Source organism: Homalodisca vitripennis, chromosome 2 (assembly GCF_021130785.1).
Source record: "Homalodisca vitripennis isolate AUS2020 chromosome 2, UT_GWSS_2.1, whole genome shotgun sequence".
In the NCBI taxonomy this organism is placed as follows: Eukaryota; Metazoa; Arthropoda; class Insecta; order Hemiptera; family Cicadellidae; genus Homalodisca; species Homalodisca vitripennis.
In genome coordinates, this window is record NC_060208.1 from 47188797 (window position 1) to 47260885 (window position 72089).

The 72089-nt window shown below is 33.7% G+C and overlaps 1 long non-coding RNA gene across 1 annotated transcript; it reads right to left on the bottom strand.

Moving 5' to 3' along the window:
* Positions 1-38381: 38381 nt before the first annotated feature.
* Positions 38382-48516, bottom strand: LOC124353896. The gene is made up of 3 exons (XR_006921639.1): positions 48206-48516; positions 39424-39540; positions 38382-38484 (listed from the first exon to the last, which is right to left on the bottom strand). It is a non-coding gene; the product is annotated as an uncharacterized LOC124353896 (long non-coding RNA).
* Positions 48517-72089: the final 23573 nt, after the last annotated feature.

Consider the following 72089-nt stretch of genomic DNA (forward strand, 5'->3'; position numbering starts at 1 on the left):
ACGATTTTGTTCGCATCATTTCATGGATCATAAATGCTATAAAACTTGAAAAGTGGAACAAGAATCCAGGAAAAGGTATATTTTCTCGTCATGCCATAATTATGAAATTGGGCGACATCTACTAGCATCGGCAAAAAAGATATACAAATGCCTACCAAATATAAAAGTAACAATAACTTTTTTGTAAGAAGAAATGTAGTTTGTAGGCCCTTTACAGTACACATTTCGATAGTGTTTTAAATGTAGTGAAATTTCAAAAAGCAACCTATAGATTTTACTTAATACAAACAGATAAGTATCTCCAAAATCGAATCTTATCTTGGTATCAAACAACAAACATTTATTTCACATGCATCATCAACCAAAAATTGTTTTATATCTAGACCGATCAATATCTTTTGTGTGGATTTCGCATGCAACCTGATGCGTTTTAATCGAGCAAACAAATGCATTTCTGCCTTTCAGCGCATCACTGATAAAATATTATGAACTTTTACAATACGGTATTTAAAAATATTTTTATTAGCTTATACTTACTATTACCGTGTGCAAATACACGTAAATTTAACTAATTCTGAAAGTGACATGTAAAAATTTCGGTGGCTTCTGAAGAGAATTCGGAGTGTAAAGTGTAGATATTTCTCTGAGAATTCATAATACGTCTATGACAAAACAATTATTGTGCATTATTTCCTAAGACAGTACAATCGTTACTCAGAAGATACCGACCGTCCACAGGGCGTGTGTAATTTCTCTATCATAGGTCTGATGAATTCAAATGCTCGAAGTACTTGTCAGGAGACACCCAAACTGAAAATTTGTAGTGATCTTTAAAAAAAATCAGGGAAAAAATTATGAAAATTCCATTAGTCTATTTTTTCATTAATTAATTGTTTGATGAATCAACAGCTGTTTCTGTTGTTTCTCTTCCTACTGAGACTTGAGTAAAGAAAATAAAAGCCATTCTTTGTTAAAGTTACTCATATTTTAATGAAATCGCGTGGCACACTACACCACCAAACTAAATTCATCCTTCATAGATCAACTACTGGCCGCGTGTAAGTGATGTACACTTGTAGAGGCCGCCGCACCGACTCCTGCGTTGCCCAAAAACAGCGAAACTTTCAAGACGGCTAGGCGGCTAGCTGGAATACGAGAGCGACGCAGTCGACGCGACTGACAGATAAAAACACATTGTAAGTAATTTGAGTATCCTAGCTGAGCAGCAAGAGCGAGTGTCGGTCGCGCTGGAAACGATTCAAGATACATACAGGTTTGTATTTGGTAGCGCTCACCAGCGACGCGACAGAGCGCCATCCACTACAGCTGAGTGAGTCTACGTCACGTGATGTCGCGTCGCTAGTGTAGACACACACTTTGCCGCCGACAGCAGCGTCCGGCGCCCTTGTTGGTTGCGTCGCTCTTTCCGTCCGGCTATGACCTTGCCTTAGTAGCACTGGAGCACAGAGTAATAAGGTATATACCTTATTACTCTGTGACTGGAGTTTGCAAAACTATTCAGACGCCGCGCCGTTTATCTTTTGATTCTTATTTGTGATACCGTAGACGACGCAAATTGCAAGCAAAATACGTGGTCGAACTTATCCGGTGATTTTATTACGGAAACCTAAGTAACCCCATAACCGGAATTGGAATGTCACAGAGAACAGCGACAAAGTAAAAGAACTTGCAAGATGGGAAAATGTATTTACTTTTTATTTTATTTACAATACTTACTGACACTAGAAATATTCTTTAGCTGAATGAATAGCATATTGCATCACATCAAACAATCCAATATTTTTTATTTTTGTGATGCTTTTTGACTTCAATGAAACCATCAAAAGAAGAAGAAGGACATCAGTTCCACATAACTGAATAGAAAGGGGTTGTTATATATAAACTTATTTTATAGTAACTTTATTAAGATAATTTGGCTGGTTTTAATATCTGGTGCTACTTTAAAAATAATGACAACTAACGTAAAAATCTTGTTACTATAAATAGTACTTTAGTAAAATCGTCCTCTTCATGATTATATGAACAGAAGTCGTCTGTCTTCTGTGGCAGGATATGTTGAAATGAGTCCAACTGAAATGTACGATAATGTTCTAAATGTAAAACAGGAAATAAGTAATAGTTTTGCTTTAAGCTACACGTTTTACATGAAATGAAATGTTCAACTCTAAATGAACCTTGCAATTTATTAATTGTTTATAGATTCCCATTGATTGCCGATGGGACCCATGGGTCCCGCGCCGAACTTTCCCGAGAGGCGATCGGGACCTTTCGGTCCCGCCTTAATGGTAAGTTTATCCACAAAAACAATTTTCAGCATCTAAGGTACGTTTAATAATGTTTTTCGGCAAGGAATGTGTAATGCCAATAACCATTGTGTTTTCTTTAATTAAAACTAAAAGTATGTTATATAAATATTTTCATTAGTAAAATGATAAGAATAAATACGAGTAACCCTGAGAGTGATTTGTCATGATGAATATTTATAATTTAAACGAACAAAATTATTACCTATCTCTAGTTAAATGTTGTTCAATTTGTATTATGCCAAGTTTTTACAAACATTAAGTACCCTCTCATCCCACCACCAATGAAACCCGAAGGTTGGTCGGATAACTAGTCGATCACCATTAGACAACCTCTATACTATAAACATCGTAATGCGTGGTTGATAGCAAATGCTGATATGTTATTTTTTCAAATGCTGTTATCACGTGTAACGTGTTCCTTTTTTTAGATCTACAGTGTGGTCAAATCAGATATGTCCTATGGATCTAGAAAGTAAAATCCGCCACTATATTAATTTTGTACAAATAATACAATAGTCTACACACGAAAAATGTTTTCCAACAAACTATAAGTAGTATTAAACATAAATGTCCTGCAGAAGAGACAAATCAGAATTAATAAATAATAAATATGGAATTTTAGTGACCTGTTCATTTCATTGCACCTTTGATTATGCCGTAGGACGGCGGCTACGGTTTATCCAAGGGCGTATAAACTAAGGGGTGCCTTTGCGACTGAATGAAAACCATTCGCACGTAAGTGTCAATGCAACTTCTTGAAGTGAGATGGCACGACTATTGTACTGTCACTCTTTACAAGATAGTTTTTAACAAGGTGAAAAATTCATCAAATAGCGTAGTACTGATATGAAAATACTGAACACATTTAATTTTACCCTATCTCAAATCATTGCAGTGCGTGTAAAACATTCCTGTCTTGAGTCGTTTTTGCCATAAGGCTCAACATAATTGTACTCTGTTAAGGCCTATCTTTCTTCTCTGTAGTAATAGAAACATGAGAACACATTCTTTATCACTGTCCACATTGAAACTGTCGTTGATGGTATGTTGTGCACGTTCTGGCTTCTATAAATGATACGACATTCAACAATGTGATGTGACCACGTTTTAAATCTCGTGGTCTATATTAGAGATTTGGATACAACTGAAACTGGCTTTTATCATTTATCTTGTTTCTAAAAAGGTGTAGGCTAAAGCCGAATCTGATTTCGCGGAATCGATAAGCCATGCTTCTGCTTTCTTATCTCTCAATTGTTTTGCTTCCAATAACAGCACACCTGTTTTTTCTTTTACGAGTAATTCTTAATTGTGCACCTTAGGGAGAACACATATTCATCTGTATTATATTGGATTTCTGAAACGTAAACCAAACGGTGCAGTTTTGTGACTCAAGCGTCTCTTATGTCGAAACGATGGAACGCGAAAACAACCAAAAAGTCATCGTGTTGCCGAGAGTAGTCTACACTTTGAATACTAAGTAATAAGGGCAAATACTAAGTAGTATTGCCAAGGTACTCCACTTTTTCGGTCTCGTTATATCCCTTCAGGACGGATGTGAACTCCAGACTCCAGGAACTCTCAGACGTTCCAGTATGCGGAAGATGGAGAGGAGATAAACTCATTATAGACACGTAATAACTGATATCGTACACGCTATATTAGTGTCATAGCCTTATATTATCTTCATAAACTAATTGTTTTACGTATGCCGATATAGTTCTTTTTTAATTTTACTTGATTGTTTGAAAAATTGTTTTTTTTAAACAGTAGACACAAGTCATTTTTTTCAACACGTCCAGTGTTGTGTGTGAAATGCGTTACTTGTTATTTTATATACGAGAGCAGCATAACGTGATTTTTGTTAGTCTTAAGCATCTTTAAGGTTTATTCGAGATATAAACAATAAACTATGAGCGGTACTGCCAAACATGCAAAACCTTAGGAGAATTGTTCAAAACAAGCACCGAGGAAAATTGTCAGCCAAAATTTTACTTTTGCAGCCTCACACGGCAAACCGTACTCTTGAACTCGTTCAACTGAGAAGTTTTCCTCATCTCCCCTACAGCCTGATCTTGCTCCAAGTGATTTTCACTTGTTCCCTAAATGAAGAGCTGGCTAGCAACACAGTGTTCTGAAAAAAAAAACGGTGGGGAACTTCAGATACTGGTCACTGAGTGGCTGAAATAACAGGTGGCAGAATTCTATAACACAGGAATTTCCATAGCTTTTCCACCGCTATAAGTGCCTGGAATTTGTATGGTGATAATGCAAAAAAGGTTTTAATGTTAGTCACTCTTTTACATGTATGCAATAAAATGTTTTTCTTGCAATGGGTCTATGTTTAAAATTCGAAACGTTCCTTATTTTTTAAATAGCCCTCGTATGTGTTTAGTTATGTGTAGTATGATCTATATAGTTTTGTTACTATGTTTGATGACGGTATGTTTAATGTGTAAATAACAAATTAACTAAGAGACCTGATGTTTTAAGTGGAACGCGGACAACAAAGGTATTGGTCTGATTGTATCGATTGTTAACGTCGTACACGTTCGGCATTTAGTAACGAGGGTTACCAACAATGCCGGTAACGTTCTCGGACAAAACTGAACGTTTCGGGACAGTTCCTTTCCCCTTCATCAGGCGCAGAGTCAGGCACTGCACGACGGACGGCGCAGTCGACTCCAAATGTCACCCGTAATTGGAGGCGCAGACGCAGTAGCGGCTTAATTGGCACACGTCAAGTTGCGACATTCAGGTCAGGTTTCGTACCTTCCAGTAGCGATCAAGTATTAAACCAAAACTTATAGGCGCAAATTTTCTAAATTTAGAAGCGCCCTAAGGAAAGGGGTAATTTCTTCAACCGTTGAAAGAACAGTTTGGCCAACGAATATTCTATTGTACCCTCAATAATGATATCGTTTGATCACTCTCAAATTCATTACGTGGCACATATGATGCCTTATCTAACCTTGTATAACCCCTGCAGCTCTGGTAGTCATCTTATTCTGCGTACAAAGTTCAAATCCCCCTCCCCCCACCAAGATGTCGGACTTAAACTTACCGCGAAATCTGCACATTGAGAGTATCAACGCCCAATAACATTCACGCGTTGGATTTATCATGCGGTGGCTGGTTCCTCTCACGAAGCAAGTCTCGAATTTTTGAATTTTTGCAGGCTTCGCGTTGAGAAGGGTTGTAATTCATAAACTTGCAATAGTCATGGACGACACACAGAGAAAGCTTGCTTGTCTGTGTTTGATTAGAAGAAAAAGGAGGAAATGAAATGGGAACTTTTGGATTCACCCAATTCTGGAGAGACGGTCTGAGTACAGATGGTTTCGTGCGCTATTTGAGGAACTTATGGAAGATGTGACAACATTTTTGTGGCTGCTTTCGTTAAACTATATGCATGGACTTCAATAACATTGCTTACAGCGTGAATCACAAATACAATAACTTGTATCGAAATATGGAAATGATAAATGTTGCAAATTGTTATTTTTGTAATATTGTTTAATGTAGTTCTATTAGTGAATGTTTTTGTGGCCAAGTGTATTCTGAGCTATAATAATATAATATCAATAACCACATTTTTATTGTGGTCAATTAATATACATTTCATTCATAAACGTCAATTAATTTCATTATAGGCAACTGTTAAAGAATCGCGCAATAACGTTTTGTACATTACCGCACCACACCACTGACAACTGCCAGCCGCGTATATAATTTCCCTCCCGTGTGCACACTCCAGTTACAACTTGCGCCTCGGAGATTTTTCGGCCCAACGCGAAAACCGCTTGTTATTGAAAGTATGCGGTGTTTCAGTACACTGTCGCGAAGAGGTTCGTGTGGATGCTCGCATGCTCTCCAATGCCTAGTAACATTAAAACGTGATCTGCGTCATTACGAAAATTCGCGTCGTATGAAAGAGACTTAAGAAATCACATAGTTTATCAGGACAGCAATAACATTACTTTTAACCATCTTATGAGTAAAAATGAATCTCTAAATGTGTTGCTAAGCGCTGATCTTGGGAATGGCTGGACCAATTCGGCTAATTCTTTTTTTTATTATTCGTTAAAGTCCGAGGATGGTGGTTGAGCGTTAGCAAATATTATCACTGAAGGAGATTAATAACAAAATTGTTCTCTGTCTCTCTGTTCGTAGATATCTTGAGAGCGAGTTGATGTATGGACATGCGTATTCTCATAGACATCTACATAAGCAACTAAGAGTTTGATGATGGTGCTTGTCCTTCCATGAGATTTGGCTGAGCGTTTTTATAAATTAACTGGCATCTGTTCTGTATGTCTGTTCGTAGATATCTTGAGAGCGAGTTGATGTATGGACATGCGTATTCTCATAGACATCTAAATAAGCAACTAAGAGTTTGATGATGGTGCTTGTCCTTCCATGAGATTTGGCTGAGCGTTTTTATAAATTAACTGGCATCTGTTTCTGTATGTCTGTTCGTAGATATCTTGAGAGCGAGTTGATGTATGGACATGCGTATTCTCATAGACATCTACATAAGCAACTAAGAGTTTGATGATGGTGCTTGTCCTTCCATGAGATTTGGCTGAGCGTTTTTATAAATTAACTGGCATCTGTTCTGTATGTCTGTTCGTAGATATCTTGAGAGCGAGTTGATGTATGGACATGCGTATTCTCATAGACATCTACATAAGCAACTAAGAGTTTGATGATGGTGCTTGTCCTTCCATGAGATTTGGCTGAGCGTTTTTATAAATTAACTGGCATCTGTTCTGTATGTCTGTTCGTAGATATCTTGAGAGCGAGTTGATGTATGGACATGCGTATTCTCATAGACATCCTACATAAGCAACTAAGAGTTTTGATGATGGTGCTTGTCCTTCCATGAGATTTGGCTGAGCGTTTTTATAAATTAACTGGCATCTGTTCTGTATGTCTGTCCGTAGAACATCTCAAGAATAAAATGAGCTACAAGACTTGAATTTCGGATGCAACTTCAGCAAAACATGTTACACGACACGTAGATTGGCGTAATTCTGCCGTATTATATTGTACAAACCATTTGACACCGACCAAATTTTGTACGGATTAAAATACTCTACAGCGATACAGTACTTTTATTTCAAGCGATTTCATCAATCAAGATATTACGCCCGGAAGCAAACCAAATATGAATAAATTATTAAGTATCAAACTAAAATAGACAATCTGTTGAGACTTTTGTTTTAGTGTGAGGCTTCCACGTCTGTTCCCAATCTTGTCAGCCGGTGACTCAATATGTGTCAGTATTACACCCGAAACGAGCGTCAGTGTAATGGGAATTAGTTTATCAGCCTTGAGATCTACGTTTGATTAAAGCTTAAAAGTAGAGTTGTAATGTTTATGGGGTACGGCTTATGCCATTCCAAATAATGAATCATTAAACACCGTAAAGATATTGTTAAAACATTGTGATAGTTCTTTTTTTACTTTGCTTTTTTCTACCATTATATAGATTTTTACATAGCCTAACACTTATAGATATAAACACGGTTTAAAAGTTTATAAGCTGAAAAACTTGAATTGAATGTTGAATTCGACAAAATCAACTACTGGGTATTCTCAATCACCATTTTACGTGTTACAAAAAACCAAAAATACACTTTTTATAACTTTGAATGAGGCTTTTAAATGGACTGCATAGTAATAATGAAATACATTATTACTTATAGTTACTTGTATTACTTATACTTAGTAATCCTACATATCTGTTTTAGACCACTTTGGTGTCATTAACAAATACGCGATTTGAAGTACAATAATATTCTTTAATACAATAGTAATAACAAATCTTGAAAAATATTTTAAAAAATTAAACCGTCTGGACGTGTTTAGCAGACACCGCAGTTCGGGTATTCTTTTGAAAGTCTCCAAACACGCTTTTTCGTAATCTGGAATTAATGCGAAATGCTCAGACCGATCGATGAAAGAAATGCCCGATGACTCCAGATCAATTACTGGAAGCGGTTCCCACAGAGAACGAGCTGTCAGTTTTTGTTCCATGCTGCTGCAAGGCGATGTCTTCGTCCAGACACCTCATAGGTAGTAAGTAGTCCGCTCACTGTTCAGTCAGTCGGCGAACGCCATTAGATTGTTAGGTTATGTTACGTGGTTTGGCGGCGCGGGGCGGCAAGTCACGATCTCTTACAACACAAACAGCTGTTAATTGTTGTGCGGTATTGCAATCAGCTGTTTCTTTTCTGGTCCAGCTGATCGACTGCCGCTGCCGCGGGTCGTGGGTCGGCCGAGAAAGTGAGGTTGTGTTTCCTATTAAAACATGATGAGGCCGTTGAAGTGGATGGATCGTTAACTGATATGTAATGGCTTTAATTACTCAGAGTACTGCTATCTTCTATACTTGATGCTATTTACTCTTTGAAAAATCTATAATACATTTCTTGAACTATCCGAGAGCATCCTTTTAAGATAACGTTTCTTACTACTAGTCTTACTAATTAAAAACAATAAGGAGATATTTGTCGATTGCCTGTAGCATTAAAAACATTATGATAGACCTACTCGTTTTGTAAGAAGAATTACAAAATATAAAATTTATTAAGAGGGAAATAGTTTAAAATTGTATAATCAGAGACGCGATACGTAAAAATAGATCATCTGTACCGATGGCTATCTTGAATATTTTCCTAAACGATCAAAGCAGAATAAAATCTTCTACCTTTGGTTATATAGGTTTTTCAAAGATCTGAATGAATATTCGGAATGAAGTAAAATTGTACAAAATATTTATTATTAATCTCTTTACAGGACTCGGTAATAGTGTTGCAAAATAATGCTAAGTGTAAAGAGGCCCGACTGTAAATAAGCATTCACAATATTTATACAATTTTGGTATTGAGCATAGAACCATAATTAATTAGTATGATTGCGACACAAGTCTATCCAAGTAAACTGTATAATACTGATACTATCGAAATATTAAAAACCTGAACAACAGCCTAACTGTGCCAAACTAAACTACATTGTAGATAGTTTCTTTTAGTCTATATACATAAAAGCGAAATATAACTTACTCATTCCTCACGAAATATTAGGAACTACGAAGCGGATACGCATGAGACTTTGTACACAATTTCGTCTTACCTCTTAAATTCTCGCTAAGATGCGGTTTTCAAACTTTTGCAGTATAAACTCGGCGGTCCGTGAAAACTAGTGATTCCTTCATTAACAATTTTTTTCACATTTGAAATTATTTGTAGACTACAACTAATTAAATCCATGAGTCCTATGGACACGCTTAAGAATATTAGCTTTTACCATGTTTTCATAACCAATCTTGAGAACTCGTAGAGAACCGCAATATAATTTTCGTTAACGCACTCATCCTTCCTTACGAAAATGTGGATTGAAAATTGAAAATTTTTGCTTAAAATGATTAATGTAATGAATGTTAGATAATATCAATATTTGAACCCACGAGATTACTGGCCTGGCGCAGTGGAGAGAGAGTTAGGGTGTGAAAACTGTGACTTTCTAATCACTATCACACATTTTATCAATATTTGGAAAAGATAGAATAAAGTAAATAATTCTGCCAATCCTATCCTATCCAGTTGGAACCACAACGGGCTTCAACTAGAATTTTGAGTGATACGTAAAGTTACTCAAAATTCTATGAAGTTACATAAATATTATGGTACTTCTTATGAGTTATTAGAGTTGATTGAGCCTTGCACATTCTCAGAGAACAATATGTTTAAATCGTCAGTGTACACGATTTAAGGTAGGATGTATAAGGTAATGATGCTACTGTACGCAATAATAAAATATTGTTAAACTATTTTCAAACAATTTATCTGAAAGCTTCATATTTGTGTATAGTTGCAGACCATGATTTGTCTGTTATTGGTCATTAGTTTATATCTATCGTACATCACCAATCCATATCAAACACTCAATTTAAAGATTTTGCTAGTTTTCTGATTGAATAACAAAAAGAATAATGTTCTCACTTGCGAAAATGAGTGTAGCCGAAACATATTTATATACAATATTTAATGTAAGTTTACCGCATTAATAGGACAAACTTGCAAAATGGACAAAATGCATCTATTTCCGTAATAATGTATTTTACATTTGCCAGTTACGTCTACTGTTCAATCACGTATTATATTCATAGACGATCAGTAACGATGAACAACGTTAGGAAACGAGATTTACAGTAGTTATAACCTAATGTTTGACAAGGTAACATTTCATGATTAACACAATAGCGCAAAACCTTCCAGTTTCAGAGAACCTTAAAAAGGGAATAAAAACTGTCCATAACACCTAATGCAAACGTCTTTGCATCAGTACATCTTTTTTTCATTGGAATTGTTTATAATTTTTACCAGCTTCATTGCCAGTTATACATCAATTGCTAAATGTTAAGAGAACGGAATTATTACAACTAATTATAAAAATAAAACTTTGGGATGAATTTATACAAGATGCTGCATATGAACATTATGAAGGGAAGAAGTTCAATTGATCATTAAATTAAGGACTGCAAAGATAATAACAGTTAGTTGGGATATTTCTTTTTGTCAAAATATCAATAGTTTACTTAATTTGTAAAACTTGTCGTACTAACCTGTCACTGCTAATTACAAGTTGAATTATGTACGACGATAGATATTTTGAAGCGAAGATGATATCAATATAAACAAATTTTTTACTGTTTTCAAAATATTTATTTTAAATGAGTTTATGGAATTGTATACTTCTGACTCGTATATTTGCCTTTCTAAAAAATTATAAAGGAAATTCTTTTAAAAATTATACAATTTTCGAATAAACGAACTTCACGCTGTTCGGGAAAGGAAAATTACTTTAGGGTCTTTTATAAAACAACCCATCTCAAGTGAAAAGTTTTCTTAAAGTGATTTTCAGTTATTCCGTAATGGATTCAAATCTATTAATTCACTATTTTGGGATAGGTTTAAAAAGGTTGAAGAATATAACAAGGCGGCAGAACCATGGACTATAAACAACCCAAACAAGTGTTTGAAAGGGAAGGTGGTCGTTGTGACTCGCCCGCCTGAGTGAGGGTGGAATAAATAACCCTTTGTTGGTGTGGCAATCTGACCCCGAGGTCATCCCTCCCTCCCTCCCTCCCACTTCAGACATTCCTAGGTTAAACCCCCCCCCCCTTGGCAGACCAGCGGGGATGTAGTAAGTGGCGAGAAGAATGTAAAAGGCACTCGAGGTATAAAACAACACTTGACAAATGATTTAAAAATTGAGAGGAAATCGTAAAAGTACTAAATGGAAACAATTTTGCAACGCGATCCATTAAACTCAACCATGCGAGTGGCACAACTGCGCTCAAATTGTTTGTGAATTAGTTAAGTGCCAACTAAGTGCATACGAGTATATCTTCTCTATATATGTGGAATGATTGTATATAATAATTTGAAAATAATTTAATAATAACTAAAATAAACTCTTGCCTGCTTCACAGGCCAAGAATTGTAATATTAATCATATTAAATTTCCAAATATTTGACTGTTACATTAATATCAAAATTATCGGTGATCGATGAATAATATTAAAAGTTATATCAACATTCAATTTAGATATTATTTAATACATTAGAAATGCTAACCTTACTTTACTTAGCACAACTTCACAACTTTAGTCTCCACTGTTCTTTTAAATAAGGTATCCTTTAAAGGGTCTTTACATTTAAAAATTTGAGCCGCCACTCCAAAATCCCATTTTGGGTAAATGGGCAAAGATGTGACAGTGACTAAAATGTGCACTTCTATTTCCTAGAAAGGTGTCCCGAATTCCATCCCTCCATCTTTATCCATTGAAAACTAAACAGAGTGTATCCATACTTTTAACTCACACTATATATTTCCGTGCCTGAGTGAGTCTGTACAGGAACGCTAGCAAATGCTAAAGGAAATGCTAAGTAATTAGCTGTAGCTCACCAATATCCTGACTCGTCTTAGTCAATGTAAGCGCCAATAGAAAAGTGCTATTCAAATGGTTTTAGCTTTTGCTAAAAGAAGATCTAACTAAGCTTTTGCTAGTTTTATCAATTTTAAAATGTACTGTTCAAGTTTACAGAAGGAAGTGTATATATTTAAAATAAAATAATATTATTTTATATGAAATAATATTTTCTGTAATTTACTATGTATATCATACTGATTACAATTTAAATTCATTTTAAGTAGAGGGTTTCGTTAAAAGACTAACTGCCATACATCAAAATGTTTTTATAAACTAACGATTAGGAAATAGCAGTTGTCTCTTTAGTTTTTCGCTGAAGGAACAAACCAGGGGGCGTATCTGAGCCATGTATCAGCCCTAACTTTCACAGTGCCTCAGGCCAACGAGCCGCGCAGGCCCGTTACGATCGTTTCGACGATAAGTGCTCGTTCATCGTTATTAGAGACATTCACAGTTATATACGGCATAGTTGGTTGTCATAGTGACACATGTAGCGAAATTATAAGGCTTTAAATGATTGGCGTGTACGATTTTGGCTCTTACCTCACCTCTATTTCACCATCTGTACCAAATAATAAAGGAGCAACTTAGCAAATCGTGTGAGTGATGGGTGAATTCATTCTTGAAGAGAATTAAAGGAAATGTATATATTTTTAAATTTGGTAGTATTACATACTAGGGAAGAAGTGAAATATTATTGATGAAAAAGATATACTACATAGGACGCTGTATTGGTAATGATAATACTTATCCTTTTCAATTCATTTAACCCACACAAGTGGAATGTTCGGCTTATCTGATCTTGTGCAGCTCCTGCAGTCCTGGTAGTTACATACTTAAGGTCATATGGCTGCCTCAAAGATCGCGATCTCTCAAAGCGGCCGGTAAGTAGATTCAAATTTCATCAAAGGAACTTTACGTTTTAAGACATCCAGATCACGCTGTCCAAAATCATCGTCCTCGAAGAATAAATGGAATTAACCTTGACACTGCACTTCTAAGACAGGTCCAGATTAAATAATTATTAGGTATTCTATATTTTGTTACTTTCGTGGGTTGGAAATTAATCAACGACACATTGTTGAAGACAATGTGGTGTCCCTAATCAATGTCAGACAGATTTTTCTGTGCTGCAGCTAAACTAACACGAGATAAACTAGCATTGTCATTGTTGCAACACGTTACTTACCTTACAAGTTAGTCACATGATGATAATGTTATTGACAACATAACCAGAACTCTCAATATTCCAAAATAGCCTTGAGGAAAAAAATGATACAATGCTTGATTTCACTTAAGTGTATTGATTTCACATATTTGAATGCAAGTTCAGCTCGGGTAACAATGCCACTTATAACTCACACGTCACTTTCAGCCTATTTAAGAGCTTGTTAAGTTGAATAATAAACAAATTAATATAACGTTCTGAGTTGACACATAATCTAAATGTTGGATTATAAACTCCAAAAAAAGAGACAAACGGATATTTACGCTATCTCAAACTGAAAGTAAAACCTATACGAGTTGTTCAAGTGATTTTCCAAATACGAGTATATTTAGTCCAAAACCCCTCGGACTTACACATTGCCAACTTAAATAGTTAGAGAATTTTAAATCAACATATAATTTATCAACAAGTAGATTTAGAACGTAGGCTATAATCTGAAAGTTTTTAATGAAAGCCCGATCAACATAATATGATCAAGTCCTTCCAAAACCACTACAACATGATTTAAATTTATAAGTGGCTGATATTGGATGCTTAGTGTAGATAAAGTATACTCAAAAGCTCATTATGATATCAGCCTTGATAAAATTATATTTTATCATGAAATACCATAAAAATTCCTTCACATTTTAATGAATCTTAATATTTTTATGTCAGTATCATTAGTTATGTGGGACGATGCCTGCTATAAAGCGCTTGTGTTCAGGAGGTTGAGGTCCTTGAGAAGGCAAGGCTGTGTTACTAGCTAACATAGTAACAAGAGAGCCTTACTGTGTTACATAGATCGGATACAAGGGGAGTATATTGGTAGGCTGTTTTCTAAAATATTATATATTATAAAATGAAATTCTCTAATAACAAGGATGACAGATCACAGGTATGCATATAAACATAAAACAAAACAGAGCAACCTGTAGTGGCACATGGCTAGGTGCATAATTTAAATTTCTAATAAACATATTAAGTGAAACAAATCAGAAAAATATTGCCAAATTTAAGTACAAATAATCTAAGAACCATGGAACAACCCCATCAGCTCGTCACAAAACGAAATTTTCCAAATAGATTGAATTTAAGATGACCTAGTAAACAAAGATAATTTATAAAATAAAATCATATGTTAACAGTTCTAACCAATTATCTTGTTAATTCTTTATTTTTATTTACTGTGTTGATGTTATGTTTATTATGTTTTTATAGCTCTATGTATAATATTTTGTTTAATTCTCTGAAGAGATTTAAACAGAAATATAGAACTTGTTTACTAGTACAGTATCTTCTTACTTTGTGAAGATGTCTTGATTTTTGGATGTTGGCTAAACATCACACAAAACCTACCGACGGATTTGGATGAAATATGTTGTGCACATTACTACGATATGGGAATCAAACATAGGCATATTCTTATTTCGAAATACCACTCACAAATACTTTTGAAAGTAATTTTGAGAAAATTGATTTACTGTAAGGATCGGATATTTTTGACAACTGATAAGAGTCACAGACACACAATGTCACATCTTTGTATTTGAATAGATAAACATCAGGTGTGATTGTGTGATGCATATTGTGATAAAAGTATTATTATCTAACTTTTACTATAGATGGCAGAAATTGCAAATTAAAACCAATTAGTTTATGGTGCGTTTTACTCAAGGACCAAATTGAGAAAGTGTACATAAGGTACTAGTAATTGCTTTCCTTTCACATTGTGGGCCGGCATATTGATAGTAGTACGGAGGGGTTAGAGCACTGACAATATAATTCATCCCCCGTGACTACAATTTCAGGGAACAAGCAAGCGCAGTGAACCTGTGACCAAAGCAAATTAAACCACAAAGCAATTCGCCGGACACTATACTCGTACGTAACTTTTTATTACAAAAAATCGTCGAGGAGACATCGCATCCGTTTCTCACTGGAATAAGATACTGATTAGGTATATGTAAATCTATCTATACAATGCCTAGACTAAGGAAATAAGATGATATAGAGAACAGGGATTGGGAAGTGAGGTCATGAAATATACTGTATCAGATTTAAAGATAGTCATGCCCTCGAAAAAACGATTACCAAGGGTACGAGCAATGGCAACGAATCGAATGGCTCACTAAGTAGGCGTACATTTGCTTTTAAGGACAGAAACTAAATACTAAATATTATTAGTAAATGGGAACAACTTCAACAGTTTTTGTGTGTTTATGCGTATCAAACGTACATAATCACACAATCAGATTATGAGTGTCTATAAATAATCTCGAAAACTATCGTATGTAGAAGACATTAGTACCAATGTCTTGTGAAGGTGGATTTTAACAGCTATACATGATGATCAAAAGTCCATCTTTAAAACTTTAAGTTTAGAATTGCCGACACTTTCGGATTTACCCTTATTGACTTTTGTAAAAGTTGCGTTTTGTAATCCAAAATTTTTCATATATCTACAAGCACAATGGGGGTGTAAAAAAACACACAGAAATTAAAAAAATAGTAGTTTTAGAGATAGAAAATCAAATTATGAATTTTGTCAATGTCTTCGAGTGAAACACTGCTAAATTAATTTTTTATAGCATCCATATAATCGATTCGTCCATTTTCGATGTTTTATTTCAATGTGATATAAGTCTTTCATTGTGTAGTAAAATAGGCAATTACGTTAAATATTATGAGTTAAATATCTCAAATTCATATCAGTTACTGAGAATACAAGAAAATATGTAATAGAATGGTCGATGAAGTATTTTATCGTATGCTTTGTCTTATGAGAACCTTTTAGATGAAATCACTACAACTAACTGCATAATTATATACAGTTTCCGCCCTAATAGATTCTGAACCGTCTCGGTGGAGGGTCAGACCTTTTTATCGTTCTTCATGAGATTATTATTTTGACAACATTGTTGAATTATATATTATAATCCTTAAGGTGCAATTATGAGCCTGATTGTGTCTTTAATAAGGAGACAGAAGCTTGGGTTTTTTTGAAAGGGAAATAAAAAGTCTGACTAGATTTCAACTGCTGAACCTTTGTAAAAGTATACTCATGTGATAACTAAAATAAGTGGAACTGGTACAGTCCGGTTCTCTGACTCTTGTGGAGCAGAAGAACCCAAGGAACCGGAGATCTGGGGTTCGTGACCCCGAAAGAACGCCACCTTTGTTCGCTTAGCTCGCGCCGATTGTTCTAGAGTTCTACATTGTCTAGAGCCTCGTGCTCTAACAATGGACACCCTGTCAGCACCGTGTATTATTGCAAGAGTATATCCCGGCTGAACAGCACCGCTCCACGCCGGCTAAGGAGCTGATCTGCTGAACGCAGCAACCGCCACTCAGCATCTAACAAAACGTTGATCTAATAGTGTGAAGTGTGGGTCAGATATTTATGTCGATAGGTAGAATTAACGACCACATTTTCCGCAGTATTTTATGTGTTTTCTAAACTCGTTAAGGAACATTCATGGTTCAGTTACATTTATTGTTGTTTTAATTCAGTTTTAATAAATAAATAGATTACGGGTTTTTAAATTTAATAGCAGATTGTAGTAAAATGACATTTTGGTTTTGCTGTCAACACCTGTTAACCAGAGGCGGATTTGAAGATTTGCCGTCCCTGGACTATCCACAATTTGCCGCCCTCCCCCTCCCCCCACAACCATGTAGGCTTCCCTTTGTACCACGGTGGGTCGACGCAACGTCGGCGACAGCGAGGCGGCTACGCTAAGCTTTTAATAAAACTCAAATACAATTGGTTGAATTGTCAACATTGAAGTTACGCTTCTTAGTTGCAGTTATTGTTTTTACCATAGTATATGAGATGTCACAACATTTATCAACTGGCAAATTACTAAAAAATCATGAAAAGAAAATCGAAAATTTCTGTTGGATTAAGGACAATCAAATTAAAGAAGGATATTTAGGAATTACAATACAATAACGTGACTTTGATTTTAATAATACTTAAATTCAGGATTTAGGTCATCCGAAATTTACTAAGCAAATGATTGTTTAGACAATTCCAATTCACAAATTGTTATGTTTACAAATTTAACAAGTAAATTTTTCACATATTTTAAACTTTTGGAATAATTTATGTTTTTACTTTTTTACCAACATTTGCCGCCCCCTGAATTCTGCCGTCCTGGGCTATATCCCAGTGCTGTTAACACTTTTTGACGTCCTTATACAACGCGTATTTTTTGTTCTTTTATAATTGTAGGCTTATGTATCTAATTTTAGATATAGGTGATATTAGACATACAGTACATAGAACTAAGAAAAATTCATTTAAAAATTGTTGGAAGTGTGTGTGTAGATCTTTGAATTGAAAAATATCGTATTACATCCCATTGATTTCGTCTTTCTTCTAAGGTATATACGCTTTGAATATGACAACAAAAAACCAAGAAAATACTTTATTAATTATTTTTTAAACAATATTAAAAACTTTGGGATTGTATTAATAATTTAAAACTGAAAAATATCGCACAATTAGATGTATCACAGATCATAAAAATGTAAATAGTTGTACTTTTTGTCAATTAAAAGTTTGCATTTGTCCATTGAAAATCGCAATTATCACACGTTTAGATACAAGAGGAATTTCTGCACTGTCCATCTCAGTTATACTAGGATATGATCGTACAATACCTGTGCGTATAATTGTGCAACTGAAGAGATTATTGAATAAGCCACGAGAGGTAACCTCAAAAGGTTGAGACACATTTCATCTGATGTTCCATTCAAAAATCTGACCGAGCTGTAAAGGACAATGACACGGTTCCTACACGGTCATGACCCCCAAGACACCACCTCTTCTATTGTTCTACCTGCGACACATTGTCTTCATCTCCACTTGGCAGTGACATATCGGTTGTTGGAGGTGTTGACAGCCCGCTTATTGCTAAGAAAAAGGGATCGCAACGTTGTTAACTGAAAACTGCTCTCTATCAAGACGTATAAACAGATAAACTGTTTCACTGACCGTCCTATCGTAGTGTAACCAGCGTTTAGCTTAAAGTCTCTGGAAAGTTTTCAAATTAAAGCCTTAAATAATAGAACTTCTAAGTTAGGTAGTTAAAAAAGAAATGAATTTTTTGCTCTAAGAAAGTTTTTGGAATTACGAGTATCTAAAGTTCGTATTAGCCTTAACGTGCAATTACAACTTATGAGCATTTGAGAAAAATACAAATCTGATTTAGCTTAGCCTACCTTTTCTAGAATTTTTAAAAATTTAGATTTTGAGACTTTTGTTTTCATAAACACAATAATTTGGCAAGTAAACTAAAGTTAAAAAGATCCAACCAAACCTAAAAGGATACCTAAGTTTTTTATAAATAATAAATCGTAGACATACACGCCTCTTGCACGGGTTTATAGACTATCAATTCAAAGCTAAAGAAAGTTCACACTAGTAAAAACAAAGTGGTCCTGGAATATCAATATATTATAATCTATTAAATATGTTTTCATTCACAAGAATTTTTGTCGCTAAACAACCTTCACCACCTGTTTTTGTACCTTTATAAAATTTTCCACTCATATAATGTATCCATTCATGTATAATTATGTGCAGGTATAAACAGCACTTTTCACCACTTGTACTATAACTACTAACGTCTGTCTTCCTAACAACTTCACTCTGGCATCGCAACTATGTATGTACCAATCAAATTTATAATTCTTGAATTAATTGCACAATGAGTTACCGGAATCATATTTCCTGTTTTTATTGTTATCATATTCCACCATTTCCAAGGAATTCGAATACAGAAATTAAAGGAATGATAAAAAAGGAAGTAGAATACATAATACCACACAAATGGGTTGATAACTTTGGCTCAATGTCTCTTATGCTGGTATAACATCTGGCGAGTCATTATTTTTCTATCCATCAAAGAAGGAAAAAAATATAATCAGTTTTCATCAAGTTTTATTAACATTTCTGATGTGCTGAAGGCTATAACCTTGACTGGGTTTACTCTATTTATCTCGCTTTTTTTAATGTTGCGATGCTGTGGAAAGTGCCTCGATATTTTTGGAATGTCCAAACTCGTATAATTCGTTTTTTTCAATGGGGGAAGGGTTCAAAGCTCGTAATCTAGTTTCACCAATTCACCATATACAGGTCGTAGATATACATATATAGTTCTGGCGAATATCTACGTCGACTTCTGGATCCAGAATAGGTAACAACGGTAACAACTGTTAATAATGATGTTTGATTATGCAGCATGAGTGTATGTTCGTTATATGTTCCTACAAACAAATTACTTGGAAGTTGGACTAATCTAACTAATGGAATTGGTTGGACTATTTATTAACTAATAAATAGGTTAATGTGTATTTTACGCTAAGATGTAATTAATCTACGATATATTACGCTAGGATGTATTGAGGCTTTATTCAGTTAAAATTTATGTCAGATATTAACATATTTAGTAAATAAATATTGAATTCACTATTTATTTTGTAATATGTGATGTAGTCAACACAAATTTGGAGCTTTTAGTTGAAAATTAAGTTATAAAGTGGTTTTTGAAAATGTTATTAGTTTTAACGATTTGAAAATAGTACAATAAATATTATTATCGTCAGACATTGGGTTAAACTGTACAGTTTCATATATTTATTTATAACATAATTACCCCCTTGTTTTCAATAACGGTCTTGAATTTATTCAATATATCTAGTTATTCAAATGTCTTAAACTTCTAAACTATATGTAATTGAATTCCATAGTTTATTGCACCTATTGGGTAAGAACCTAATAGGTTCAAGAAGTTATGGAAATCACAAAGATAAAACAGACAGGAATAAAGTTTACAACAATTTATGTTATTTTACGACAGTCACTTACCACGCTTTATCTCATATGTTATGTCTCCGACTGGCCCGTAAAGGTATGACTAACTGAAAGTCATAAAGTATTGAAAGAACATCAATGAGATGTTTTACATGTTATCTCAGTCATGCGCAACGAAATGGCTACGGAGTTCAAGGCACTACCCAAGTGACAGTTGACGTTTTAAACACTGAAATCTTATAAACTAATCAATCAAATTTTGTGAATGTTCGCACGGACATTCAGGTTACACCATAAGTGTGCACCACGAATCATGTCGCTGGTCGAATTCGGTGCTCCGGTTTACTGACCTTGATGACACCGACACCATAGATGGCACTGAATCATCTCAATAAAATAGCATAGAATTTTTCAAGACATTCATGTTACGTCACAGGCGTAGAAAAGGAAATGTTTCTACTATCCAACTAAGGACTCCAAATTCACTGGCCTTTTACACAATCTCTGCGACGTAGTTAAATGTTAATCACATGGACGGCCACGACAGTGGAGTAAAGGTGTATGCAGAAAACAAAGTGTTCTCCTACAATATTTATACTGTATATGTAAGTACATTCGCCGCGACGCAGTTAAATGTCAATCTCATAAACAGCCACGATATTAGAGGTTACCTGCCGTAGTTAGTGTGTTACATTGAGACACAGTACAATGGTAGAGTTTATTTGCAGTATAGGGTTGTGTAGGATTGTCTACCTGTGTCTCTGACTTCCACGCTTACTCAGGTGAGACAGACTCTTGAGCAGTGAACGGATAACACCTGGAATTGGAGTTAGGTTTCCAGGAAGTAGGAACCCAGCTGTAACCCACGAGTTTCGGATTCCTCCTAAAACACCAGAACTCGCCTGGGTGCGTTCGTGTACTGGAATAGTTATACTTATACTAATTTGAGTTACAATACAAATTTGAGTGTGTTTATATCTACTGCGACTTTTAAGTACCTTGTACTCAAATATAACATGATTCCGTTTGTATTCAGGGTATTTTGCGAGAACACATAGTCAGGGATTTGAGCACAACTTCAGGAAATGATAATAGATACAAAACAAGCTAAAGATTTCTTATGAACACATATCTCATATCACGTAGTTTATTGTTTGTTCGTGCGCTTTTTTATTTGTTATATAAATAATGGGAATTGCAAAAAGCTTAAAACTTGGCATTTATGTTAAAGTAATTAACGGAACATTATAAAAATTAAATAAATAGCACCACTTTTCGTTTGATAATAGAAGAATTTTAGTTTTCAAAATTGAACACCTCAAAAATCTTTACCCAAAATGCAGTAACTGAAGAGCACGACATTTCATTCTGTTTTAATGTCAGCAATTTTTAACTGCCTCATCTCTACATAGATAAACATTTATAATTATTTCCCTCATTATAATTTTTTGTAGTGGCTGTGCCTATTTCTATCATAATGATATCCTAAATGAAATATAATTCCAGTTACAGTCTAAAAACATTAAATTTATGCTTATATAAATAGCTGCAAAATTACTAACTCTAGTTGTTACGTACCTTTTATACATAATACACTCGTACCTTCCATGAACCTCTTCAGGCTGGAAATTCCCTCTTGGACGACGTCTATGACACTGCATGACGAGATTACGGAGTGTTGATACAGCCAATTCATATTCGGAACACTGTTCAATACTTTGTATACTCAGTACAACAAAAACTTGTCCATCATTTTGTGTCAGATTTTCAGAAGTGTCATGTATGTTTACAGGTGAACAAGTTTTCTCTGGAATTTTGGTTCATCTCGATTATTGTCCACATATCAATAAGCACGCATTCTTCATAAAATAATTACATAATCTAATTTGGAAACGGAGGTAAATAAACTGTATTGGGATTTAAGATGTATTATTATTTAGAAAGAATGAGCAAACTGAGAAAAAAAGTGTTTGCGTACAAAAATTTAACTACAAATCCGTAATTTTTGTAATTTATGTCAGTCTTATTGTTATTTTGTAACTAACTAGTACACGTATAATGGTGTAATTATTTGATTTAAGGAGCAAAATACAACTGGTACCTCAATACGTGTGTAACAATCTGGCTTTATCGAATTACAGACAATTTTGAATTCTGAATTAATAAGATTTAGTAATATTATTTTTTTTTTTTGAGAAATGACTTTTTTATAATTAATGAAGAATGTATTTAATGCGGTAGTTATTTACTATCATGTAAGTTTTGGTGAGTAAGATTTATTGTATCATGAAAATTGTATACAGAAAGATTAGAAATATTATATTGTAATAAAGTTAACGGGTCGAATAAATAATTGAATGAATTATAACTCATGAGTCAAAGGACGGTTAAGTGTTCAAGGTTGTAATAATAAACACAAAGGCTGCACAAATAAACACACACGCATATTGTGCTATAGTACAAACCTACACTCCTCATTTTTACGAATGACTTTTTTTACAAAAACAAAGATTTTCTTGCTATTAATTCAAGTAGCAAAAAATTTAAAAGGTGGCGTCAAATTTTGTAGAATTAATAAGTGGGTCGAACAAAAGTTTTAACATTTCCTCCGAAGAGCGCTTTCCAACTGTGGTCTGGATTCTAGAGCGGAATCCGGAACAGCTAAGTGTTTGTGTTTTTGGGAGTCACTCACGCCCACGTACCAGAGGTTCCCATGGGAAACTTTAGTTCCTTGTCCACCTCAGACCGACACAAATCAATCTCAAGGGCATTGATAACTTCTGGCGATAATAAGCTTTCTCACATCAAATGAGGGAAACCACCCCGCAAACACGATTAGATAAGAACATCAAGGTATCAATTATTGTTTCTTGAGAAAACAAATAAAAATATTTTGATAACCAAATCAACACTATGACTACTACGTATTTCAAATGTAAAAATATTTAGTTAGGTTCAAATTAGTAAAATTATTGTTTTTAATACGAAGACAAAATTATAGTATCTTCTGCATCTGGTCCTAGAATGAAACTTATATTAATACCAAAAATAGGAGATGGATGTAATAGGAATAATTTAAGTACTTTCCTGTATTATTATTATACATTGATTTTATTACTATTTTACTATGGATAATTTAAGCCTCATGATTTACCACGATCTGTTTAATAAATAAAAACTTTGAATCACACTAACACATAGGTTTGGTATTTATCAGCTCTCATAACCAATGACTGCCATAAAAGGAAGAAAGTTTCAGATTCAGATATATAATGATTTTAGTTTGATTACGATACGAAATATTAATTTATTCTCACACACAGCGATTCGGACAGAATATATATTATCCATTAGATTTTAAAAATTAGTCCGAATTGAATATTTACGTACAAGCTGAAGATAGTACCGTCCAGTCGTAATTCTGAGTAAACTATTAACCCCATCTAGTTGGACTGATTAGTATAATGCTCATTCAAGTTTCCATAACTATTAGGGGCACTGTGTGTTGTAAATATACGATTGGAATGGTTTAGATTAAACCCGACTTTTGACGTACAATGTTTTCCTTAAACTCACCACTCTCCCACAATCTCAAGTTATCTATTTTACTATTTTACGTGGTTCTCAATACGATTTGAATACAAAGCCCCTTTTATAGCGAGTTATGTTATTTGGAATACGTATTATTCAATATTCTTGATTTAAACGTTCAGTACCACCACCACGTACTACGCCGCGGCGACCACACGGCGGGGTTACGGAATTAACCAAGTAACCGATGATACAACTCCCAACCAATAGAACCGCACAAAAGTCGACGGATAATTTTGAATAGTCTACTAAAAAAGAGATGAGGGGGTGAGGATCGCAGTCCTGAACATAGTCAATTATGTGTCTACAACGTAACGTAACATAATGGGGTTCCCTAGTGGTAAGCGAGTGTTCGAGGCTGAACCTAAGCAAGGACATACAAGAATTATGCAGGAATGCAATGCTGACTGACTCACTGAGCGCTAGACAAAACAATAGGCGGGAGCACGTGCCCTGGCCGCCGCTACCAATGAGGTCTACAACCGGTTGTTGTGACTATCCTTGGTGACCTCGCCCTGACGTTGTCGTGCTGGCCGCACTATAGTACGAGACATATTGCAAGCCTGGTCTCTTGGCTTCATTATTCAAAAGTAAAGTAAAGAGATCTCGATAAATAATTGTAATAATAGTGTTGTCGCAAGATTTTAATATTCTATACTCATGCGAAGTTTAAACAAAATGTCTCAGGCCTAAATATATACCTGTTAGAAGGTTTCGTGGGTACCCAGCAGGGATCACTTCTGGCTGGTTTAATACCTTCCAGTTGAACCTATCACGGGGCACAGCAAAAGCCGATGTGTCACTTAAATCTGGACAACCTAATGGATATCCAGGAGCGGCACATGTTGAGATTCTGAAGTTCAAGGGCAATTCGATAGGTTTAGTCTACTGTGGGAGATGACGGTTGGAGTTGGTGGGGGCTTGTTCCCTAACCTCAGAGGTTCTTGCTGGCCTCAACAAGGGTGTGCCACCCCCTGCCTACTTTGACTGGAGAGGCTGGTTCAGAGCTGGCTTCCCCTTCTGCCGGGAAGACATACATGACTTTGAGATTTAGTGCCCTAACTCTTCCTCATGGATCTCTATAGGAGGCAGCCCCTACTCCCTAACCTTACCCACCCTGAATATCCTGTCACTCCGGAAGCAGCGCAAAGGTTCTTATAGGACTAAGTGCAATTTATAAGCTTCTTGTCTTAAGAGAACAAAAAAAAGGTTTCGTGGTTTGATCGTTATGGAGCGGTTACCTTTATATGTATATTAAAAAATTACTAAGATGCAGGGATCATGAAAGAAGAATGTGCAGATATTAGTGATAGATTCGGGGGAGAGCGCCGATATAAGTTCTTGCATGGGTTGAGTTTATATTTCAGACAGGCTCTGTCTATGGCTTTGATAAAATGCATCCTGAGACTTACTTACTTTCTACTTAAAATCTAAAGGTGAATGGGAAGTGCCACTGCCAAGTTAAACAATATCTCAATCTTCGTTTTTAAGAAAACAAAAAATGCAAGAGTCAAAGTCTACTGGTATACTTCATCAACGTACAGAAATCTGTTTGTATGTAAATTACTCAAGCAGTTACAAATTAAAAATTACAATTAATAATATTGTAATATTAGGTCATTAATAATTTTTTGTGGACTCTGAAATCTGTATATTGCCCCTCAACAATCAGAAAATCCATGGAAACTAATGAAGATGAATTATAAAATATTTGTTGTCTTTTAAGTTATTTCCAAGGATACGACTTTCATTTTATTGTTTGCTCTGAGTAAGGTGCTTCAGAATTCATCTTTTGCAGACGTTTTGAGTGCAATCTTTCGCAAGTATTCAGAGCATTTAAAGAGCAAAACCTATTTTGGAATTTTTTCTGCGTCCAAACACCTGAAGACCAGTAAAAAAACAGAAACACATCTCTACGCATATAAAAGAGAAACCCGTTTTTCATCACCACAGAACCTTAAGCCAGGCAGAACCGAAGAACACCAGCACAAGGAACAAAATCCCAAGTAACATGGACATGTTCCTCTTGGTCGTCCTTCGCCAGGTGATGGAGCAGTACGAGGACTTCAGATGGTGTCCTCTGGAACAAGTAACTTGTCTATGTAAACGTATTATTGACATTTTTTTAAGTTAAAGAAAAACTTGCTTAAATTTTATGTGTGATCTATACAAGCTACCGTCTTTACATGATATACTCTCTTATCATTCTAAAATTGGAATTGACTGGAACAGAAAGTTAAAAAAAATATTATTCAAATATCCAAAGCTGGACTTAATAACATCTCACTGTTTGGAGTTATGAAGACAGACTGGATTCTGCTTATGACTTACAGCAGTTTTACCTTAATCCCTAATATTAGGGGCTGGATATCGTACTAGCATCAATCTTGATTGTATCCTCATAAGAACAATGCTAAACCTCAATCATTAACGATCTTACGGGTCTTGAAAATGTAGTACATTTAATTATAATGCATCCAAATTCTATTTTAATGTGTTATGTTTTTAATCAGCCTTTCAGAAAAAATCTCAAATCATTTTTGTACTTTGTGGTACATATTAAAAAAAAACTACACTCTTCAAGAAAACCAAAAATCCTTTGGATGAATATTAGGCATACCCGTATGTGCTTTTCCAGATACATTTTAATGAAACATTTAGAGAAAATATGACAATTCTCCATGGGAACGGGTGATGGTCTTATTTACAAACAAGGGTAGAAGGGTCATAAAAGACCTACAATATTTGTGACGAAAGGCTCTCAATAGCAATAGTGGTAAACATTCCCATACTTAGGTTATGACGGTTTAGATTATTTAGTAAACAGTTCTCTAATGCGGCGAGGTTTATATACGAGGCAAGGAAGGGTCGTGTGGGAGTGTAGCCTACTATATTAGAATAGGGTCAGACTTGTTTTATTTGGGTACCTCAAGTTCTGAGTAGCCATACTGTAAATGAATCACTTGTTTGTACAGTGGATGTAAATTATGAACGGAACGTGTTCAGTAATTTATCAACGGTCCAATTGGTAAATAAATAGGCAACATTGAACATTGACTTTGGGCTTTTCCGCTGTTAGAACTCCAAGTCCTGGCCCGAAATAGTAAATTGTATACGAGCAGCCTGTTACTTTGAAGCCCTTGATTAGAGGAGAAAAAACGTAATTCAAACAACCTTTAAAAGGTTTTTATTTTTCTATACTAAAACAACGCATTTAAAGCTTTGGAATATTGGGAACTTAAATAGGCCACATAATAATATTAAACCTTGAGGTTTATCAATATTTATTAGGAAAAGGATAGGTTGAATAGTTATCAGTCAAAAGTTGGATTCTTCTTGCATTACATTAAGGTTTTAACCCCACATCATTAACAAGTACGGTACCAATATCGTCCTGAGATGTCCGGACAGACTGATTCGTCAATGCCCAGCAAAAATTCAAAACACGGTTCTTTAAACTTCAATCTAAAATGCATCAGGGGGCTGAAATATCTTTCGGTGACTGTGATATCACTCGAGTGTTAAGAATGTCAAAAGTACATGCTCATGTTGTCACTATTTTTCAGCAGTAATTTTCGTACAATGTCGTGGGTAACTGGTACTTTATTTATAAAGTCTTAAATAGTGACTAGAGTTCAATAACCAGTTTAACCATTGATAAATTATTAATATTATAAAATCAAGATTTGATCAATCAGTATTTTTTGGTTAGTCAAAATCTCCTTGTTTGGCTAACCGAACCTAAAAAATATAAAAATCTCACTTATCTATTGGATTCCGAAATTGTCTAAAATAAAGAAAGATAGTCTATGTGGGCTTATTCTGCTTCTATGAAGCTTCAACTTCTATTTGACGACTTATAGTCGAGTCCTTATAGCGAAAAATCTGTGTTGAAGAAATTATTCTGAAGACAATTGTCAGAAAAATTTGTTCTAATTATCGTACTTTAAGAATTTGACTGACAACTTGCCAAAGTCAGAAAGACTACAACATTTAAAATAGTAAGGCAATAAATGTATTTGTCAAAATACTAGTGTGGAACGTATGGGGTTGGTGTTAAACATTCAGGAATCCACTGCAAGGGACAATGCACAGCAAATGTGGTTCCTTGATATATGTGCAAACATTACAAAAACTAATCGGCAGAAATACAATCAGAGTCTAATTTATATATGGCTGGACATCTTCACCAAACACAATCAGCAAGTCCACGGGGACCACACAGCTAAAAGATTATAATCAAAATGACAAACAGATAAGTAACGATAATAGAATTACCGAACCTCAAGGCAACTGAAAACTCTTACAAAACAAACGTTCCGGAAATCCATGACCCTGACTTAATAGAAATCCAACCTAAAATTAAAGACCTGGAAAACTTAGGTAACACTGACCTTAAACACTATACTCTCTAAAAAAAAATTATTAAACAAATTTACGCATTATGATTCTGGAAAATTTGAAACTACATACAAATATTTGAATCGGACAGTGCAAAAGAACTAATATACTGTATTGGAACTAATATATTGAAACTAGAAAGTAAAATTGAACATATCAAGAACATAAATAATACGCTACAAGAAATGGTTCATAACATGAAAATTCAATTGGTGAAATAATAAGAAATCGAAGAACTCATAGAGACTTTTGAAGAAGAAGAAGTAATAATCAGCAAACTTGAAAAAGATCAGACATCTAACATATGGATCTAAATACTCAAAATAAAATAAAAATGTAGAAAACCCTACAGTAAAAAAAAACACAAAGTTTTTAAACACAAACAAGCAATATAGAAGCATCGACCTACGAGCACAAACTCGTATACACTCGAAAACAGCAAAATTGACGCTTCAACACGACAAAACGGAGAAAGTAAAATTGAACATATCAAGAACATAAATAATACGCTACAAGAAATGGTTCATAACATTAAAATTCAATTGGAGAAATAATAAGAAATCGAAGAAGAACTCATAGAGACTTTTGAAGAGCATGACAATGAACAAAGAAGTAATAATCAGCAAACTTGAAAAAGATCAAACATCTAACATATGGATCTAAATACTCAAAATAAAATAAAAATGTAGAAAACCCTACAGTAAAAAAACACAAAGTTTTTAAACACAAACAAGCAATATAGAAGCATCGACCACGAGGGCAAACTCGTATACACTCGAAAACAGCAAAATTGACGCTTCAACACAACAAAACGGAAAGCAAAAGCAAACTCAAGACAATATTTCCAACCAAACCCAGGAGTACAATTCAACTTCATTCTTTACTCCTGGTATTTTAACATTATTCCAAAAGAAAAACATCAGAATAAAAACTTTCCAACGAAACGTAGAGTATCAAAACCAGGAAAAATAGAAAATCTTTATGCGGATCACTTCAAGCAGCAAAACATATATAAAATCATGGAATAAGCCTAGGACTTTGCAAAACCTCACTCACTAGAAAATCAAATAGTGAGAACGTTTCATATCTTTATAGACCTCAGAAGAATTATTTCTAAGTGACTATATCACCTCCCATCAAAGCCACAAAACTCATAGCAGACTTATAGACAGAAACATGTTAATAAGTTAAAACATGAAACTGTACAACTGTAACTGTCACTAATTGTAACTGTCTGTGGGTGTTGGTGGAGTACAAAAACTACCAATGACAATTCTACTAATAGTATAACACCTGATACCTTTGCATATAAAAGTCCAGCTAAAATTAATACTTTAGGCTTCCCAAGTTAACTAATTTTTAGACTAGAACAGCCACAAATTGCTCCAGCATTACTATTTTCCACTAAAACATTCAATGTGTCTCCAATATATTAAACATACTTTTCCATATAATGGAAGCGATGAAACCTGAAATAATGATTATAAGAGAACACGGCCTCAAGCAAGAGCAAATGGCAGAAAATTGCATAATTTTCTTCAAAAGCTCACTTCAGCAGAGAAGTGCACAAACAAGTTGGTGTAGCTACTTATGTAAACGAGGGCCTGAAAGCATATACAGAATCCGTTGAGATACCAGTTCTACGAAGAACTCACATGTGAACTTTAGTTATAAAGTTCAAGATGATTACATTAAAACGAGCAGATATTCATGTAATAGAAATATATAGATCACCATCAGGAAGCACTCATGATACAATCAACTTAATATCAAAGTTATTAGAGAAAATCAAACTACCTCGAAATCCTGCTTCAATTCAAACAGCATTAAATGTAGATTACAGGAAACAAGCAGTTGAGATAAAAAACATACAACTTATGGCTTAGATTTCTTAGGAATGAAGCATCCAAAAACTACGCCAACAATGCAGAAAACAAATCAAAGGATGTATGGGACAGTATAAAAAATATGAGTCAGGAAAAAAACAAAAGTAACCATTCTTAAGGTAAATTAGTCAACAAGGAGGTGACAGCAACATTTCTACGATGATTTAAAAATGATATACTTTCAACTCTCTCATACAAGTGAAGTGGAAGTAATAGATGTTGATGTCTTAAATCAAAGACTCATCTGGCAACGATGCAATATCACTTAAAGCCGTAAAACATTGTGCTAATGAACTCAGCTCTCAATTGACGATAATGTTCAATAAACCATTTGAACAAAGCCAAAACAAATCCCATCAGTGGAAATGGAAATATGGAAGGGATATCCAAAATACTGTAATGATCAAACTCATAGAAACTTGTAATACAAGACCTTAAAGAGAGAAATACTTCAACTGCGCTTTTCCTGGATTCCTCCACGGCTTTTGACTGCCTGAATCACAATCTCATCATCAAAAAGTTAAAAAAATCTTATTCGTCTTTTGTGAATAGTTGAGAGATCCTTATCAGAACAATCCACTGATTTGAGTGATTTGATCAGATGACAAGTCTTCTTACCCAGGATATATCCGAACATACTTTGTATGATATATTGGAAAGGAAAAAAATATTTGGAAAGACTTAAAAAAAAAAACAGAATATTTTGTTCAACTACTAACTTGGAGTAGTAGTAAAACTGTTACGAGAAGGAATATGTTACATAACTTTAGCGAATTCTCCAATACGTCCAATGAAAACTAAAAACCACTTCCTAATATGCAAGCTTGTAATATTTATCCATTGTACAAGGAAACTTTATTGTTGAACAATATATTAAAATGGTTTTAATATATATTTTTTTAATAACCGTTATATTTCTGAGCACGAATGAGACACATACTTGAAACCAATATTTATTGATTGCATAATAGACCCGGGAACGCTTTCATTTTTCTTAAAATTGATATACAAATTTCTCTTGAGATACAACTTTTGGTTGTGACCGGAATAAAGCATTGAAAGAACAAAAATATTTAATGATAGGCTATATATTTTTCGCTTAAAATACTTAAACAAATGAATGTTAATAATTGTTATATGAGTGTTGTGAAGGAAAGAAATATTCATGTGCCACAGTTAGATCATTTGCTATTTCCAAATATTTCGTTACCACATTTCCTTCCCCATCAAAAGTAATAAAATTGACGATGTATTCTTTTTTTGAGGATATTATGTCGATATCACGGATAACTAGATCGGGTTCTTATTAAATACAAATTACTCTCGCCTGATCGACTGTATAAAGCTCGGATACTTACATCTTAGTTATCAAAAAGCCAGGTTCAAAAGAAAAACCAAAGTTGAATCTCCTCGGTGAGCTAACACTTATCACTCAACTATAAAAGACAACTTCCGTTTTAACCGTAAGGACTAATTCTGTTTTTAATTAGTTTTTCTGAGAAGGACTTTATGATTATTCAAGTTTAATATAATGTATCTCATGTTATAATTCTATACTTATTCTAATATATTTTTCTCTGGGAAGTACTTTGTAAACCGTATTGTAAACTATATGGCGTTGATTGAGTTATCCTTTAATATTCATCAAGACACAGGAGTTATTAAAATCCGTGGTATTCTCAGTTATGAATAAATTTATACCATAACTAACTTAATTCGAGTTCCGCTTGACATTGAAAACCTTCCCTCGTCATTGTTACATAGGATATATTTAAGAACAAAAATTTTAGAAAAGTATATCTAAAGAAACATTGATCAATCGTTAAGAACAAATCAATTGATTCAACAAATTCTACTAAAAGCAAACTTGATTGATTTATTGATTAAATCAATAAAACATAAACCCTTTATATCTCTATAAATAAGCACACAGCGTACGACTTGTTCAGACTTTACAGACTGAAACTTGTGCAGACCTCTAGAGACCAGATCCTCCAGGCCGGGTTTTTACCACTTTCCCAGATTGGAAGATTTTGTAGCTGTTCCCGCTCTCTTGCTGCCCGATAAACATTCCTCTCGGCCAGACAGACTGGCTCCTGATACGGCGCTCGTATCCTGATACGGTAGTATCTCATCCTGATACGGTTAGGCTACATACCGGCTCGGCCCTACGCGCGTGCGTGCTGACGTTTACAAGGCTTCTACTTAAACCCCTTCTTGTTTCTGTTTGCGGGTGGCATTTTAATGAGACGTTAAGGATGTGGGTTGGGAATAAATAATCATAATGAGCAAAGTAGAACCTGTAAAATGTAGCAGCTGGGAACCCCGTGAAACTTTTTAAGGTCCTGTAGGTCCTTATGTTTGGCAGCAGTTATTGGCAAACTATCTCCAAAACCAAGCAAAATATTAATATTAATGGAGATTCTCAATAAATCCTATTTTAATTTGGTAGTTAAATTAAAATTTTTGGCACTACATCAAATTAATCCAAATTTCTTAATGACGAAGAATTTTGGAATAGCTAGGCAACCTATATTAAGAGGTATTTCTTATCCTCTCTGGAGACATCATTGTTTTGGTTACTTGTTGAAACAGTAAGGTATGAGCTAATGAATAATGCTTACCTTCATAGCATTGGTCAGGAATAATGAATTCGTTTGATGTACAAAGCAGGGCTGGTAGTAGGTGGTAACTCATCTTTCCATTTACGGCCTCTGGTTTTGGTAGGTTGATTGAAGGAAGTAAGTACAGATGCATATTCCAATGCTCCATTATATCTGAGATGATGGCCGCTTACAATCTGAAGCTATGTAATTGGTTTGTTTGAAATGTGCATTTCTTGGAATGCATGTTATCGAAGAAAGAAGGCCGTCCTCTGAAAAATGTATAGTTAACCTCTTCCAGAAAACTTGTTGGATTCCGACGATAGTCTTTGACAGTGTTAACCTAATCCGAGAATGTTTCAGCTCGGGATTTGAAATTGATAAGGCCTATATTTTTATCGTTTTCCATATAGGAATGGTCTTTTATAGGGAATGTTACTTTCACAGATTTAAGTTTCTTCTCCTGATATGTATGATTTTATATAAACCGATGAAGGTAAAATTTGTTTTTTGCCCAACTCAAGAATCCTCGAGAATTTTTAAGTGCTCCACATTCTCTTTCAAATAATTATAGATGAAATGGTCCACAAGTGTATACTGTTATGTTTGAGGATGCATATAAAATATGCTACTGGAATCAGATACGAAATGGACATTGAAGGAATGAACAGTTGCCTTTTGTAAAGTATGTCCTGAGTATGTATATTAGGTACTGACAAGGTTATCCTGTAATTAATACAGATAGCCTCTCGTGTAAAATCTTCCTTGCTTGCCTTTTCCTTGTGTAGAAGTGTTCAGCTTTTCGCATAAGCACCTCATTCTCAATTTTGAACGTGTTAGTAGCTACTATAGTTTTGTCCCTATTCTGATCTGTGGTCCCTGTTAGTTCAAACTCTAAAGACTTCACTTTAGTAATAGATTGGTCACAGGTGCTGCATGTATCCGCCCGAGGATACCCAAACGATATATTAAAACATCCGCACAAAACTGTTCTATATGATTCATACGATATCTTGTTGGTGAGAAATCTTTCTTAGAATACTGTATATACTTGTTACATTAATACTGATAAATGTATTTTTGAAAAATCGTGCATTTCATAGTGGCTGCCTCGGCCTTTAAATAAGGATTTATAGGACATTACGCTGTTAAATTCTTTCTCTGTCAGTTTATGTGGTCTATTGTTCTGTCTACCTCGCTTGTTTCTAAGGGATATCCCAGATAGTTTCAAATTCTTGACAAGGTACTCAATCTTTTTCTTTCTGATGCCATAAATGACAATGAAGGCTTTTTAACATTCAACGTTTTTCTTTGTTTAACCCACAAAAACCCCATAAACTTTGTACTTTTTTATTCCGTCACATTTTCGGACATTTTTATTGTTTGCTTTTCACTGAACTGGAAGCACAATAATGAAGCCAAAAAGATAGGAAATCTGTATTTCATAACTTGCGAGCAGACTGAACTGTTTAAGCACTTCAAGCCATGTTTCTTTCAGCATTGCTTCAAAATACTTTCCCATTTCGTGACTCATAAGTTTGAATTTTTATACTTACATCTTTCTTTCTTTCGTAATATTTACGTTTTTTGCTGCCATTTTCAGGTTTCTTAAAAGTAACACTAACACCAAACCCTTTTTCCATTGTATTGTAAGCTACACTTCCCCACTCACATTCAATTGAATAAAACCCATTAAAAATTACCAAATAAATTAATAAACCTGTAATTAGAGACTATCCAAAAAAAGGAGTACTTCAAGTGTCAATGAATCCCTGTATCCCGAGTACTAAGCCCATTTCCCCTAAGCAATGTTTGATATAAGCACCTTTTCCCCGAGGGTAACTGTTCACATAGTGTGTATTTTCTGTATACTTATTTTTATATTTACATTTGCAATAAGACAGACTTATACCGCTGCTCTAGGAACTGACAATACTTTTAAAAACCTAAATTCCTAACAAACTCATTGGGACTCTTTTTCCCGTGTACCCTTCAAATGATAAAATGGTAATGGGTAGTGCCTAATGGGTAAGTGAGTGTTCTTTTTATTATGTTGTAAGCTAATATATTAAAATCTTGTTTTCTTTTTTTATATTTGCCCATCAACAACTGTTTTGTTAATATCCAAAGAGCCTACTTTTAAATTTTTTATATATGTGGGATACAAGAAACACAAAGCACTATTGGAAAACAGTCTATAATTGGTTTTTTTGGGGCTATAAAAAACTTAACTCATCCTAATGACAGCTCTGGTTGTTTTCCGAATGTTTTGGATTTACATGCTTTAATTTATATATTTTTTATATTCTGTTTGTATTCTGTATACTTGTAAAAAGCATGCCATGTATAAAAAATAAGACATATGTTAATTTATTAGTGCATTAAATAAATAATAAATATAATAGTCAAAACTATAACAATATTTGTTATGGATTTTTGTATTTAAGAAGAGACTCACTTAAATTAATGTATATAGTAGGTCTTCACTTTAAAAATTGCTGACTCCTTTTTTGAACAGGAATACGCAAAACCTTTTTCAGAACATGAACTGTGTCTAATTGTTCTTAAAAGTCCTTGCTTTTTTACTGTACTCAAATAGATACTAACGCTTCACTATACCAAATTTTATATTTGTAGCTCTCTATAATGGCTTGTTCCATAGAGTAAGCCTTTACTCCACCTCAGTTTTTACCTCATAGAGAAGTTTGAGCACTTGCTGATTCTAACATTTAATTTGTAGTGTCGTAATAAGTTTACAACAAAATCATTGCATTTTCCCAAAGCTGGGAACCAACCTGCATTGTTTAAGCACTCAACAACCGTGATTTCCTTGAACTCGATAGAAGAGAATTTCTCCTCAGACAGAAATTGTTCGTCAGCCGCGGTAGTTTTGGTAGAAGCCGAATTGGGGGTGAAAAGGGTTTAAAGTATATAAAGGCAGTAATATTTACTCTGATTAAATTGGATTAAACACCTAAATCCGTTCAGGCACATAGCATTTAATGAATGATAAATCAGCGCCAAATAACACTCGTACATACCCTGAAGAAAGTGGTGGCTTTCTTCTGTTTCTTTAGATAGGTGTCTGACGTTGACAGGGCAATTATTTGTGAGTCTCACAGTCAGTTTATTGGGTCAAGCTAGCAAATATATATATATATAGAAAAGTAAATTTCATATTAATAACCCTTCAGATAAACACTCCCCCCTCCCCAGTTCGACCTCCACTAATGCTAGTGGCGCACCGACGGGGGGGTCTATTTTTCGATTAAAAATAACATTTAGTTACAACTTTGAGATAAATGACAATCAAATCATTTTTTAAATTTAAACCTTGTAACTATTTTAATTTTCGTAATACACGACACTTGACATATAATAATTAATTGTTTTCAAAGCCCTAAGTAATTGAATTTCACCGTCGTAAAGTAACCACAGAAGTAAGGTTAGTTCTTACTGGCTTCTACTTGTACCTTGTACTTCAGTAACCGAGTACAAAATAAACGCGTCCTTTTTAGACTCATACATTAGAGAGATTGCTCATAAAATGGTACAACGTTCCAGTTATTACTACTGCTAAACTAGACGAGTACTTTGTACCAGGAACGGCGGTAAGTGTGTAACAGTATCTGTATCGTAAAAATATCTGTAACGGTAACCTGTACCGAGTACAGTACTTTTGATTTGCGGTAACTTGAACTTGGTCCAAACAAGTAACCGGTACAAAAGGTATCTTTTTCAGTACTACCGACGTGATCAGTTGTCACGGTACTGAGTGAGTTACCGAGCTTCTGAGCAGTTCTGTACTGTTTGGTTTGTTTCTTTCGTTGCCACTATGAGGCTACACCGCCCTGGGCAATCTGGCGGTTGCGCGGATTAAACGAACAGTTACCGGTTACGTGAATTAACAAAAAAATGTATGTAAAATTAAACATTTTAATAAGTGGTTTACAAATTACAACGCTCAAAATAATGACTCAACAATGACCAAGCTCCCATAATTTGACCAATGCCGTAATTTTGTGGACCGCATGGTCAAGAATAAAAAGTTAAGATGGTAAATTAATAACAAAATTTTTTTCATACTATTCTAAAATTTACCTAGCACAGTTACTACAGCACACGTGTAATTTATCTTGTGTAGACATTTGGATCACAAGTTTCCGAATTACGAATTTTAAAAGTTGGAGTTTGGTTGAAAGTCGCCCATATCCGGTATTTTTTCGTTGTTATCGATATAATGGAAGTTATTGTTAGTCAACAGTTTTTGATATGACACTCAAATATGAATACATAGAAACACATAAATAATGATGGTACATTTTAATATGATTCCCGTTATTGTAACTCTATTAGTTTAGTTTGTGGTCAAATTTCAAACTCGGATATCTATACTATTTTGGTTCGAGAGATAACATAAAAGATCTAGCTTTATCTTAATTTAAATTTAACTATTTTGTTCAATATTTTGTTATTGTTATGATTTAAATTTCGTTTTAGTTAAACACACTGCATATAAACTCTATTTCTTACAGAGGATTTTAATTATTCCTATCTAAGCTTCCCCTGGTTATTGGTAGTAAAGTGGTTTTACTATAAAGTTTATACACACTAACATGATCTTTGCCCTCCTTTTATTAGTTCAGAAAATATATTTTTAACCATTTTATGATACCGTAGTATTTCAAAAATTTCCCGGGGAAAAGCTATACAAGATGAGGGGTTTTTCCATACACATGAGTACCGGTGTTTCGGGGCACCCCCTAAAGTAGATTTCTGGGTGCGCCCCTGACTAAATGCTAGCGGGCCTGACGAGAACCCTTTCCTTTACTAGAAAATATTTCTCTATAAATTCCAAGAAAACCCAAATTGTATGTCTTTAAAGTACACATTGGATCATGGCCCTTAGACTATCATCATTACCAACTGATTATGTGTTTAACATATAATATAGACCTAATATGAGCTTTAACTGTTACCTAAACCTGTGAGAACAGTAGACGTTTTATTCAATGAAGATAAACAAAATAGTCTGAATGTTTGGATCATTCAGTGAAAGTCAATTCATAAAATCTTTCAACAACTTTGATGCAATAAAGAAGATTATATTGGTTGATTAGTTGACTGCCTCTGTCTGAAAGAAACGAATTCTAAGAGTAAAAATCTTGTTCGGGTACGCTAATTTTGAAATTTTCTCTCTATAAATTCCACTTTGATTCTGATCGGCTGTTTTACTTGTTTTACCACTCACTGGACAGAGTACACGAGTATTTATCTAACTGAAGTTATGTAAGTACCCATTTTACAATATTGGTCTAGTCTGTAACAATGTTGTCCACTCTGATGTTTTATTTATTATTTTCTTAATTTAATATAAGATGCTTTAGTTATTGTAACTTTTATTACTTGATAAATTAATTGAACACATATTTATATATAATTGTATATTCATATACAATTCTATGAAGAATACTTCAAGTACTCCAAATAACAATACTTTCCGTTAGCAACATAAATTATAGTAGGACATGGATTGTACAAGATTAAAATATCATCCTTGTGATAATTTATTTACGATTAATTAATACATTTACTAACTGTTCTATTGGCGCGAGAAGCTCTCTGAAGTTGTCGTTTACTGCATGTCTGGAACAAATATGGTTAACTTCATAGCGTTTCATGCACATCTAGACGAAGTATGTTAAAAAATGTTATAACATATAAAATCCACAAATTAACAAACAATAACAGTTATAAAATCATTATTTATTAATTACATGTTATTACGATATGCCCATTTACGATATTAAGAACTAATATATATATATATATATATATATATATATATATATATAAATACTGTACTTCTTTGGTTCCAGATTGAACTTAACATTTTTTTTCAATCGCCAACAAATCCAAAAGGACCATATTTGTAAAAATTCAAAAGTCTTAAATGTTTGAGCTTTAACCAAAGATAAATTTCGTTAACATAATACTTTTTGCTACAAAATTAAATACACATACTTATTTCTATAGGTATAATAAGTTTCATGGACATATTGACATATAACTCCGAAAACAAAGACTATGGAAAAAGCCATTTAGATGCTAAGCCATTTAGCAGTAAAATACTTTATAATCTAGTTAAATCTATGAAAAAAACTGTTCTTCTTAGTTTTTATTTCTATTTCAGTAAATTACTGTATGTAGCACAGAAAACGTTCAAGTTTAGGGATAGATAACAGAATTTTTACCAAAAATAGTGCCAACTGAACAAAAAGTGAAAGTAGTTTGAATATTACAACATAAAGGAAGTAGAGGTCACAGAACAACGATAACACATATTTTATTTGCAATTATAGTTTTATTTGCTTAGAAAATCTTTTATAAGCATTGAAAAGTGAAATATTTACGTTTATAGCTCCTAGTATGGTTAGTATGAAGATTCAGATGAATAAAGTTGCGTGCTTTAATTGTTTTGTAAAATCGACCAACCCCAAATTGATCTACTCTGCAGATTTTAACGAATCAGACAAGTCGTCTCTTACACTCTTGTATGCTAAACACATATACCTCTGCTATTACCTGTTACTTCTGCAGCTGTAGTTTAAGCATGTAGAAGGGCAGGCCTATGGCGGAACCGAAGAACACAAAGTAGACGAAAGTAAACCTGTAGGGGTTATCGAGCCTGAAGGGTAGATTCTGAAAATGTCAAATACTTCGTGAGAATATGATTTACAAGAGACTACGTAATGACATGAAAACAGTTCTGTTCTTTTTTAACATTTCCACAATAAGAACAAAAGTAGTGAGAACAAAATCTGTGGAGACTCGGTGTTCTATTTGTTTTTATCTGGTAGCCTACCATTCAATTTATAATTTTCGATGCCCGAACCAAGAGCCTAAATTTTTCTACTCGGGCCAACGTTCTATACACCTGTATTCTATTCCAACACACGAACTCCTTCATCATTGTACTATCAGTTTTAACATAGCTATGTATTGAGTAAATGCGGAATATAATCAACTGTGAAAATATGTACTACTTGAACTGATTAGTAACTGGTAAAATCTGCAACTTGTACAAATTATTCGTTCAGATTTTTATACAAAAAATAAAACTTAGGTCACATAATTCTTTTTTGTGCATTTTTTAAAAGGTCATGAGGAATTCTGGCTAAATAGTTAAATTTCTCCTCAAGTAAATTATAAATTTCAAATAAAAAATCTAATAATTCATACGCTTCGTAACCAATAATTATTACAAATTTTTATTTACATAGTTTAAAAAGTTTGTCAACACAGCAAATTTGAAAATGCGTATCTTTATTCAATAATTTATCTCCTTAAAAAATAGAACTTATAAGTTACCGATACCAAAATTGTAATCATGGAATTGTAATATTGTAAACTGGAATGTCGATAATTATAACACCTAAAGAATAAATGAATAAATGATTTATTTCCAATTTTAACAAACATTTACAATTCTTTCATTGTTTTGGAAATATACTGGTCACTTTTATAAATAGTGTGACCAGTTTTGAACAAAAATACATTACCTACAAAAACATTTAAACTTATGAGTCTAGCACTTTAAAACAAAATAAAAACACAAAGTCGCCATCTGCGATATCCGTACATGACAAAATAATTGATCAAAATTATTGCTTGTTTCAATTAATCTAACAAAATAAACAGATACAAACCCTGGAAGGAATACCTACAAAGAAAACAACAGTACAAAAAATAGTGGAAACAACAGTTACTAGTAAGCACGTATTTTAATAAAAAAACTTTTTACTTAATCTATGGAATCTAAAAAGTTAGAAAAATAAAACAGTTTATAAGTATTTTATTATCATTTGAAAAATTTGACTATACATAAAGTACTTAATACAAGATTAACAAAAACTTAACAACTTAACAAAACTTAACAATCACTTGTAGAACCATATGTTTAAAACAGCCTTTTTGAACCATTTTTAACAAAAAAAAAAATTTTTTTTTTTCTTGCAACAAAATTATGAAATAATTGATGAAAACAAAATATATATATCCTCACAGGTAAGAAACTTCTAGTACATTGTTGAGGTTAGGTAACCAATATCCTGTTTTGAAAGAAGCCAAATTATTACTTCTTTGCAGAAAATTTTAAAATTTATAATATTTTTTAAGATCAAGGGTAACTTGTTGTACAATTTAGGACCTAAGTACTGGAAAGAGTGGCGAAAAATTGATCTGAAAAAAGAAAGAAGGCTATCACTCGAGGGGCTCGAAAATGTCATACCTGTCTGTCCGCAAAATATCTGGAGAATGAACTGTCTGTAGATCGTAACCGAAATGAGAACACCATATGACATTTTAATATGAGACATACTAACACTTGTAACCTAACTATCCACAACAAGTCATATCATATCTACCACAGCAAGTTAAAATAATGCTGATAAAGACTCTTGTACTGCCTCACTTCAACTACTGTGATATAGTCATTAATGACATGACTGTGGAGCTTTCAAATAGACTCCAGCGTGCTCAGAACTTTTGCATTAGGTTCATTTTCAATCTCAGACGTGATGATCACGTAACGCCCTACTTCAATCAATTATCTATCTTAAAATTACAAGACCTTCGAGACTATCACTCACTCATTCTGTTGCAAGCTCTTTTAAATACAAATGGAACCAGTTATCTTTCAAACAACTTTCGATTTATGTCTGAAATAAGTGAACGAAGTACAAGGAGGGGTACATCCTTATTATCTATCCCAATTCATCGTACAACTACCTTTAGCAAATCGTTTACAGTTTCTGCCTGCCGATTGTGGAATGCTTTACCTGTGAACATCAGAGCCATCGATAAGCGCGCTCGCTTTGGGGCGGAGGTCAGGGCCTTGATGCTGGGGGCACAGGGGGTATAGCGGTTGGCGGCTTTGGAGTGCGGTACTTAGGGCAATTGCATGCAAGTTGAATGAATGCGAGTGTGTGTCTTGCGATATTATTGTTAATTTGTATGAAGTTACAATAATTATTGATGATTGTTTGTATTTTAAGATTCATTTAATATGTAATGTAAATAAATAGACTAAATTTTAGTTATAAATGTATACATATATATGTTAGTTTAATTTTTATGAGGTTAAGTGGTAGAGAGGACTTTATAGTCCTAACTTCGCCTCTAATAAAGTCATTTTTCATTTCGTTTCATTTCACAAATTATCTCGAGAACATTTTCATTTGTAGACTTTAAATTTTGCATAAAACTTAATTTCTATACAGACAAGAATTAGTTCTATAATGCATAGTGGGATGTAAATATGTCTTCTATTTTTTTATTACTGTGCGCAGGACATCTCAAGAATGAAATGAGCTATAGACCTGATATTTTTCATTCAACATCAATGAAGCTTGTCACGTGATCATGGTGTGATCTACTCCATGTTTGTTATTATATAAATTGTGGTCTAATCTAAAATATCAGTTGAAACTACGAACCTGAAATGACATACCTTATCTTAACTAACTAAGTTTGTAACATATTTAACTTGATATTTACCACATTGACTAACATGAGCTGTCACACATATTAAAAGTGGAATTTATTTTTACTTAAAATAAATTTATATGATTAAGCACTGTTAGTGTTATCATTATCCTCATCAGTTTTTTCACCGATATGTATTTAAAAGTAGTTGTCCGCGACTTTGTACGCAATTTGTTGGTGATAACAGGAACTTCACAGGCATATCCTTTTAGACAAGATAGGAATACGCCACGCAACGTGTCACGTGACAGCCTTCGCTGAATCGTGTTTCATACTCGGGGTGTCCGGCAGACAGATATCACACAGAACAGATATTTTTGGTAGGATTACCTTGCAGTATAAAACAAGCTTGGAAGAATATTAAGTATTTTAAACATTTCTTTATTCAATCTACAAAACCCATAAAACAATAGAAAATATCAAACCAATAATATAGTTAGTTACATACATGTTTTACCTATAGTTTAGTTTTGACTTGTTCATGTCACTTCCATCGCCAATAATTGTCCAACAGTTGGCAGTTTAGCTAAGATTTCAACACTCCCAGGTTCAATAACTGCAGGACTTAGCTTAGGTAATATTTACCATATTTAAAAACTTAAGGAATCTTGTTTCTCCGTAATTTTATTTCTGTTAATTTTAAGGTTCAATGTCATTCTGGGATTGAATTAAAAATGCCAATTAGTTGAACTTTTTGAATTTCCGTAACAGATTCTTTCCAGTTACAGTTCGGGCACTCTTTATCTCACAAATTAATTATCGATCAATTTCCCCATAAAATAAGTAATTTCACAACTTTCAGGACTAAACCAATATGAGGCTCTCATATACTTTGTTCTGGTTTTGGTCAAACGTCTGAGGAATGTCTGTAAAAGTTTTACAGACTGCCAGACTCTTAACAAATGTACGAGGTCGGACGCAAGAGTCCACGGGTGGGCTGTGAGTTTTGCAATCTTTCAGATCCTTTTCAAAAAGTGCATGATTAAACAGAGACAATAAATTGATTTTGTAAATATGGAAACAAAATATGTATTAAACATTGCAGCCCCTTTAGAATGTTGCACAGCTTTTTCCTCAATTAGCCTATTTTGTTGTTACAACAGTTGTCTTTGCTTACATGCACATTTAGGTGGAAAATGATGTTGTGTGTTGCTGTAATTTTGAAATTAGATTCTGTCAAACTGGTATAAGATGCTCATAACTGGCGTTTATCTTTACAATTGAATGACGTTTATATGCTTAATCGTTTGAATATTATAAAACTATGTATTTCACAAGGAATACTAAATTGCAATTGGGTGCTTATTGATAAGACATTTAAAATAAGCCAACTGCCAAGATTCTATGACCAAAATAAGGGCGCTATTGTGCTGACGTTTAACAGAGTTCTTATGGGGATAAACCCAACATGGCCGTCAGTGTACTCGGTTCTTACCCGTTGGTTCATCCATTTCAGGGAACACAATCGATGAAAACCAGTGTCGTATACTACAATTGCCATAAATATACAAACATTGGCATATTTACTAGATCGTGGCAACGAGACAAACTGGACATTGGCGTCGGAAATACGTTGAAAGCCTACAATATGAAATTGCGTGCGCAGCTACGGGTAAACAAATAAATGTTTCAAGAATTCAGGTATTATTTAACAATTGGTATATTTCGTAAAGAGCTTAAGCTATAACCATAACATACGCAAATGTAACCAATATGGAATATCATGATGTTTTCTAAATGTTACTGCACTGAACGCTGCTTGTATATTTAAAACAGAGTTAAACAATTAAAAAGGTTATTGGAAATAACAATTTGTACTATTTCATGTCTTTATTATGAAAGGTGGCCATTATCTAGTTTCGTAAGTTTGATTCGACAAGTTTAAATTATTTTGTTTAGAATTGAAATACATGAAAATGCAAAATACAGATGAAACCCTTTTCGATCATGCCATGTACGCTATATTTGATGATAACTTAAAAATTACGTTATCCGTATCACTGGAAACTTCAAGAAAAATTTCTTACTATACGTTTTAAACGTCTTTACAATTCAAAGGTACAATAATGCATAACATTTTATAAAAGCACACAAATTCAAGCACAAATCTAAGTTTTTACACGTGTGAAATGCTGTTGCATATTGATATTTAATACTAATTTTTAATCTGTTAAAGCTCGGAAATCAATTTTTGCAATCTAAAGAGAGAGTTCACACAATCTGTAAATGAATAATGAATTGTCCTACAACACATTTAATAAATAACAATCCTAAATTAATATATACTAACAATCTTTTACGGTTCAGTTTTGTAGGAACAAGTATAGTTAATTATCACTGAAAGGTTTACCTGTTAACAGAACCTAATTAACAGTAAAATTTTAAATCTAGTGAATCTATTTGGACCCAGAAGAATTACTTTCCAAACTTCAGCAAATTTTAAAATTAGGATAAAATAACATCAATTTAAATTGCCCTCCTTTAGCCTCCCCTTGTTTCGGTGTTAAGTCTTATTTGTTTAGGTTTTTCCATGGTTGGCAGATAATCTGACAGAAATAAAAATGACAAACAAATAACATTTTTAATGAAATCGAACAGATTGGATTTATCAAAACCAAACTACTTCACGGAGTCGTAGAATCTCATCTAATCAGTAAATTACTGTGCGAGTGACCACACAAATTTGCATAAAACAGGAAAAATAAGAATGATGTAACAAAAGAAAATCACATCTTTCAAAGTCAATTACCTCTGAGACCTGGAAATTCATTAGTCTCGTTAGATTTATTGCCTAGTTATCGGCGAAGTTGCTGATAAGGATTGCAGTGTTATCAGTGGACGTGCCGCAGCTGCCACTCTCCTTATCAGTAACGCGTCGATAACGCCGGTGTTGGGCAATAAGTGGGGACCTGAAACTGACTTATTCCTGCGATAAATGGACACCTGCAGTCATTATTTTGCACACTGTAATTTTCTAGTGATAAGTTGGATAGGGAAGATCGCTACACGTTGGCTGTTGTCGTTCAAGAAAGGATTTGAAAGGATCGTGAGCGTATAAAGGATTGTGAGCGTATAAAGGATCCTACAGACAGCTTCATTGTTTAATTGTGGGATACGCAGATATCCTTAATGAGGTTTCTTAAATTTAATTTTAGAATTAATCTTCATATAAAGTGAGGTAATCTTCATTCAGTGAGGCATTACATGGCATCCTTTACATCGTTTCTGAAATTACCTGTAAGACTCGTTCATCACATCAAGCTTCCATAATTCATTACGGAATTTGCGAATGTTCTCAATGAGGTTTCTCAAAATAAACTTCAGATACCTTCATCATATCAAGCTTCTATGATTTTTTTACGGAATACGTGATATCCTTAACATGGTTTCTCAAATTACCTTTCAGACTCGTTCCTTATATCAAGTTTCCATGATTCATCAAGAATACGCTGATATTCTCACCAAGATTTCTCAAATTAAGCTTCAGATTCCTTCATTATATCAAGCTTCCATGATTCATTACGGAATACGAGCATATCCTCAACGAGGTTTCCTAAAAGTTTAAGATTCCTTCATCATATTAAGCTTTCTTGATTCATTGCGAATTTGAGTATTCTCAATTATGTTTCTTAGACCACTAAGCTAAACAGAAAGAACGTTCTGTTTACTATTCCCACAGGACTTCACTATGCCAGTTGTTTTAGTACGACTAATTAATTACATGTCAGTCATAGTCATAGTCAAAATTTAATAGTCTTTTGTGGATCAACTTAAATTCGAGTCCATCAATATTATTCACCCTTAGGCGACTGGAACAATTTGCCGGAAATTTCCTATCGGCTTATTGCCAGTAATAAATAAATACACTATTCTGATTACTCACATTAAAGATGGTTTCAGAGAACGATATCAATAAAATTTAAAAGAATTTTCTTTGAAATTGTGTAATAATCTATTATTATTATTGTAGTAATCTGACCAAAATCCTTTTCTGGAGATATCGTTTATGCTTATTAACAACTTTTTTGTTCAGTAAAAATATATTTTTAATTTATTTTCAAAAATATCTTCAATATTATAAACAAAGACTTTCTGGATGAATCATTCTACCCGCTTTATGTAATTGTATTAGAATTTAGATTTATAGTTAACGCAATGAATTTTAGTAACTTTAACTATCTTGGGCAGGCTGTAAATGTGACTTTGTCATATTGATCTATGTAATCCTTATGATGATAAAAGACTTTGATTGATGAGTTTAAAATTACGTTTCATATTTGTAACTTATTTCCAGCTTTTTTTTATTCATTAAGTGAGTATCATCAATGAGGTTTCTCAAAGATCCAAACATGTACAGTGGATCTTTATTTACTGGCAGACACATTCAACTCAGACATATCATGCCCAACCTATACATTCCTTTCTTTCACAATAATTTTCCTCATTCGTCCTCATCGAATATCCTTGTCTCATGATACAAAGAAACAAGTACAGAGTAGAATTCTAAGTTTAAATTTTCTCGTACGGATAATTATGCGTTCCTTATCGCTATCTCGGCTGATAAAAGATATCAGAAGGAAGTAGGTTTACTTGTGGTTAAAATTAACTCTTAAAATAACTTAATACAACAGCTCACTTACTGCCATGAGATTTTTATTTTAGGACTAAATATTAATGACTAATGTGCTTCATAGAGAACTTTGGTTCGGTTTCTGCTTTAGGCAACAGCTCTACTTTTTGTAATCTGTAGATAACACAACGAAAACAAACAGACTAAAAGGTATAAACAAAGTAAGAACAAATTACTTGGTGCTATCCATAATTATTATTAATCACCAAATTTCATTTACTATAGTAATAATTTTAATTTACCTCACTCAAATTAAATTCGAAAATAAAATACTTTTCCTAATGCTGAACTCTCTGAAGGCTCTCTCAAACCAACCTTTTCGTCTCAAACTAACTATATTGTAACAAGTTGTTTTAACAATGACACCAGGAATGAATTTAACTACCAATTTTGTAATACACTCTTAAACAGCTCTTCGCAGGTTTTACATATTCTCACTGATCTACAAAAATCAATGTTGAGAGTATTATAAGTAGTGCTCAACTTAAGTTTCACTAATAAACAGAGGTTTAATTATTTAGAAATATAACCTCTTCAGTGATTTGTCTTGTTTCCAACAAACATTTCTTACTTTGGTAATTCATCAGACGATCAAACGTTAAATTTAGTGGAAGTGATTTGCCGCCAATTTATTTAATTCATTACAAGTTACATTTTGATTGAAATATTATTTTGGAAGTGTATGAATAGATTAAAGACAATAAAGGTATTTAAATGTATTCATCCTCATGCTAGAAATAAAGGTTTCAATTAATTTAATGAGAAAAATTTTGTTGAAAATAACATAAATTGTACCTGTTATTGTTGAATTAAAACATGGTTGTTATTGTTGGATTGAGTTTGTTTATAGAATAACTAAAATATTCATGTGTAAAGACTTTAACACTTTTTTTATTAAAACTAGACACGTATATATAAACTATAAGTTTATAACCGTTGACTATGCTTGCTTTCCTGTAAAATCGATTTTTGAATGAAGTGTATATTGAGCTCTTCAATTTAGAAGGTTTGATACTAAAAATGAAGAAGAATGGTTGAAATTTTTTGTTGTATGGTATTCAAGAACTTTTTACCCGCACTTCACTCTCCCTATTTTACTACGAGGACACGCCCAATAGATAATCTTACCAATTAGATTAAACTAACTAATAATGTTCTATATTCTAGTTGTTATATCTACGTTCTACTTACGTCTCCAGGTTTAGTAGTGCGAAGGGCCGTGGTGGCAAAGCGACGTAGTTGGGAGGAAATCATGGTCCCTGCCTCTTGGAGGAAAACACCAGTGGAAATGACTGCTACTAACTGTCAATTGCAGCGTATTTACTGTTGCGTCAGAGAAGCTGGAAGTTGAGGGAACTTGTTCTATATAGGCGTGTAAAATTGCACACAGCCACTACTGGACAACAGACCACTAACTGTTACATGCCCGTCTCCGAGCTCGATATGACTATCACCGACAGTAGAGATAAGGAAATTAGTTGCCGGGATTGGCATCACTGATAACGCCGGTGACCTCGTGTGGACTGAGGGCGGGTCGACTATGTGCAGTTGGTCACGAATATATCGATCGCCAGGTACGTACCTATTAAATATTCACCCTTGGTTTACAAATTGTAAACATTTGTTATTAAGCATTTTCCCATCCCAACAGTCACGTAATGGCTTTACTACACTAGTAATGTAATGACTTAGTAAGCTCCGATTACGTTAACGCTTGATTGGCTGACAAGACTTAAGGAATCGGCGTTTAAGATGCCACACAGTAATTATAACCTAATGCCTGATACGTTTAATAGAAGATAATAACTGAGATAGCTACTCAATGGAAACACAAACCTAGTACTGTGTTCATATTGCATTGACTATGTTTAATGTAAAAATAACAATGCAGTCTATAGTTGTTTTATGATTTAAATACATAGTTCGGTAAAATGTTATGTGAAAACTCTATGTAGTACAACTAAATATGCTTCCCTTTCTTAAGTAATTTTCATCTTCGTGCTATGAAAAGGCCTCCTACATATCCTATGTTGGATATGTGCTCTCCACCCCACTATTAACATGCTTAGTCATGTTTTTGAAATTACAATAATGATAGACGATTTATTATTATTCTAATTTGAATAATTCTGATCCAAACCAATACCACTGTTTACTTTTGTTATTTGTGAAGTATTAGGTACGTGTGTTTGACATTTGTTGGGCAGAAACAACAGTGACAATATGGACCTCCCTGGACGGTTTCTTCTGTTGAAACGACTAAGCCATTACGTTTTTAGTTTAATCTGAAAGAACGAGACTAATGATTCAAAAATACCTGTCATAAACTCCACTGGTGTAATTAAACTTAAATGCTGTTATTAAAAGATGTTCAATGAAAGGCTGCACATTTAATTGCACAATAGTCTAAAACATTCAAGTCTTGAAATATAAACCCCCTGAAAGATCTTAGAGCCACGTCATAGCTACACCCCTGGGTAACTTGGTAGGGGAATGACAGTTAACGACCTAAAGCAGCATTTCGCTTAGTATAAAATATAGTCATTTTCTTTGTCTTTACAGACAAATGTAGTGATTTGGTTTATACTGTACACTGTACACCTGTACATAACACTCTCAAGTGTTACAAATCAAACTATTTTATTGTTTAAAATTCTGTAAAAGTCAACTATGATTTTGTATTGTTTTGATAACAATTAGGGACTGATAGATAATGACCAGAATTATAGCCTTAAATGAAGAATTCCGATAATGTTTAGTACTTATGTAATGACATTTTTATGACATTGAAAATATTGAATATTAAGATATTAAGTATTACAAGATATTATAACAACTATCTATTAGCTAATACAACATACAGTATTTGTTATAAGTCTGTTATATATTTTGTATACTGTAACTAACACATTCGATTGAACAATTCTTATATGATAATGATGATTAATTTGCAACGTATATTTCCTTATTATGAGATTTCTTTATCCACGCCTTAAGCTTTCATCCCTCGATTTTGAAATAGTATAACTCGAACTATAATTTATGGAATATGCATAGATTATCAAACATATTTACAAACTATAATTTACAACTCTATTAAGGGTGGGTCTAACCGCGAGTGTCTGCTGATTTGGTTGTATGTCTAATGCTACGTTTACACTGGCAAGAAGTTTCTCAAGTCTTGTGTCCGACGATAATTGAAGAACAGTGTGACAGCAGCTGTCGCAGTTACTTTCGTCTGTACTCGAGATAAAACATTGCTCATCCTTGTTCGTATTACAGCAGTTGCGTAAGTTCTCACATAACTTTACTCGCCAGTGTACACGCATCCTAAGAAGTACAATCACACAGTGAGCACACCATACGACCATTACCTCAAATTTCTGAGAAGAGATGGGTCGAAGTGTATGACGCATCATTGCATGTCACTCTATTGACGCCATACGTCTAGAGTGTCTTGACAACTTCGCAACTACACACGGTTTACCCAATGCTGGTTCGACTAAGTCACTCAGTTATGTAGAAGTTGTTGACTACACAAGCTACAAAATATGAGCAAATCCAATAGAGAAAATGGGAATTTAATATCATGTTATTTGAATGTTTTTATAATAAAGCATGCAAAGGCTCAATTTTCTTTCTTACCATTTGTAACTAACACCATTAACCCAAAAGCGTATTTAAATTTTAAAAGTATATTTAGGATGTCCCGTAATTCTCTGGACAAATGTTTACAACGTTATTGCTCACGTCAAGACAGACATATTTCACCATATGAACATGGGATCTCTGTTGCTTACCTTACCACATGTCTATTTGTATGTGTTTTTCAGAAAGAAATTAATATCTTAAAAACTAATCAGTTTAATTATGCCAAATCTGGCTCAAATGTGTATAATTACAAGACCAATTACCGAAAAAATTATCTTTAGTATTTTAAAAATAACAGCCATTTAAACTTTAAATCTCAGAATATCTTAAAAACCAGCAGTTTTCCTCAAGAATTAAATTAATAACAGTTTTTAGATGATATTACCACAAATCTAATGACACCAACATATTTATATCGAATAATAAATAACTGATTTAGAGCACATTTACTGTGACAAGACATGCATGGTCAATATTGAGGTTCTCAGCGAATAGCCAACAATATAAAAACTGAATAAACGGCAGCTCTCAGTGTGGGCCATGTCTTGTCACAGTAAATCTATTCTAAATAAATTATTTATTATTCAGTTTAAATAATTTATTATATTTTTAATAATATTCTCTAAAAACTTTTATTTTGTAGTTCTTGAGAAAAACTGCTGGTTTTTAAGATATTCAAAGTTTAAAGTTAAATTGTCGCCATTTTGAAAAAACTAAAGACAATTCCATATATATAGTATATATATATATATATTTGTGTGTGTGTGTGTGTGTGTGTGTGTGTGTGTGTGTGTGTGTGTGTGTGTGTGTGTGTGTGTGTGTGTGTGTGTGTGTGTGTGTGTGTGTGTGTGTGTCAGTAACTGGACTTGTTATCAGAAACATTTGAGCCAAATTTGGTATTTAATTTATTTGTTTTTTAGACAGTCACATAGTCCTGCATACTGTGAAAATTCATATGCTCTGTATTATTTATTTAGAGCATGACCCTAAGTACTATTTGACTCGTGAGATGATCAATAATTGTCTACTTTTTTATCTTCAGGAAAGACATCTATACAGGTCTGGCTAAACATTACTTTGAAAAGTATGTATAAACTAATATCTGCTTATATTGTCTTATTCTTATTTCAAATTTTTGTCTAATTCATTTTCTAGATGTTTAAGGTCTCAGGTGAAATTGGGTCTACTTCAAAACATTTATTGCCTTTATAAAGCACTCAAGAAACGTTTAACTACGTGTACAATACACCACTTTTAGCATGTCAACTTTTAATTGGAGATTTGACAAGGGTAAAATCTCCAATTTTACCAAGGGACAAGAGATTTCTCCAAAGTTTCGAAATTTTGCCACCTCTGTAGCAACGTTTTTAAATGTTCACGTAATACTCGTGTTATTTTTTTAATGGGCGGAATAAATTTCTTTTTAATATTAATATCTTGAACCCGAATGTAAACAAACTATAACATTTGTGATATAATCCTTGTTTGTATGCCTTTTCTTTTATTACAAGAGCAACCTTGATAATTGAAGATTTTGAGTTGAAGCACCTTACTATTCATGGAAGTCACACAACTTTGAGAGACAAAAATAGGTAAGTTTCACCATTATTATTCACGAAGTTTCATTCTTCTGTCTGCAATCATTAGAAATTTTTAGGCAAAGCACTTTTGAGCACACTCCAGAATACAATTAGAAAAAGTGCATTCATTAAACCATTTTCTACTCTAGATTATCTCTTGGCTTTTCTTTAACCGAACATATCAAATTTACAACTTTTTTGTGATCTTCGAATTAGGATAAATGAATTAAAAATCCATGTCAAAAAGTTGTTTATTTATTTGTTAACTCAAATATTAAAATACACCTTTTGTAAACCCTTATCATGACACTTAGTTTGTACTTTTATCATTGTCTTTTGATTTGGTATGGATTATTTTATAAAAAAATTTACTAAATTGATTTTAAACAACAATAGCCTGGATAGCATAATGTAACAACAAAATTGTGCGTTGTAGCGCGATAACAATGTTAAAATTGTCTTTTACTTTTTAGTTCATTTCTAAATGTCATTTGTACATTGATTGTGTATGCAAACGCTGCACTAGGTTTACTTCCTCATTGTAAGCATTTAAATAAACATAAATAAATAGAGCAATGTTTTATGTGCGAGGTTATCACACAACACATAAAAACGTTCTTCTAATTTTCTAAGGAACTGCACCAGTTTCGAAGGATGGTCCTAAAACAGAATAATACATTCAGTGATTAAACAAGTGATCTATAACAACAAACAAGAGTCAACAGACATTAAACTAAAAACAAATAAATAGTAAAGGTGCTAATGCCGATTATAATAATGCCACAGAATTCACTCAACATTACGATTGCATGGTATTGCATGTGGTTGGATTTTCAGGTGACATTGCTAAATGATAAATATTTCAAATGAAAGGGAACGTTATTACGACTAAATGAAGAGGCAGACATTAACCCATTACCCTTTTACAAGTGGTATCAAAATATTCCTACAAGATTCTTATTTAACTATTTTATTCTAATATACTCTAATATTCTACAGAAAATCGGAAAGTTTACAGATAAATTTGGACCACACTTTAAAGGAAGACCAGCCACCAATCCTGAACAATATGTTTGCATAAGGATCACACAGACTCGCGAGTCATTAAAAAATATTATGCTCTATAGAGGTATATCTCGAAGAACTTCTTTTACTTGTGCCAACCATAATACAACACAATTAAGTTGAGTAATGACACAACTCTTTTTTATCCAATCGTATATTCCTAAACTCGAGGACTACCCCGCAACAGTGACTGATTCAAAGCACAATATATAAGTTGTAGAAACTGAATGTGACGATATCTTCCAAAATGAAGTAAGATGATAAATACAGAGAAGACAAACTAAATAATTGATTCACTAATACATGTTTTTACAAGTGTTTTCGATAATCGCTATTTCTAACCTTTTGTAATATTAATGCAAGGCGGTTCGTAATTGGGATGTTGTTTTGAAAAATCAATCTAACATTCTTTGTTTGAAGTTTATTTTTCACGAAGGAAGGATTGTGAAGGAAACAGAAGTTTTTCCGGACATTTGCCATCGTTCAGGGAAACAAAAAATCAGTAACACCACGTTTCGGATCTGCAATCTGATCTCTTCTTCAGGTAAATAACTAACCTACCACATAATTACAAACTAGGCTACAATAAACAAATCATACCAGAGCGTTGTGACACGCCTAAGTGCGTTGTGTTTTTTTATTAAGTGCGTGTTTTAGAGTTAGTAAAGTTGACACACAACGTGGTAGTTGTGATTCCTGACTTGGGCGTGTCACAACGCTTTGGAAAGATTTGTTTATTTTTTTAGCCTAGTTTGTTATTATATGTTAGGTAAATTATTTATCTGAAGAAGAGATCAGATTGCAGATCTCGAAACGTAGTTTTACTGAGTTTTTGTTTCACTGAACGATGACAAATGTCCGGATATTAATGGTGTAAACTTAAAGATGAAGTATCGTTCATTATTCATATTATTCAAGTCAAGTCATTAATCAATTGATTTCAAAAGATCACATATGGTTATAGTTACCAAACAGAATTTTCGAAAGTAAGCTTAAAATTTAAAAATAAAATTAAAATGTATGATAACTTCATTAATTCTTTTTATTTCTTGAAGAAACTTTTGAAGAAGTTCTAAAAGCAATTTAACAATTTATTAATCTATAATGACAATTGATGTGATTGAATAGATTTTATTTGCTTAATAATGTTTATGTTTACGATAATGTTTGACTATTTCAAGATATTATAACGCATACTTTTAATTTTTTAAATAATACATTTAATTAATTACTCATTATTATTCAATTCATTAATAATTAACATTTAAAACAATTTCGCCGTTATTTGAAGACAATCAGCTGTTACTGTTTACTCATGTGACATGTGTCTATTTGACGGTCTTGCCTACCGTTACTCTACCGGAGCAAAATATGACCGTAAGACGAACCGCGGTCGAGGTACCGGTTAATTTACAGGGGCGGCTTCATTAAAACGACGCGACGGCTTCTTAATTGTGAAAACCGACTGCGACTGCGGTTACATATGTACCGACTGTATAATTGGGCGAAATGTCTCTACGGGAATTTTAATTGGGAATCCTTCAGACGTTCCGCGCGGTCTGGAAGAAATTGGTAGAACAGTAAAACAAACTAAGTTGTGACATGTTAAACTGTGTGTGTGTGTATGTGTGACAGAAACCAGTTGAACCATTAACAATTAAAACATAGGTCATAGGTTTCAGTTTCTGAATACTCAAATTTTATTCTGTTACAGATATGTCTCGTAGAAATCCCTGGCAATTGAAATCACTCTAGTGGTACTATCTTTTGATGTTCATTAGAAATCGTCATAATTCTAAAACCCTCAGTAGAAATCGCCTTCATGTCTAAAAAATCTTGTTTTAATAATTAAAAAGCATCCAAAAGCCATGTGAATCGATATTTCATTACCTATTCATCTCAATTTAATTAAATCTACTATGTTTACTACAACACTTTACTTATGAAATTGACGCTGGTTACGTTTTTAATGTAAGTTGTTTTCTTTACTATATTATGTTGCAGTTTTTATATTTATTTTAATAATTGCATTCAAGAACATTGTTTATTTATACAACACATACTATAATTTAAATTGGGCAGGAATTAAAACATCCTCATTTGAAATAAAATTCAATGCACTATTTTTTTAAACTTAGTCTTATGGCCTTGATTGTGAACATTTTTGTAGTTACAATGTGGTACGGAATATTTGTTAGACCGTTTCAAGTTTCATTTGACGGAATTAGTGAAACTAAACCGACGTAATAAATAATTTCATGATTATTTATTACGTCTGTTTAGTTTACTCTAATTCCGTCAAATGAAACTTGAAACGGTCTAACAAATATTCCCTACTACATTGTAACTACAACAATTCTTAAAATTAAAGTTGTTTGGTCTTGGAGTCTAAAACCACTAATTTGGAGTTCCTGGAAACGTTAGAAAAGGTTAGGAACTCCCGTTTAATACATACTAATTTGTGAGAGTGCTCTCCAAGATATCAAGTACTACTCAAATTAACGAACTAGTTAGCACATTTTATCAGTATCGTCAACCTTGAACTGTACCGACCAGTTGCGCATAAGGGCACACAGAATAACGGTTAAACGGGTATCGGGCTCTCCGTTACGAAATAAAATTATAATAATTAAAACATCCCCCTCAAATATCGTGCTACCAAATTACCTAAATTCGACTCTACAATATAATTGCGATTACGAAGCAACCAAGCTGCTCAAACCATGTGGATCCGATAAACAAGAATATGATTAGATAGTAACCTTCAAATATCACGCATCCCTGGCCCTTAACTACAACTACATAAATCCTAGTTACTGCCTTACTCATAAGGCCTTACTCATGCGAAGCAACTGGGCTGCTGCACACAGCCCAAATGTTATATCAATACAACGATTATTAAAAAGTAACGCTTCAAACATCGTGAAGTCCCCAGAGAATTGAGCAATTAGTTGTGACTACGGCAGGAATTTACCTGTGTAGAAATCTGAAGCTGTACATCATTTCGATCTTAAACCTCCTTTTGATTAATATTTGTATAATAAGAAAGGTTTACCACCTTCCCTGGGATCGAATTTATAGTTACAGCCTGCATTCTTATAGGATTTTCGACCTACCGATCACTTGTTGAGATGGTGCCTGACAGTCAGGAAAGGAATGCCCATCGCAGATCCCATGTAGATGATAAAGTAACCGGTCAGCTTGTATTTGTTGTCAATGTCGAATGGCAGGTTCTGGAAAATAATAAATATTGCACATTAATTTCTTTGAGACATTTTTTTAAATATCTGCAATTATATTGTAAACATGAAATAAATATTACGTATGAAAAATATTCTTTCATATAACCGACAATTAGCAACTAGTACATTCTCAATATAAACACAAGCCGAATGGAATATAATTTAAGATTTTCATGACAATAACAAGTAGATTAAAAAAGAAACAGATTTTAAGCTATTTTGAGATGGAAAAATAATATTTTAAAATGGTAAATGTAGAAAAACATGTTAATTTTTTAGAATTGTTGAATATGGCAAAACTTACAACGCCGGGAATGCCACCTGGGGCATGGCTGGCTCTGGCAGCTGACGTGGAAAAGAGACGAGCTACTCTGGGCACAATCATCTGAAAAAATAATTTAGAAATGACTTACATAATGTACTCTACAGCACAGAAAATTCGAATAACACAAAAAAAATGTTAGACCATAGCGTATTTCAAGGATTTATTTCAGTCTTATAGGTCTCTCGTGGGGCTGGAAAACTGTCCGCAATATATCTTGAAAATGAATTGACCTATAAATTTGGAATGTTGCGTGATGTAGGTGAATTTTTGGTTGATAATAGTCCATATGTCACTCCATGGGATTTGGCTGAGGGTTAGCAAATAATTTTACATTGGTCTTATGGCTTACCATGATGGTAACGAGAAAATGGTAGAATAAATATATTTTTAAACAAGCCGAGTTAATAAATCGTATACGATTTGCATGTTATATATTAACTAACACACCTAGCTTATACAAACAGTTAAACAATAGGATGGAAAGTCGGCAACAAAAACTTATTTCAGCGCATTCTTGCATTGCAATCCCCTCCTTACACCACAGGAACTTTTATTATTTAAACACTGCTATAAAACCTAACTCTCAAGATATCTTGAGAAAATTTAATCTGGAGAAAGCTTAGATTTTACTGTCTACGTGGAAGAGAATAAGTTCTCTTCCATGATGGTGTATGTCCAAACATGGAGTTTGGTTGAGTTAGTGAAGCCTATCACTCAGTGGGTTGGGACAATTTACCTTTTATCTTCCGGAAAATGTAGGCCTAAACATTTCTTTTATGTATTATTTTTGTTATGTCTATCTGTCCGTAGGACATCTCGTGGACGAAATGAGCTAAAGACTTGAAATTTAGTATGCTACATCAGCGAAGATTGTTACGTTTGAAACACCAGGTACAATGGCGGTAGTTTTAATAGTTCCGCCATTTTTAAATATAGAATAACTTAATATAATTCATTGTGAACACGCTACTTCTTAATAGATACAGACTAAACCGTACAGAAGCATTATTTGTATATATTTTGGATGAGTTGGTTACCCAATCAACGAATAAAACTTTTTAAGGTGGTGTACATTCGCATTTGGGTGAAATATTGCATCTTCAGTACAAGAAAAATCGAAATTGGCACTTTTTATGAGGTGCTCCAGCAATTCCAAGCAACATTTATTTATCGATTTTTTATTTATCGATAACTTTTCACATTTCAAGATGATGGCCGTTTAAAGTTATAGAAGCGTACAATTCAAACGTTAAAAAGTAATGCAGCAATAAGTTTAATTTATTTGTAGTGGGAGAACTTCAAAATCATGAAAACTGTATTTAACAATCTGTTATATTAACAAGTCGTAATGTGCATAACACAATTTTAAAATACACCACAAAAGCTTAATATGAGCGCCATTAATTACTCTGCAACTGTTCTGGTTGATTCAAACTCTACGCACTCTCTCCGCAATTTTGGGTCGCAGAAACAGCAGTGTCACTGTATGTGTACTGTAAATATATAAAAGGTAAGAAAAAGTACTGGGTACACCCTAGGAGTCTAGTTGGAGGTATCTAGAGAGCAGAGAGAACTTTAAAAGGATACTTCCTTAGTTTTTTATGCTAAAGTACGCGAACATGAAAGGAGTTTTTTAACTACACACAAATTAGTGTTTAAGGATTTGATGAACTACTAGTGAAAATTGCACGTAATATAACTGGAACCGATACTGTCATGCGCTTGTGTATAGCAAATGAATAATAAAAGCTGTTGTACAGCCTTAGGACCTTTCTCCTGTATCAAAAACTGGTTCTGTTGCCATCCAAGATTTTCTGCTACACTTGTTCAACAATTCAATCGCACAACACAACCTCCCCAAACTACTCATGGTCGCAGACTGGCAGTGCGCGGTGTCCCACAGTTGATGGTAGCCTGGCCACAAAGACAAGCGGGTCTGTACGACCAAAGTGTACAGCCGTGGTTGTGCGTCTGTCATGTCTTGGTCTGAGTAGTGAGTGCGCATTGCTCCACATCGTTCCATGTTGTCCTGGTCGCAGACTGGCCGTGCGCGCTGTCCCACAGTTGATGGTAGCCTGGCCACAAAGACAAGCGGGTCTGTACGACCAGAGTGTACAGCTGTGGTCGTGCGTCTGTCATGTCTTGGTCTGAGTAGTGCGCATTGCTCCACATCGTTCCATGTTGTCCTGGTCGCAGACTGGCAGTGCGCGCTGTCCCACAGTTGATGGTAGCCTGGCCACAAAGACAAGCGGGTCTGTACGACCAGAGTGTACAGCTGTGGTTGTGTGCGTCTGTCATGTCTTGGTCTGAGTAGTGAGTGCGCATTGCTCCACATCGTTCCATGTTGTTCTGGTCGCGGTCTTCGTCTCGATCTTGGTCGTGCTATTGCGCCTTTACCCTTAGATTCAATTCTCTCCACAGCATCCTCTGAAATCTGTGGGCAGCCCCAACTCTTCTTAGCGCACAACTCAGTTCTCTCAAACAGCCTCACTTGTTTTTCTTAGTGTAGTTACATAAAGATTCAGCAACAAATTCCATAAAAAGGAGAATTTCACATTTGTTTAACGTGCTATTTTTACCAGATTAATGTATTACATTTTTAATAAATTTCTTTTAATTTTTATTACTTGTGTCATTTAAGTTTTACTTTTTTACTTATCATGTTAAGTTGAATGTTTTACATGTATATCTAGATATTTTCATTAGGCAAATATATCACGTATCATCAGATTTTACATTTCCTAGGCAAAAAAATTAAAGGAATTGAGAATTTAACTGTACACACAACAGATATGAGATTAATTAATTGTAACGTTAATATATGCTTTGGAAAATAAATATAACCAAAATTGTTTTATTTGTATTTAATTTTGATCTGTAATCGTTAACATTAAAAAGAGTTTTACTATGTAGATGTAGTTTGTTTACTTTAGTACTAGTAACTTTTTATTTAGGGTAAAAATGAATTACACTCTTTGTGTATAGTAACACAGCTATTTAGAGATCGGATTTAAAGAATTTTATTGTTGGCGTTTTGGAATCAATTTGTATTTCGTGTGCAAAAACTTGATTGATATTTTGGACTCAGACTTTGTCCAGGTTACTTTTAGTTGGTAATTATTACGGAATACAGTTACAGGACAACCTGTGGTACAACTTGGCGTAGGAAGCTGAATTTCAGCAGCCTTCTAATATATACAAGATCGGATTCTCGATGATTTGTATCCCAAAGAAAACTATGAACCTTTCTAGGGCACCTTCTATTATTGGCCTCTTAGTTAGTGAGAATTGTTAGGAAAAAGTCGGTCCAGAACAACCAAACTACATCTAACTTATCCGTTACAGTAATTACTGGTATTTCTTTGTGATTGGAATCAATAAAGCGATAGCTCATGTATCACTAATTGCGTCATGGACAGTTGAAATCATATAAAACCAGCCAAACGTCATCACTAAATTCTGTATTAAGATTTTTTCCTTTCCGTTCTAGTTTGAATACATATCCTGGTGTTCTGTCAGCGCTAACGAGGGTCTTATCCTTGATCCTTCTCTGAAAGTAGCGGTTCCTTCACTGTAACACGTGCCGCGCTACCCTACCCGCTTACCTTGTTATCTTGGACACTGCCTTATATATTACATGCACGTGCCTTTCTTTGCGCGCTAGCGCTACCAACATAACCTCTAATCGGACAGGATCAGCCGTTTTTGCCGCGTCAAATGTTTGAACACGTTTATGAAATAAACGGTACCTATGTTTTCAGTATATGCTGGTTTATGTTTTACGCATGAAACCTTTACAATATCTTAAATTTAATGTGGAATATATATATATATATATATATATATATATATATATATATATATAATACAATAATCTAGTTAATTGTAAAGACGTATAACAAATTTTTACAAACTGTATATGTCAGACTAAGTAAAGTTGTAGTCCAAAGAAAGTCATCTTTAAAGTTTGGTCATGTTGGAGAAATTGGTAACTATTTTATTTAGATACAAGAAGACCCTATACTTCTTTGCATGAGATACTACGCATGTCAACTATCAATTTACTGAGCGTTAGCGAAGCCTATCACTCGAAAGCCTGAAAAATGACATTTTATATCAGTCAGCCTGTTTTCTCCAAATGATGATATCACGAACACAAACTGACCCAGAGACTTGAAATTTTGCATGAAACTTAATTTCTATATAGGCAACACTATATTAATTCGTTGTTGGGGCATGCCAAACGGCATTTGTCTGAGAGTTACCCCAACACGTACATCATCTTTTGGCAACGGAGTGTAGACTTTGATTGTGTTAATAACACTATGATAACCAACTTAATGATAAAAAATGTGAAAGTATCTTGTGGCAAGACATCTAAAGTAAGATATCATCAATAGACTTTAAATTTGGCATGAGTCTTTCTATATAGATGATAATGAGGTCTATGTTGGTGCATGGCCAACCATGGAATTCGGTCTAACGTCATTAAAGCCCACCTCTCAGTTAATTTCTGTTTTTGTCTGCTGGTAAATCTTATTTCAACTTTTTTGAGGAGATATTTTTTTAGACAATAAGTCACGTGTGTTTCAAATTCAATTTTTTCGGACATCGAGAAATTAAAAAATCTAGTTTTTTGAGGAGTTGCTTACTCATTTCAAAGTGTATACACGTTTACCAACGTTTTAATCTATATAAAAATTCTTTAGTTTTTCTATATAAGCCATGCCAAATTTTAAAATACTGTAATATTGGAAAGTTGAAGAATTCGTGCAGAGTGAGAGCTTTACCTTTTATAAATAGGGATTTGTTATGTCTAGATTGGCTCTTATCTACAGCTCTTGCACCGAACCGTGTATTTGCATATGGCCATCTTGTCTTGTTTTGAAGTAATAACTCAACAAGTAATACATCCAGAAAGTATTTATAACAATTTTTAACATTGGAATTTTTCAATGTAGGCGATTTTAGAGTGGTTATGTTAGTAAAGTTATACCAAATCTCAGCTTTCTCTTTGTTGATCAATTACAGCACCACTTACTGAAACTTAGCTTCTAGTACTTAAGAAACGAAACCGTTAAACAAGATTATATAGAGACAAAGACATAAAAAGTAATGCGCCTTTGTGCAGAGATATTATGATATACAGCAGCCCATAGCTGTGGCTACGACGACAATGATATAGCAGGCACTTACAATCCGAGTTATCGGTTCTGAGAACAGAGACTGAACCAAATATGGCGCCATTTCTTATTATACGACGTCGTAACAGTTAGGTTATGTGCGGTTTCAAACTGACTTTCGTGTTCAACTAGATATTATATTAAACATCGATTTGGTAACCATACACAGTAAAACATTACTCTTTTAACACGATTAGTCAAAACCATTTACGGTTATCACCGCATTAACAAAATACAATATTTTGTTTTAGCGAAGATAAAAATAAAAAAAATTACTGTATCTTCTAATTCCACCTTTAATTAGATGCATTATATGATTGAGTTTCATCCACACAGGATAATGCTTTCACTGTAAATGCATTACTGCTCATACTTAAAAATATTGATAAAAGTTTGACTAGCTATTTGAAAAAGTCAAAATAACATTTTTAACCCCATTTAAAGACTATTAATTTTATAATGAGCGTTTAAACAATGACGTTTTAAGGATAATATAAGAGTCCGTTTTTAAAGTACACCATATTAAATCCGGTATAGCTATATATAAACTAATTATTTTTTGTATTAATTAAGTACAATAGCGAGGAGAAAATATTGATATAAAATCGAAAATACTTATGAAAATGTGGGAAGTAAAAATAAGTTTTAAACAGTTAAATGTTTTGTAAGCTCCATAGCTTTTAACTCATGCGCTTTAGTTTATTAGATGTCATAAAAACTTTAATAAACGTTGCTTAGTGGACAAATGCAATGGAGAGTTTCAGTTTGTAAATTCATATAAATCAATATTATAATCAACTAAGTATTCTGATTTACGTAGTATTCGATTAACGTATATTTGAACGTCAAGTCTCTTACATACTAAAAGTTACATTTAAAATCTACTCTCTGAAATAAAACACATGCTGTAAAATATTATTAACAAGTCAAGGTCACCTTACCTCGGTGGGTTTCCCAGCAAAAGCCTACAACAGACTGGGGACAGTTGACCGGTCAATGGCTAATTTGGGCTTGATCTCTAGCCAGCACGCGACACTGCCACACTAGATCATTCCGCGGATCCACACAGTCCACCAAGAGGCGAATCACTAGGGGATACGACTGCACTTTCAACACTAGGACTGCATAATATAACATCACTAAGCTTCAACACACCTGGCGTCGGCTGTTTAGAAGTTTTAAGAACTAGAGCATACAATCAGGATGATAGGCGGCCCATTGCTTTTTTCGTCACTTCGTGATGTATTATAGATTTTTGACCCAATTTTGATGTCTTCCAATTACATGTTTAAATGACAACCATCTTCGCTTTGTAATAAATTATAGGAAAATAACCACCGATTTATGATTTTTTAAATTTCTAATAAATTTGTATATGGGAAAAGAAGATTGATTCGGGATCACCTCCTTATTTGTGGAGGTTTATTTCAAACAAACTTTACCTTAAAGTAGATAAGTTTACCTGACCATGGAATATGTCTCAAGTTTACTTTTTAAAATCAATTTTAATAGCTGCAATATGTTTCAATTGGCTCCTTTTTTGGTTTAAAAAAAATACTTTTTCAAATTTCTACAATACTGAGTGAATTATTTGTTTATCTATAAAAGTACGGAAGTCTGTAAATTTGCTATTTAAACTGGTAAAGATATCTATAAAGGACAGTCAAGACGCACTAATAAAGTATTATTATTCTGCAAATCATATCACTGGATTTAGATAAGCTAAATTGATAAGCATAAATTCATAGGATGAATAACATTACAAAGCTCTTGGCATACATCTAACATATTTAACCACATATAGGCTACATCTGACAATGTTTTCAATACAAAGGAGTAATCACCTTTTTCAACCAATAATAATAGGCCTAAAAGAATCCTTTGAAAATGTTATTAATAAATAAATTGTAGCCCATACACCTAATCTGTTTTCAGTAAAAATGTCAAACGAAACGACTCTGCAGCTTTAGGTAAGGCATACGTGCGATGCTTACTTCTAACCAAATTTAAGACCGTGACAAAACCCCAAAACCTGCAGTTGGTTGAGTGGAAATCCCGCGCGTTATATACCTGAAACTTGAATGCAGTATTAGAAGAATCATAATGCAGCAATCATAAACAGCTTAGGTTATGGTATGTATTTGGCCCTCTATAAACTCAGATCCTAGATGCACACTGCTAACGGTCTTTTTAAATTTTTTTTATGATTATTCATCAGTTGTTTAGTATATTGCTGGAGAAGCCACTGATGTTTGTTTCATTCTTTTTACGGTCTTTATTGTATTTAGCGTGTGCTCCTATGTTCAGTCAAGCATAATTAAAAAAAATAAAATGTTTTCATTTCGTATAGAAAAATAGTCAGTAAGTAAAAGACTACTACAAGAATGGATGGGTCAATATCAGAATCATAAATAGACTTGTCTGTAATCTGGGCCATATCAATTTTTTCGTGGTTATAAATAAAGTCCTAGTTTAAATACTATATACCCACTAGTCAATAAATCGTTCGACGTTCACGTATCGTTTACTAACATAAATAGGATCATCGGTTAGATTAGCCTATTAAAATCTACACTTCCATTCCAGCTTTTTACCTATAATTACTCAGAATGCCTATTCTCATGTGCACAATTCGTTTAGTAAAAGTTATTACTCCATTTATAATAAATAGTACGACCATAACCTCAAAATAACACAAAATCTTAATTTTAATCAAATTCATTGATAATGCAAATGAATACTGACCACATTCTACTAATTCCATCTCTCCCATAACTATTTAAAAATTCCACATAATTTCCAGTTATTTTGGTGGTGTGCAGACCCAAAAAGCGGAACAGCTGCAGGATGATCGCCCACAATGCGGTGGCGGCGCGAAGTCAGTACCCCGCCAAAAGTGAGAGGCGGCCGGACTGGAGCCATTATGTGGTGCTAAAAGCACAACATACCCGGGGAGATAAAAGCTTTCTAAATATTTTCCTCTATCTGGACATCACAGTGTTGTATGGTAAGGCTATCGCTACCCATTAGCCCCCAACATCTCCACAACATCTCGAATCTTGTCTTTATCACATTTTGGGAGTCACACCTCCAGAGGTTGAGTGGGTGTCCTATGCGGCCATATATGTCAGTCAGTGTTTAAATATATGTTCATTTTGGATTTAAATAAAGTGTTTTACAAAAAATGACTACAGTGTTAGTTTAGAATATCCAAGGGCCTAAGAATGGTTCTTGAGTAAACCGAACACATTTGTTCATATAAATTATGTTGATTACAATCGTTATACATGCCAATCTTTTGTATAAAGACAACATTTAAATATTATGTTGTAATAAAATTGTGTTGTACGATTCTGCATGAATGAGACTCCCAATTTTAAGTTTACATTACATTTTATGAAATTGTTTATTATGATTATGCCTATTTCCAAACATCTGGATTACTATCACCATCTAAGGATGTTTATATATTTATGAGAGGAAACTGTTACATGCTGAGGTGCTTATACTCATAATACTGAAATCCATGGGAAGAGTGGACAATAGAGAAAGAAGTTCCTGGAGATTAAATTCATGTATCGAACATACAAATGTAATACGAATGGTGATTTATGACATTTATGGCAACAACAAAAACACTTAAATCAAGTTTACCTAAGAGCGGAGAATAAACAAATAACCTGCAAAGCAGTAAAGGAATTAAACTATGTTTATAAAGTATTAAAAACTCTTGAATGAGTACATGTTAAATCAAATAACAAATCTAATTAGTCTTAATATTTGGATATTTTATTGCATTAAAATTATAAGATAAAGTCTAATTACGACTCATTGCGTGACGTAATGAGGGTTTAATGGTTTGTAATACTCATATTTCTTGTAATTAAATGTAGAAAGTAGTACAACTATTTTTTTTTTTTATAAAATTCACGGCCAAACGAGTAAATTTACATCTGTTATCATCTAATAAGGATTTATTGAAAAAACACTATTAATAAAATGAACTAAAGATTTACTGATGACATTAAATTTACAAGTTCCTAATTATTAGTATTATATTGTTTTGATGCTGCTTAACTAATTAATGGTCCTGCAAGTCCAAAGCGATAAAACAGAAATTGGAGAAAGAAGGAAGTTTCAAATAGAAAAATTGCTGTGTGCTGACCAGATTTTGTGTTCCTAGGTACAATCATCAGTTTTTGAGAAGCGTTCATTCCTATGACCTTCCCCATGAAATAGTGATCACTGAAGGACCTTAGACTTTTAGACATAACAGAGTAATATTTCTCTGTAAAAACCACGTCTACTTTCAAGCACAGAAGCTTTTCACAAGTAAAAACTGATTCCTCTTCAGTATAATCTCTGAGATGGGTCCTGTGCTGTCAGCGGGTTGTAGGGCTGGCGGTTTGGCGGGAACCTGAGGCGGAGGCTTGCGGTGGGAAGCAATCAGCTGTTCTTTGTCTCGCCGCCAGCGACACCTGAATACTAGTGCAATAATTCATCACTCGGAACTATTCGGCTATTCTCGGCTAAGTTCGTGGCTCCCAGTCTCGTCCCCGATCTACTAAGGAACTACGCGTGCGTAGCAATGGTACAAAGGACGTTTCAGATTTATATTTCACGGTGAGTTAGAATCAATCCGTGAGATTGCTGAAGTTTTTGATCTGTCGTTTCATTTGTGAGGTTTTCACGGTTCATGGTTACAGATGACCTCTTTGTGATACTTAAAATTAATGTACTCGTGGGAAGAATCGCCACCATGACAGTCCTTGCAGTTAACTCTATTTTTTAAGGTCTGGAACTTAACATTCAACCTAATTTTCTGTAGTGTGTCCATTAACACATTTTATGTATTTTTACCAAACATCTTAATATATAAATATGTTTTAAAGTACGGTTATTAGGAATTAAAAATTAAGTGGACATAACATCTTATTTATTAAAATCGTAAAATGAACATACTAATAAACCTTTTAAAACTGTTGTATAGATTTTATTTGTACAATGTACATTTTGAATTTAACATACATCAGGTACTTGAGGTTGAATTCGAAATGTACATTGTACAAAAAAAATCCATACAAAAGTGTTAAAAGGTTTATTATTATATACGTATATCAAACACAATTCTATAGTTCTAATACGAACATACTATTCATAGTACTACGATTTTTATACAAGGCTTAATTTTTCAACAATACTTTGATGCTAATAAAGTTTCTTTCAAAAAGTTCCTAAAACGTGTATACTACATTCCATCTTTTTCGAACTTTTATACGTTTTAATCCGGTTAATTTTATTATAAACTAAACTGTATATTGAAAATAACACTACAGTTTCGTTCTCAATTTTGTTGTATTATTTTTTATTTTTAAAACGATATGTTAATTAAACTGCAGGGCCCATTGCTAGAATCGGAGTAATACTTGGCCCATTGCTAAAATCGGAGCTATTCTTCATACATAAAAAGTTTGTGAGTACTTTAATCAGAAAAGTTTCAAACATACAAAACTCAATTGAATTGAATATATAATTATCATAATTATTGGTTAAATAATCAAAATAGGATTATTTTAAAAGTAAATTGCGTTAGTGGTCTCTTTTCATTCAGTAATACAACAAAGGTATGTTTATCAAAACATTCTCTTTGGATTTAAAGATCCTTAATTTTATTCTCTGTCCTAATAAACAAAGCTCCTTAAAGTGGCTATTTATATATCTTGCCATCTACAATAATTGGTTATAACAAAGTAGATTAGAAAGAGTACAAACAATATTTAAAGCCTATACAGAATGAATTTAAGTTCTTTCATAATAGCAGGAAATACACGACTTTTGTGATTTTTAATTTTCCTGCGAATTAAGAGAAACCCAGAATTTATGTAAATATTATTGTAGTATAGTATTAACCTACATCTAAGTTTTCCGACCTCCCGCATGAGACTTAAAAGAGGCCTCCACTTGGAGGGATCGATAATCATACATCCTTGCTTACAATGTGACATGTCCTCAATTAATACATAAGTGTCTTTTGAAGAATATTTATTCCTTATCATAACATAAACATATGTTTTTAGCTCGTATAGACGAGTTAATATCACTTGTTGTTCAAAAGCACATAAATCTGAACAAAGCATATTTACCGGTACAGAAAAACATTTTTTTAATCGTGATAGCAACGCCGTTGTACCATTTTTTTTTTTCATGGGTTCTTCATAAGTGGGCTATATTTTCTGATATTTCAGGTTAAAAATCTCTAATTTTTTATTTTCTGTAAATATGAGCAATATTATTTTCCGTAACTTCCCTTTTACTTACACAGTTACACAATATCGTCTACTTGCAATAAATGTCCTATATCAAATTTTATCGTATTGCCAAACATCATTGAATGCTCGTATAATTGAATTGTTTGAATTTTTCTGTTCACTTTCATATAATATGACTTTATTTATAACAACAATAATGTCTAAACTACGTTCACCATTTCTCTAATCATTCTCTTTTACTTTTAGCGTAAGAGAGATTTTTCATTTTCTCAACTCAAATTTCTATTTTTGTCTAGAACGTATATTTTCGTTGTCAACACGAGAATTCACAAGCATCCTATTTAATTATGAACATGAAGGAAATTCTTATCGCCTAATTTTAAAAAACTTTAAACCATTAAGCTAATTAAAAAACCTACTGACAGTATTTATGGGATATTTTAATCATAATATTTGATTAAATATTAGGTAAGAAGTAAATTAAATGTTTTTATAGGATTCATCAAGTTTTAAAGAAAGTAAATGTTCTGCTATATAAATGAAGACCCAATATGTTCTTCAATTAATTCATGGAATACGATATAGAAAAAATGCATTACATATTCAGTAGTAAATTCCTAAAAAAACATAAATTTAATCCATTATTTATACTCACTCATCCATTTAAAGATCATGACTCACCGCTTTATAACAGTCTTAGATGTTGTTTTTATTTGGACTTCCTTAACAAAAGCCATTTCAATTTTCACACCTCAGGCTTCTTATTTTATATGTACATCTAACTACATACTCAATTCTCCGCTGTCAGTACAATGGTTCTCCAGAGAATTGATGAGACATGGGAATGATTTATGCAACAAGAAACCAATTATAGAGTCCCCCAAGGCTTGGGTTTAGCTCTAGTCTTTTAATTTTCGTTGAAATTAAAGCTAACAGTACTCAGTTGGCCCTGGTTTGAATATTAGCTCCATGTAATAAGTCTGTCTTTACACTATTCACAAACCATTGTCAACACTGATAAAACATTCTAAAGAAATTTGAAAAGAATATTTTGAAAAGCGTGATATTGAATTTAAATAATAAACCAAATTTCATTCGATAGTTGATATTTATCTATCAAGTTTGACAAAATTGAACTCAGAGAGCCATTTATTTCAAAGGGATTTTATTTTGTGAATATTTTCTCTCTGTATCTCTCCAAATAAATGTATTAAAAGCTGAATTATCAAGAACGTAAACTGATTATAAGATATTTTAAAATGGAAGGAAAATTATTTATATATATATATATATATATATATATATATATATATTTTTTTTTTTTTACTAAATATTGTCTCCCACAATGGTACACATCTATCATTACCTTTTGGTTGATCAGAACTCAATAGCTCTGGCTACCTGAAAGGAAATAATGTTAAGGTGTTGTAAAAACGCAATATTACGGATGGCCGATTTTTAGGGACCTATAGAGAGTGAATATGTCACGCGTACGACTCAATGAACTGTAGGAAGAAACCGTCTGTTGGTCGGTGGGGTGTGAGAATCACTGACTAAGGGGTGTCACGTGAGGATCGTCCAGTAAAGGACTTCTCTTCCTTAAAGACCTCCAAGGAGTGTCGGATCCTTTGGCGGCTTTAGCGTTTGATGTTAAATCCTGGATTAACGGGACCACCACACGAAATTCTCCGCGAGATGACGCTGCTCACCTAACTGACTTAAGATCGGAAGAAGTGTAGCAAATAAACATTATTTTACCAAGCAAAGAATTCGGAATATTTTCAACACCTCCTCAGAGAAATATATGAATCCCAAAACTACTTGAACTGAAAATGATATCTGACAATTTCTTTTATTATCAGCGAAATATTGTAACGCTAGGTATTTCAGGTACTCTAGCGGGTAAAACATCTTACCTCCTATTACATATGCCTCGTACTTCTTGAGGCATAAGTGAGTATTATGCACTAACATATATTAATTTCTTATATTTATTTATAAATGTTCATTAAGTAGCTTTGATCTCATGTATATGTTTAGTTTGAGTTTCCATGTCCATATTAGTGTGTATACGTATCATTAAGTGTTTGGTAGGCTAGATAATATACGAGACTCCTACTATAAATTAACATTTCAGAGATAGCTAATATGTGTGAACAACAACTAATGTGGTTCCGTACATCCCGTAGTCATGGGAATACTTAACGAATGAGCTGATGAGTACAGAAATGACTCTGGAGAGTTCATAGGTTATTGTTATCAGTAATTAAAGAACCTCTTCAGAGAAGTGAATTAGTTCCCGAACTACTTCCCATAAGGCCCTCTCACACAAATCACTCTAAGAACCCACAAGGACAAGTACAGCAGCGACAGAGAACGGTGCAATGGACGACGAACCACTAATTGTTATCTCGAGTGTTGTGAGAAACTTGAACGGCGATTCTCTCCCACATAAAAACCTATCACTTGCCCCCTACTCCCTCTTCTGGCTCGCTATCTCGCTCTAACACATGTGCTCTGGCACCTCTCTTTCTCGCTCTCTCTCCGTCGACAACACATGTTGACAACTACTAGGTCTTTATCATCTTCCTAGTAGTTCTCCTTCTCTCTTGCGAGAAACAGGTTACAAGGTTGCGTGACCATTCCAGTGATATTTCCAATTTGTGAATAGCTTCACATTTCAATTGAAGTAACAAACCGGTAAATGGAGTTTACCGAATTAATCGATTATTGTTATATGGTATGTTATTCCAATAACATTAACTTATTTAACAACGGGGTAATGTTATTGGAGATATGTTACTCAATTATCTTTCAATGTATTTTAAATTGACTGTCTTCGTGTCTTCAGAGTCCATATCAAGGTTATATTATACTAAACATGTAACTCATTTGATTCTCAGAAAGGATGAAGGCATGGGAGAATGTCAGGAAAATAAATTTCAGAGAAAAGTATGTTGAAGGAACCTAAAAGTTGAAGCTTACTAGATACTCAATACTATAATTGATATTGAAAATGAAAATAAATCCGGATATTAGTACGTGTCTGATTGAGCACTAGATGTTTATTGGATACATAATTTATGTAGTAAAAGTGATGATACGGCTGTGGTGTACATAGTAATCAATGAGCAGAAGACAAATTCTCAAGCCTATACTTATCCTATCTCTATAAATGTATGATAACTCAGAGAAGAAATAGGGCAGTATTGTCCAAAGAATTACATGTTCCTCAATCTCGATAGAACAGTAACTACGTTTCCGGTAAAAGAGTGTTCACAACTCAATAAGCTTATTCCTTTGAGGTACTTACCACGCAATCTGAGATATGAGTCTCATGAAAGGGGAAGACATTGCAATGATGTATTAAGTTATTATTATTTTGCATTATCCCACTGCGACTGAAATCAACATATATCAGTTATTTTCCCTTTCTTCCTTTATTTAGTTTTATGAATTACAACAAAGATATTTTCAAATAATACAAAACTTATTTTTATATAAAATGCAACTTTCATCACAATCCAAAAAACTTTAAAACCCTTTTTTAAACGCCTGTTTTAAATCAGATTTAATGACAAACCTCGCTCACCTCTCGATTTTATAATGGTAACAATCACTGACACTCCGACATGGACTACCACTGGAATCATCTCTAGTTCCTGATTGTTTCATTGGCCCGTTCCTCCCGGTCAATTACAGCCCTGGTCCTGCTTCCACCGCGACAGGAAGGGCTCTCCCTCGTCACACGCCTCTTGTC